Source organism: Pinus tabuliformis, chromosome 6, assembly GCF_031772625.1.
Source record: "Pinus tabuliformis cultivar Carrire ecotype Pingquan chromosome 6, CPIR1, whole genome shotgun sequence".
NCBI classification, from domain to species: Eukaryota; Viridiplantae; Streptophyta; class Pinopsida; order Pinales; family Pinaceae; genus Pinus; species Pinus tabuliformis.
Window position 1 is genome coordinate 51,948,052 of NC_142292.1, and position 72,089 is coordinate 52,020,140.

Genomic DNA, 72,089 nt, shown 5'->3' on the forward strand with positions numbered 1-72,089 from the left:
CCAGAACTCGATCCATGTGCCAACGATCTCCTGGAAAGGAATGAGCGTCAAGCTAAAGTAACAATTTTGCGAGGTGCCCAAAGGGAATGGATGTGTCCTTCTTGTGCTTCAAAGCAGAAAACTTGGCCTTTGACTTGGATAATATAGGCTTGGACAACATGCATCGATATAATGTCTCTTCGAGTCAGAGAGACTAAAATATACCCTTGATGTCGTTTGACAGTTAAATAAGTGAGCTGAGATAACTTTAACAAATATATTTGATACTTATAGAATGTCATGCACTGATGAAATAGACGTTTTAGAGAATTTCAAAGATGAAAACGCGCAATTCTTCTGAGAATCGATTGGCAATTGCATCAGAAAACTAATATGCACCATACACAATAAATTAAGAAGTGGGAACAACTTCTGGAGTATCGACATCTTTATTTATCAGTGTTTTGCGCTAGAATAAAATAATTAAATATCAGAAATCCGACCTTTGAGTGGAGGTTGTCTTTGACTTTGCCTCTGCTACCATTAGCATTCAACATATACCGATGGGACAACATTAACGGGCAGCGTAACGTACCATTCTGTGTGTTCATCAAATGGGCGTTCATCAAACGGCTCTGCTACCATTTTGGGCAGCGTAACGCACCATTCCATTCAAACACACAGGCATATGGAATGAACGCATATACAGATTTTGAATGAACTTCTTTGAATGCTTATGGTTCGAAGTTGATTTCAACGCATATACCATTCAGCGTTAATATGTTTCAATAACGCATACCAGGAGCTGGACCTTCATCGATGGTGGCATATCTCTGCAGTGGCACCGTCAGGCCTCAGCGCTAAAGTAGGAAATGACAGTATGGACAGATGTGCAGTGCTGGCAGAGGTAGGTTATTTCAGGTCTGAGGGGAATAAGGCAGAGTCAAAGGTCAGGTAATGCAGAACTGACATATATATAGAGACCACAAAGCAAGTGGCTCAAATTGGAGCAGGACCAGCAATCGTCTGCTCTGATACCATGTTAAACACACATGGACAGCAAGACAATATGAAAGATAATCAGGAGAGTACAATTTTTATTAACAAGAGATATACATTTATAGTACAACATGTGACCATTGGGTTCCACATCCCAAGGTCTCTTGGACTACTTTAGTCTATTCAGCTTCCACACTAACCCATTGAGGATTAGGTGTCCAACAGATTTATTATTATTTTAATTGGAAATCTTCAATTAAATAATAAAATTTAATTACGTCTCTCCCAATCTAAATTGCTTATTAGCATAATTCACTACCCTCATAGGTCTTGCATTTTTTAACAGTGTTGTAACATGTAGATTAATTTCCTTTTTGGTGAACAATCTCCACCTTTTAGGAAAATATGGTGCAGTGGCTCCAACCCCTACAGATCATTAGGACAAACTAAGAATAGCACAGAAGATGAAAGGTTGTACAAACCAGCTTATTTTTCAAACAACTAATCCAACATCAGTACCTAAACTTTTTCATGAAGATATCATATTGAGAATGTTTGAAAAATGGTGAGAAATATTCTGTGAGGGTGATGCGGAAAGAGTGATAAGGTTTCATTGTTTTGAATTTTTTTTTGTTAAATCAGAAAAAGTTAAAAACCAATATTAATGGAGATATTGGTATTTTTTACTAAATTTTGTGAAGTGACTAAATATAACTTTAACCATTCACCTTAAGATGTTTTTACAATATAATTTCCTAACTCTATTTAATATCTTCATTATCATAAAAACCAACCTATATCCATCTTAACTCCACATCTACCACTCTTAGGGGGATGAAATCTATTTATCCCTTTGAGCACTTGGTAGATGGATGTAAGATGATAGAATTTCCCTTTAAATAGTCATACCATGGTATTACCATGAGTCAATACCATGGGTTATCATAAAGCTGGAGCTTAAAAATTACTATTTTTAATTTATAAAAATTAATAAAATTAATAATTGATTTTTATTTTATTTTTTATTTTAACCAAGTTAAAATGTTTAACATACATTAAATTACAAAATCCATTTTTACTCTTGATCCACCAAGCCCCAAGAGAGATCAAATATTTTTTCACTCTATCCTAGTTTGCATATCACGATATTTGATCCCTCTCGGGGATTAGTAGATCCAGAGTAAAGATGGATTTTAATTCCCCCATTTAAATAGGCTACATTCCACATGAATATCATGGGTGAATACCATGTGCCATTTTTATTTTTATTAATACTAATATTAGGGTTAATAATGTTTTTTTGGCATGGTATTAATAATAATCTAGCCCGTGGTATTTGGCCCATAGTATTTTGCCCATAGGTTTCACCTAAATATAACACATTTTTTGAATGTTCTTAAATATAAGGTGACTTATGCAGTAAATATAAAAAAATGTTTTATTTGTTTACCATACCTCTCATTTATTTATATTTTTATTAATTTACCATACCTCTTTAACAAATATTGTATTTGGCTCATAAGATTCACTTAAATAAAAGCTCTTTTTTGAGCCTTCATAAATAGAAAGAGGGTTATGGACTAAATATAAAAAGAGGTTTTATTTATTTACCATAGGTCTAGTTTATTTATATTTTTATTTATTTACCATACCTTTTGACTAAGTATAGAAAGAGGTTTTATTTATTTACTATATCTCCACTTTATTTTTATTTTTATTTGTTTACACCCTTGCACATGTATATAAAGTGACTTATGGAGTAAATATAAAGAATGTTTTATTTATTTACCATACCTCTCATTTATTTATATTTTTATTAATTTACCATACCTCTTTTATAAATATGGTATTTCGCCCATACGATTCACTTAAATAAAACTTATTCTTGAAAATTAGGGCAAATGGAAGGTTGTAACTCCTAATTTCAAGGGTTAAATTTACTTTTTTTACCCTCTCCCTTAAAATAAGGTGGGCTATTTGAGGTGCTTTGTAAAAATGTACTATGATACAAAATATTTGCCCACTAAAAATTTAAAACCCCTTAATTTCGTCTAATCGCGAACATTCGCCCTAAAATTTTCCATATAAGTGACTATTGATTTTATTTCTCTTTAAGTGAATCCATGAAAATATTAATGTGAGATGACTGTGTGGTTATTTAGGTAATTTTTAATTTATATACTTGCGTTGGTCAATTAGCTCTTGAAATAGAGAACCCTTGAAATTAAGTGTACAGATTCAAGCTTCATATTAAACTCCTGAAACGTCTACAACATTACATGAAACAATGCTTCAATTTGACTGAGTACGGTATTTCTAAGTTAAATTTATCAACACATTTTTAATCAACTTTTCAGATCCAATAAAAATTTATTTACAAATCATATTTATAATAGAGTGTTCATTAAGATATCAACCTAAAATAAAACCCCAAGTTTATCAACTTTAAAGAAAAAAACAGATATAATAAATCATACAGCTAGATACAAAAATTTAAAATTCCATACACAAACAAACATAAATATGTTAAAAAATTTACTTCATGGTAAGCAGTTCTACACTCTTAAACAAATCCAAGATAACTAAAAACTGAAACCTATTAAAGCAACCGATTAAGAAATGCTAGATATACCAATGTATCACTCTGAACATGGTGGATGTGGGCTAATTTGGAAAACGCTTACAATAGTATATTGTATATTTGCGGCAAATTGGATTTGTTGGTTGTTAGAGTTTCTTGAGAGATTTGTTTAACTATAATCTTTTAATTTGGAATTTTTTTGTCTTATAAGCATTATATATGCTTATAAATACATGATATATTTTAGCTTTTAATTACAATTCTTAAATAAAAATTGTTTTGTGTAAAACTTATACACTATATCTACCCCTAAAATTTCAATTTAACTAATATTCTTACAAATCTCCTAGTCCATCCCAATCTCCTAGTCCATCCCAGTGTTTCTGTTAATATTCCTACAAAGTCCATCCCAGTGTTTCTGTTTCTCCTCTTGTTCCTGGTGCCACTATCACTATCACTTTTTTCTTCGTGCCTTCTACTCTCATGCTTCCTTGATTCCCCAATTCCTCGTATCACTCTCACTCTCACTTTTTTCTTCGTGCCTTCTACTGTCATGCTTCCTTCATTCCCCTATTCCTCGTATCTCACTCTCACTGCTGCTGTCATGTCATTTTCATACTGTCTTCTTCTCTCTTTTTGCTTCCCTGATTTTTTGCTCTTGTTCCTCATGTCACTGTCACTTTCATTTTCATACTTCGTACTCTCATGCTTCCCTGAGTTCTTCCCCCTATTCCTCATATCACTGTCACCGTTGCTTTCATCTGCATACTTCCTACCACTCTCTTCATGCTTTCCATAACTTTTCCTCCTGTTCTTCATGACATCATCATCATCGTGGTGGTCAATTTGATCTTCATGCCTCTTCCTTTTCCTTCTTTCATCGCGCTTCTCAAGCTCTTTCCTATTTTTTCTGTGCTTCTTCCATGATAACTTCTGTCTGGTTTCATGTCATTATCTCATCTCCCCTCTCTCCCATGCAATTCATCACGATGTTTTGATTTTTCGCTTACCGTTCGCCTGCTATCTTCGTGTCTCCTCATTTGAGTTGCCTTCTGTCCTTCTTCCCTCATCCTAGCAGCCTCTTCCTCACGCTCCAACCGTTCCCTTTCCTCGACCTTCCTCTTCCTGCGCTCTTCTCTTTCCCGTTCTAATCGTTCCTTCTCTTCCCGCGTTCCTCTTTCTCAGCCTTTTTGCGCTCCTTCTGCTTTTCCTTATCTCTTTGCTCCAGTAGCTTCTGATGATGCTCCCTCTCCCTTTCTTTTCTTGCTAAAATAGTTTACTGCTTACGTTGTTCCTGAAGCTCTCTGTCAAAAGTCTGTCCCTCTTTATGTCTCCGACACCAAGAGCAACCTTAAATGTCTCCAGTTGCCTTTCTTTCTTGGCTGCAATTTGATGAATTTGGGTTTCTGAAACCTTTTTGGAATCCTGTCCCACAGCATCACCTCCATCAGGGTTCTCGACAGCAGTTTCCATGATCTTTCTGGCCTCCTCAACTTTATCAAGCATTTCCTGCTCGTTTGTGCCCGACTCACGGGGTGTCTGCAGTCCGATGCTGTTATACATCTTTAAAACCCTAACTTCTATACCACTAATTTTGCAATATTCCGACTTCCTCCTGTTTCGCGTAAAGGGAAATCGTCTTCTTCAATGAAATATGGGAGAATTGGACGAATTTATAAGCCTATACCCAAGTTTACTGAAAAATAATGAGATTTGGCTCAATGAAACATGGTAAGGAAGCCCAGAACTGAAAGGTTATTAAATCTTAACCTGCATTTATGACAAAAAGTAAATGAGATAACAATATTGTTGGGAGTACTGCAAATTGATTTCAAATATCAAAATTTCACAAGTTGTATTAGAATTTTAGAAGTCAGATTTGGTGATGAGATTTGTTTTCATATTACTTGTATCTTCTTACACTGAAGGCTTGTATCTTCATATACTAATGTAGTGGCCATGCCTCCAGAAATTTAAATACAAGACCGCTAAAAAAAACCTAAAACCAGTTTCCTTTTTCTTTCTATTAATTTCTTATTGTTTTCGAACTTAACATCTACTTTCTCTTCTCATTGTTTACGAACTTAACATCTACTTTCTGACCATAAATATGACCTAAACTTCTTTAACATCTCTACTTTCTGACCATAAATGTGACCTAAACTTCTTCAAGAACTTTCTGACGCCTTTTTCCCTTTCCTTTCTTCTATTTCGAGGTTGACCTGTGATGCTATCCATTTCAGTAGAAAGGATATGGAAATCTTACCAAAAGACAATAATCCATAAAGCAGTGATTATCGAAGACCTGCCCATGTAATGTTACATTAAATTAGTTTGTTTGTCTCGGTATGCAGTGAAATGCACTGAAGAGAAATGTAATGTTACATTAAGTAATTAATTTGTTTGTCTCGGTATGCGGTGAAGAGAAACTTTACTGTTAGAGCTTTTAAAAGACAACGAAAGGCTTCAAGGGGCATTCCAATCGAACTCGGGACCTCTAGTTTCAAGGGGCATTCCGAGAATCGAACTCGGGACCTCTACTTTGTCTGTCTCGGTATGCAGTGAAGAGAAACTTTTACAGGTAGAGCTTTTAAAAACGAATAAAGACAATCTACCTCTGCGACCTCAAAGGGCATTCCGAGAAGCAATTTTTACTGTTAGAGCTTTCTCTGCGACTTCAAAGGGCATTCCGAGAAGAAACCTTTACTGTTAGAGCTTTCTCTGCGACCTCAAAGGGCATTCCGAGACAAAGAAAGGCAACTTATCTCTGCGAGCGGTTTTTAAAAGACCAAAAAGCGGAACCTCCCCTCTGTGACTTACTTCAAGGGGCATTCCGAGAATCGAATTCGGCTCTGCGAGCGGTTTTTAAAAGAGCAACCTCCCCTCTGTGAATTGTTTCAGGGGGCATTCCGAGAATCGAACTCGGGACCTCTCGCACCCGAAGCGAGAATCATACCACTAGACCAAATGCCCTTCCATAGAGGATGCGAACGTTGTAAAACTCCAGAAGATTCGAGTCTGGCTACCCGGCTATCCTCAAAGAATTGTTCAGAGTGGCATTTGAACCCAGAGGATGCCAACGTTGTAAAATTCCGGAGGATTTTAGTCTGGCTACCCGGCTATCCTCAAAATTCCACAAAGGATGTCAACGTTGTAAAATTCCGGATGAGTTTAGTCGGGCCACCCGGCTATCCTCAAAATTCCACAAAGGATGTCAACGTTGTAAAATTCCGGAGGATTTTAGTCTGATAACCGGGCTATCCTCAAAATTCCACAAAGGATGTCAACGTTGTAAAATTCCGGAGGATTTTAGTCTGGCTACCGGGCTATCCTCAAAATTCCACAAAGGATGTCAACGTCGTAAAATTCCAGAAGATTTGAATCTGGCTACCCGGTTATCCCGAGAAGAAGATTTGAGTCTGGCTACCCGGCTATCCTGAATAGAATTGTTGAGAGTGGGATTTGAACCCAGAGGATGTCAATCAACGTAAAATTCCAGAAAATTTGAGGTTGGCTACCTGGCTATCCTCAAAATGTTTGTTGAGAGTGGGATTTGAACCCACGCCCTTTCGGACCAGAACCTTAATCTGGCGCCTTAGACCAACTCGGCCATCTCAACATATATCCCGAAAAGAATGGCATAAGATAATCGTATACAAAATTGATCATCCTGTAATGATTAATCACCCCACCACGCTAAAGCAAAAATAAGTTCAAGTCGGCCATCTCAACATATAACCCAAGCGCTATGGCATAAGATACTGGTATACAAAATTGATCTTCCTGTAATTACCCCACCACGCGGAAGCAAAATGAAAGGATAGTTCTTCTACATTGATCTTCCTGTAATTACCCCACCACGCGGAAGCAAAATGAAAGGATAGTTCTTCTACAGTGAAAATATAGTGAATGTTTTCATGAATGACTTTCCCAGTGAAAATATGGGGAATGTTTTTGTTAATGATTGAAGAAAGCGGGGCATTCCGAGAATCGAACTCGGGACCTCTCGCACCCAAAGCGAGAATCATACCACTAGACCAAATGCCCAAACATATTGATACGTGATCGTCTCAATTAAGTCTGATATCTTCGCTGCTATTCATAATCGGTTCCACATTCCTCTCGCTCTCCGCATCTTCATGCACCTGAATACTGAATAAATGAGTGAATCTTATACACATGATTTTTTTTGGAAGAGATTTTACTATTCAAATTCTAACGAACATACTTCCAAAGTGTAAGGGACATATTTCCAAATTGTAAGGGTTATATAGTAGTTAGTATTTTTTACTTAGTTTAAATATATTTTAATTAAATTAAAAGATGATAAAATCAAAAATTTATTACAAAAATAAAATCAATTAATAAAATATTATAGCGTTGAATGTCATCACTAAAAAGTAAGAAATATGATTAATTAATATTGTTTATATTAACATATATACACTTCAATAAATATATATAAATACAATATGTGTGTTTATATAAGCTATCTTAAATTGAAAATGTGGAGAAAAAATTATAATTCATGAAAATGGAAATAATAGAAAAATGAAAAAAATCAAAATAGAAAAGAAATAGATCAAAAAACAAAAATTAGTAACTTATTGAAATGAAAGTTACTAAAGAATCCATAATAAAAGCTCAACCAATCACTTTACAAATAAATAAATTTAAATAATAATAATAAAATAACAAAAAATGAATTCCTAATGTTAAACTATAGATAAGTGACATAAATTTTTAGTCAAAGACAAACTAATATGCAAGTCAAAGCAAAATTGAATGCTACTACTATAGGCAAGTATAATAAGAGGTGTATATTTTTTTAGTGATGTTCTTAGAGTGATGAAACTGAGATTGGATTTGCTTTATAATATGGTAAAATTGAATTTATGAAATTTTGTAAAATTTAGTTATATTAAAAGGATGTAAGGATGTTGTATCTTGTCTCTATTATAAATATTAATTTTAATGGCAATTTCAAATTAAAAAATCACATTTTGCTAGTAGCAAATTAAAAAAAAAAACAAAATTTAAAACATTTAGTGGTATTTATTTTTATAAATTGTCTATGAATAATTAATACATGATTTCTTAGATTTATTCAATAGTGTAATGTGTTTCTCTTTCTTTTTATGTGGATAATATTCACAAAGCTAATGCTCATATAAAAGACTTTTTAGTGGGTTAATTGTAAATGAATGTATAGTGGGAGAATGGAGTTAAGGTAAATGGATGTATAATGAGAGAACGCGATGAAGAGGTGGGATATATAAATATAATTTTTTAAGCATTATTGGATTAGCAAAGAATTGATGTGATTGTGACATCTCATGGGATTTTTGAGGGTGGTTAGTGTAATTCAATAGAGTTCGAAAGCCATTGGGTTAGTATACACAAATTAAAAAAGTTGCTTACCTAAACAAGAATTGTGTTGATAGAGTTCGAAAGCCATTGGGTTAGTATACACAAATTAAAAAAGTTGCTTACCTAAACAAGAATTGTGTTGATGCTTGTTGTTATATCTCACTATTAAGGTGTTTTCATGGACTTAAAAACTAATATGAATTATATTTTGATGAAGATATTTAAAAGAATATACCAAAACAAAAACTACCACAAAAAAAATCAGAAAATCTTACCAGAAAGAATGCAATTATCAATTACCTATTAGATTTGATATGTATAAAATATAGAGAAATGTTTGTTGCAACATTTAACAAAGGATAATTGTCACCATTGGGTAGATAAGGATGCCTAGGTAAGCTTACAACTAACAATAATTGGTTGCATTGGAAAAGAACGCTAAGACCCCCCCCCCTTAAGTGAAACATAGGGAATAAAAAAAATGAAGACAATAATGGGTCCCAACAACTAGCCCTGCTAAGGTATCCAAGTACAAACTCTCATAAGCAAAGAAAAGGAGAAAAAGCCATAGGAAAAAAACTCCTTGCCAAAAGAAAGAAAACAACATAAACAAAAAATGAATATAGGAGGACTTGAGATGACCCCCCAAGGACAACTTCCTTTAACCCAAGCATCAATTGTAATTAAAGAAAACAAGGTGATTCCAAAGGTTTAGTGAAGATGCCTACAACTTGTTTTTCAATAGGCAAATACTCCAAGCTAAAACCACCATTTTATATGAGTTTCTAAATGAAGTGCACGTGAATCTCAATATGTTTTATCCTTTGATGCTTCATTAGGTTGCAAGAAATGTGTATGACACTTACATGATCACACAAAGAGTATTAGGATGATCCTATTGAATGCCAAACTCCATAATTAGTTGTTGAAGCCAAAAAAAACTTCATAACTAGCAATAATTACAACATGATACTCGACTTCTATAGAGGATAATGTAATTGTTAATTGATTCTTGCAAGACTAGGCAATAAACAAAGCCTAATGCAGACTTCTAATCATCAATTGAATCATCCTAATGAAATTCAATGAAGCCCACAAAGAAAGAAGCACCAAATATTTACTAAATGCCAAAATTAGTCATACTTTGAATGCACCTTAGAATATGCTTTGCATCCTCTGAGTGACTCTCATGAGGATCTTCAGTGAATCGAGAGACAAGCTCAACTGTAAAAGATGTTAGAACATTTATGAATCAATTATAGTAGAGTCCCAACTAGTTTTCGATATAGTGAAAGAAGTAAAGCATGTTGAAGAAAAATTGGCAAAAATGGTAACACTAGTTTTAAATGGAGTAGGTCCAGGCTTACAATTAGCCACACTATAGCGATGAAATAAATCAAGTACATATTTCTACTAAAAATTGGAGATCCCTTTTGAAGATTGAAGAACTTATAGACCAATAAAATAATGCAAAATACATATATCTGTAATATTAAAATGTCCCATCAATGTTTCATGAACACTAAATTATAGATGAAGAATTGCTTGTAAGAATTAAATTATTCACAAGAAAAACTAGAATCAAGAGATCGGTGCCCTTCCTTCGAGTGTAAACTATAGGATCAAAATGTCAACAATTGAGCCCTTAAGTAATAAAAAAACTATCCATCTTCTCACACAAATGGTGAACATAGAACCTTGCAAATATGAGAAGAGTCCTACACAAAACTAGAAGGTTGCTCCTTATATATTTCTTCATGTAAATCTCCATGCAAAAGGGAACTCTTCACATTCATTGGTTAGACTAGCCATCTTTGAGAGGCAACAATAGAAATCATGAGGTGTATAGAATTTATATTGGCAATAGAGAAAAGTTCTCAAAATAATCAATCCCTTCAGGTTGTGAAAATCGCTTGGCCACAAGATGTGCCTTATAGTTGTCAATACAACCATTTGCTACATATTTGGTTTTGTGGACCCATTTACAATGAACTAGCCTTCATCCCTTAGGAAGGGGAATTATATCCCATGTGTGATTCTTCATTAAGGAAGAATACTTCTTTATCATGGCAATATCCCATTTAGGTATCCCAACAACATTAGAATTGTTTGTCGATCATCTAAAATGACATGACTAGAAAAGGAGACACCCATTGTTTATGGTTGAGTGTGGAAACGGGTTAAAGGAATAATAAATTCAATCAATTGGCTTATAACCATACCTATAAAGCCTATTTTTCCCATGAAATATTCTCTCAAATGTTGTTCTTGATCAATTTTTATCTTGCCTAAACTGCACATGTTCTATTGGTGCAAATGGTATATTTTTTCTGTATAGTTTCCGTGCTCAAAATGTCTATCATCTTCTTATTCTACTAAAATAAATATGTCAACATGATCCACATTATCATTAACATGCTAATATATGTTTACAGAAGGAGACGATGTGAGTTTGAAGCACTCATCTAAATGAATGGCCCTTTGAAGCAACATATCTTTAGAAAAAGGAGAAAATAAACTATATGCCTTCATATCCTTCAAAAAACAATACATATTAATGGTTGGCTCTTCTTATCTTAGATTTATGTTTTTCATTTGGAATTAAGGCTTATGCTAGACTCCAAAAACTTTAAAAATAGAGACAATGAGCTTAACACGTCTCTAAGCTTCCTTTTCAGTCATATATGGCACTACCCTATGGCACATCTAAGTTTGAATGTAATTAACATAATTCATTGCTTCAACCTAAAAAGAAGGTGACATGTTCTTAGACATAATCATGCAGTTTTCCATCTCTTTTAGTGTTTTCTTCCTTCTTTCAATAATGCCATTTTGTTGAGGAGTGTAGGGAATAGAGTGTTGATGTTGAATGCCATGTTCTCTACAAAAATATTTGAGTGCCCTATTAATATACTCCCCCCCATCTATGTGTAGTTTCTTGATAGAAAGAGAGGATTGCTTCTCAACAAAACCATTGCGGGTCTTGAAAGTAGTAAATACCTCATTCTTGTACTTAAGAAAGTTCACCCAATAGTGATATGAGAAGTCATCAATAAAAGTAAGTGCTTACTTAACCTCCAAAAATGAATGAATAAAAAATGGCATGAGATCACTACATACTAACTCAAGAGGTGTGGTAGCATGCAAGGCCTTACCTTTAGGAAAAGTATCTTAATATTATTTACCAAGAACACAATCTGGACAAACTTCATTGAAGAAAGAAACTTTAGAAAGACCAAGCATCAAATTTGTGTGCTCAACTACTAGAAATATATGTATTTTAGATGGGCAAATATTTCATACCAAACTCTACTAAGAGAATAAGCATGTGCAATGAGAGAGTGTTGGTTTAAGGGGGCTTGACCCAGGTTCAACGTTAATTAGCCAAACAAATCCCTACACTACTGGCCCTTTTGGTATTATCCTGCGGAACGCGGACCGAAGTCTCACTCGAAGCAGTATGGGGGGATGTTGGAACCAAGTTTCCGCACCCTGAAATGGTTGCGATGTCGTTTGATTTCTTGTATCCTTGCCTTCGTGCAGGTGATCTTGCTCTAGGGCTTGTAAGACAAGCCCTCTATTCCTGCATTCAATACCTTCGTGAAAGTATATGATCGGTCTTTGCGCAGCCCTAACCTGGGACTCAGGTACTTTCGCGCTGTTATGGCAGCACGCCGTGTAGATTTCTTAATTAACCTAAGTGATTTTCTTATCTTGCTGAATACTTAAAGTTATCACTGCGTAATCAGATATTCGTAATTGCGTTTAATTATTCAATGTAACTGCATTCATTCACGCATCATAGAAGCATAATAAAGGAAGTTCATACACAAAATATCCAAACCCATCAACAGAACGAATACACAGAATTTGCAGAATAACTCCTTTTATTAATATCTTCCAAGTGTTACAGTCTATGTTCACCCCGCGCACACAACTGCAGGGGTCCACGTACTCAGCTGCAGACTTCTACCCTAGGCCTTAGTGCACTTAGCTACAGAGCCTCTACCTACGCTACAACCCAAGACTTAGACTTCTTGCTCTAAAGCTATGACTCTCTTACATGTTCGATGCCTCTAACTACTTAGAGCTTGGTTCTTTTTATACAATCCCATGGTCAGCGGACCATGGGTAGGTCTCTTACAATTGACTTTACTTTACAAAACTAAGGGCGGACTACCCTTTATGACACATAACACCTTTGCACTCCGCGACCTCAAAATACGGAGTCTTTACAATAATATTACAAAAATTTACTTAAACATGGGCCTTTAGCCCCAAAACCTCCCTTAGGGGATCTCGCTCCAAACAGGATCCCAACACAAACATCGTGACTCGTCCTCGAGTCACTCGGTAGGCGCAAATATCTTTGCACAAAGCCTATCCAACTTGACCTTGATGATCGCAACTTTGGTTGTGCACTGAGCTGCTGCCTGCTTCGCATCTTCGACTGTCTTCTCGGTTATTGCCCCTGCGCTGTCAACCTGAAGCTGTTGTTGTGTCGCTTGCAGAGCCACAAGCTTTCCTTCAACGTTTTCTGTGACTGCATAAGCTTCCTCCAGCCAAGGCTTTAGTCGTGCCTTTAGCACTGCTTACTTGTGCAGTGTTGCGTCCACCTGTTCCTTCTGCTGCTTGGCTTCCTGCAGCTTGGCTAACCTCTGTGTCAGCACAACGGTTCATGTTGTGCCCTTAACTTCATCATAGTGCTATTGGATTTCACGTGCTTCCATTTCTAGCCTCTAGATGTTTGGGTCCTCTTGCAAGCTGGTCAGGACTTCAAACGATTCTTCGAACAACTGTGTGCAGTCTGCTACTATAGTCTCCACTGTCGCGACTGCTTCTGTGACAGCAACCACCTGTTGTTCCTTTACTTTTTGTGGTGTTGAAGGCTGAGCCCTTAACTGGATCTCTATAATCTGCAGGTTCATCTCCAACTGAACCCGCGCCATCTCTGTCCAAGTGTTGCACACCCATGTAGCCAATTTGCGGATGCGTACCTCGACTGGCTCCTCCTCCAGAATGGCCAATTCTGGGACCATTCTGCAGGCCTCCTCCACGACCTGTATGATATTCTTGCTCTTGTTGGTCGCCTCAACCTTGGCGACGATGGAAACATTCCTCTGTAAGGCCATCTGCTCATTGTTTATTTTCTGTTCACTGATCACTTAGAGGGCACGGTGCTCATGGGCCCTCAGCTCTGTAATTATTCCATCCTACAAGAGGTGGAGTGCTTCGCGTGGGAGCACTGCCAGGTTCAATCCCACTCCCTTGAAGGCACTGATAGTGGGCTTGTCAACCTCATTTTATGTTGTTAGTTCTCCATCCGGCAGCACTAGCGCATTGGAAGCCTTCGTGCATAGCATATCGGTAGCCTCTGATGTGCCAATAGGCAAGCTAGTAGACATCGTACCAACTTGTGACACGCAGGTCTGCAACTCTTGCAGTATTATCTGGATGGCCCCTAGGATGATCTGCTGCTGCTTTTCAAATTGTTGTAGGGCCTCCGAGGTGACATCTCGCACTGTATCACCGATGTCATATAAGTCACCCTCCGTTATTGTGATAGGGTTTAGTGAGGTCTTGGTCGCCTTGGATTTCTTTCTCGACCCTTCCTTCTCCAACTCTCTCGGGCGCTTAATGCGGGCAGACGTCTCCTCAGGGTCCACGCCGTGCTGCTATGTGTCCTCCTCTTCAGTTTTAGGTGAAAGCGACCGTGCGCCTTTGTCAGAGCCCCGATCTGCGCCACCTATCTGTTTTCCTGCCTATTCTGCGTGGGCCTTCTCAGCGGTTTCCTTTTTCCTCTTTTCGATGAGCTGTGCTATCTTCAGCTTGGCCTCTTCCTTCTTCCTTTGTGGAACGAACTTTCTTCCACCCACCGCCAAGTCCGTGGAGGTGCGCCACTCCGCAAGCCATTTATCCAACACCGCATTGATGGTATCATATGTGGCTAGGCACAAAAAATCGTACCACTTCTGCGTAGGGTCCTTCCGCGCCTTGATTGATATTCGATGGAAATCAGCTTTGAATTCGGCATAGCTTTGCAGGTTAGCATATACAGTGGTTGACAATCACGGCTTGCGATTAATGGCCATCCTGATATTCATTTCCATCAAGATCCAAAAGTTCTTGCTGTCTCTAGTCACCCACAACAAAGCATACTTCGCTACTTTAGGTAGGTCTGGCGCAACTGAGGGGAATTGGCTCTCCTCTGGTAGCTCCCACGCTATGATCATAATTGACAGAAAGAGCCACACGTAGTGGAACGTCTTGCTTTTCTCTTGCGCTTCGCGATAGTTCGTCAGGAACTCTCCGCAAAGCTAGTTTGACCAGTTAAACTGTATTCCTTCCACGCACTGTTGTGTGAGCGCAACGATAGGCGTCGGTACCTCGTCAGCCCGACACTTTTGCATCACCTTCCATGCAAGGATATGTGTTGCCACCTTCACAGTGGGGTCGCAGATGCTGGAGATAGCGTACCCACACAGCTTCTTCACCAGTTTGAACTTTTCTTTCATTAATTCTGTGAGCGCCAGCTCACCACCCTTGCCGCCAAAGATCATAGCTGGATTTTCGCCTGTATACGATAGGCACGTTATGCGGTGAATCAACATATCGGTGATGGGTATCGGCTCCTCTAGCCATAGAAACCCATCATGCACCAAGCACAACAATTGCTTAACGACTAAAACTATCATGGGGGTGCGGTTATAGTGCGACACTTAGAGTAGGTTGAGTAATCCTGCCTTCTCTACTCCTCTGAGCCACTTTCGTGGCTCCAGTGTAGTCATCCCCGTATTGGTGTCTATGATGCAGCACATCAATTGTTCAGTCGCCAAGTGCAGGAACTTCTCATGGTCCGCCAAGTCCCAGTCTTCGAGCTTCAAAATCGACACCCATGCCAAATGCGGATCGTTAAAAGTGATTTCATCTGGTAGTAGAGGGGTTTACAGGGGATTCTTACTTTCATCAATGTCCTTTGGTGATCCAAGATGTTTTCACTTATAGATGTATAGAAAAGAATCACATGCAAAATTGCAGCGTAACACAAAAATGTGCACATAAGGAAAGAAGAAGTAAACACATAAAAAGGCACAAAAGAAGACACCAAGGCTTGATAACAAAGTTCGTCAAATTTGGACTACGTCTCCGGTCCGCCAATCCAATTTGATTGGAAATCGGTGATTGGGGGTTCCACTGCACCCCTCTTAAGTCTGTCTCTATGCAACCTCCGATTGCGATTTCGCCTTAAAGGCTTAAGATCCATTTTCAAAGGAAAATCCTCATTTTAGGGATCAAAGAATCCTTCTTTTAGCAATAAATTCACCATCCGAACTTGGATTGAAGTGCCATTTGTGTCGTTGGAATTAGGATGACAAGACCTACACTCTGATTCTGGTTGACTTCATTCCAATCACTTTGATTTTCTGATTTTTTCCATGCCATTGTACCTGAAGATCCACCTAGATCAATCCTCGCCATTGAGGAGCTTTTGGACCGCCAAAAGCTTTTCCTTAGTCAATTGGTAAGTGAGGGAACTATGCCCTCACTTTCTCTTTCTCCAGCCATCTGGCCTTGTTGGGGTGCATTCCCTTGAATCCAACTCAAAGGTATTCTACATCTCCTCGCCGTGAAGTCCTGGTTCTTTTGTCGAGGATGATGTCTTCGGGAACTCATCGAGATATTCTGGTGCAAAATCATCAACGGTAGGAACTATGCCCACCTCATCAATGTCCATGATCAAAGGTGGTTCATACAGCTTTAGGTTCTCCACATTCACTACTGAGTACATCTACATATATACCGACAAGTCAAGATGAAAGGCATTGTTCCCAATCTTCTCCAATATGGTGAATGGTCCATACCGGATTGGCCGCAACTTCTTTCCTTCTCCCTTCATCCTGTCTTTACTGATGTGGAACCACACCTTGTCACCCACTTGGAATTGATGGTCGACTCGGTGTTTATCATGTCGAGCCTTGTAACAGGCTTGACTTTTCTCCAACTGCTCTTGCACTACTTGGTGAATCAATTGGATTCGCTGAATGAACTGTTGAGATTTGTCCCTATCATTACGTCCACTAGAGCCATCTTCCATTCCAAAGACCAAGTCAAAAGGGTTGTTTGGTAGGTAACCAAAGAATGTCTCGAATGGTGAACGCTGCGTAGATGAATGCACTTCTTGGTTGTAGGAATGTTGTATATAGGGGAGATTTTCATCCCACAACTTGTGATGTTTCCCACAATAGCCTCGTAATAAGTGTACCATGGTACAGTTAACAACCTCTGTCTATCCATCGATCTGCAGGTGAAATTTCGTGCTTCTTTTCAATTTGGTGTCCATCATCCTCCACAAGCTGGTCCAAAACTCTCCAAGGAAGTGAGAGTCCTGATCTGACACAATTGATGTGGGTAATCCAAAGTGGACACAAACATGCTAAAAGAAAAGAGAAGCAGTCTGATTTACAGTAATATGCTTTTTACAAGGCATAAGAATACACATCTTGTTGAAATGGTCAACGATGACATACAAATAGTCGTGACTCTTCCTAGACAAAGGTAAACATCCTACAAATTCCATTGACACACTTTCCCATGGATGACTCGGAATAGGGAGTGGTGTGTAGAGCCCAAGTTTTCTATTAGAGGGCTTTGAAACATAACACATCACACAACCCTTTACATAGTGAGTCACAATCATGTTTTTCATATGAGGCCAAAAACAAAACCTTTGTACATGACATAAAGTCTTTTCGACACCAAAGTGTCCAGACATAAGAGAGGTGTGGGCCTCTCGAACTACATGTACTCTTTCTCCTGTGGGAATACACAATTTACCAAGGTGATACAATAATTTCCCCTGCAAGTGGTGGTTGTCAACTTACGAACCATGGGTTAGTTTTGCATAAACCTCCTTAAAGTCATCATCGTTAGCATACTGTTTAGCATAACTTTCAAAAGATAACGAAGCATTATCCAAAATAACAAAAGCAGAAATAGGAGGGCGAGATAGCATATCAGCCACTTTATTGCTAGTGCCCTTCTTATACTTTATTACCATATGAAACTGTTGAAGAAAGCCCATCCACCTGAAATGATGATATTGCTGCAACTTGGTTTGTGATTGAAGGTACTGCTAGGGCTAATGATTTGTATGGATGATGGTCTCCTTGCCGATTAGGTAGTGTTTCCACTCTTTCACACTCTGCACCAAGGCATAAAGCTCTTTGTCATAGGTGGGATAGTTATCACAGCTTGAGAAAACTTCTCGGAATGGTAACAAATTGGCTTCTTTTGCTGCAGCAGTACAAGTCCCATGGCATAACCGTTGGCATCAGTTTCGATCTTAAAGGGGTGTTGGAGATCGGGTAAAGCTAAGACTGGCGCGGTGCTAATTTTTCCTTCAAGGCCTTGATCTTCTTCCCTGACTCTTTCTCGACCAAAGCTTTGAACTCACAAAACTTTGTGAAAATTTGGTCCTTCTTCTGCATGAAATAAATCCAACATTTACGAGAATAGTCATCAATGAAAATCACATAATACCTTTGCTTTGTCGTGGATGCCGTCGAGAATGGTCCACACAAATTAGTATGAACTCGATCTAAGATAGCCTCTGCTCGACTGTCTCGATCATGAAAGGAATACTTGGTGTAATTTCCTAAGGTAAAACCTTTGCATGTGTGAACTTGCTCAAGTTTACCTTTGGGAAGTCCTGTAGATCTCTGTTGCATTATCTTCAAATCCCCATGATGCAAATGGCCCAACCACCTGTGCCACAACTCGCCAATGTCTTGGATTTGCACCAATTCTGCTTTCATACTCAATGTTGCACAATCATCTACCTCTATTTTATAAAGATTCTTCACCCGAATCCCTATATTTTTGGTCTGACCCATGGCTATGTGTCTTAGGAACACATTTCCTTTACTAAAGACAACGTCGTAGCCTTTTTCCTCCAACATCGTGACCGATACCAAGTTCTTATTCAGTCTAGGCACATACATCACATTTGTCAAGGTGAGAGGAGATCCATGCTCCCTCTGAAAAGCAACCATGCCCACTCCTGAAACACTATACCTTCCTTCGTCACCCATCTCTATGCGCATCTTGAGGTCTTTCTCCTCCAAGGCATTGAATAAATTTTTATCATCGGTCATGTGGAATGAGGCTCCACTGTCAAGATACCCATCATCGATGACACCATGCATGCGATGAGGGTAAAGTCCATTTCGAACTGAGAGGCTAATGCCTCACCTTCTGATCTTTCCGAGGATCCCTTATTGGACTTCTTCTATGGGCAATTAGTTGCATAATGTCCCATCTTGTGACAATTAAAGCATCTTACTTTAGGCATGTCACCCTTCTTCCTTCCATGAGAAGAATTCGATTTGAAATGGGAAGCCTTCCCCTTCCCTTTCCTTGCCTTACTTGCTAAGGCCAGATTTTCTTCATCATCATTCTTAGATGAAGAACCATCTCGTGTGCTCCTCCTAATCTACTCCTGCATAAGATCCGACCACAGTCTTTCCCAATCTGGTAGTTTCTCCCTCCCATTCATAGAGTCCTGGTAGCTATTCCAACTCTTTGGAAGGCCAAGGAGAGTGAGGCTCACCATATCATCATCGGCAGTAGTTATTACCACACTACCAAGCTCATCCCTGCAAGTGGTGACCTTGTTCAGATATGTGGAAATAGTATCGCCCTTCTCCATCTTGATTCTTCGAAGCTTATCCTTGAGCATCAATTTCCTTTGGTCGCTATTGTTCTGGTAGAGGTCCTTCAATGTCTTCCACATTAAAAGTGGAGTATCCTTCCCATGGAGACTCAAGACAATATGGTCTCGAACTCCCTCAAGGGTGATCCGTCTCGCCATCGCCACACACTTCTTCCACTCAGCCAACTCTTGCGCATTAGTTGAAGTTGGCTTTGGGATTTCTTGATCAATGAATTCCTTCAAGACATTGTCTTCTAATACAACCTCCATTCTATCTTTCCATGCTATGTAATTTAAGCTACCTTCCAAGGCATACTCAAGTCTCAAGCCTTAGAACACCATTGGCCAACCTTGAAGTATGATATAATTCGATTTGCACATACAACCCCAAACTTCAAACTTCGAATTCTCTTCTCAGTATATTGTTCACAACTCCGATACCATGTAGAAAATATGTGATAGGTTAACCCAATAATGCAATATAAGTCAACACAGAATACTATAACCTACTTATACTATCAATTTGCGGAAGCTTAAAGATCGAGTTGAACAATATAACCAAAAGAATAAGAATCAATGGCACAATACACATGAAAATGCATTGGGGAAAGTCTCAAATAAAAAACCCCACACTATTGTATTATCATACATGGTGGAAATACATAGGATTATACAAAGGCTTAGCTCTCACAGCTAGCCAGCTCTCAGTACAATCCTCATAGATGCTCACAGGCAATCTTGGCTTCTCTCCAACGTTCCTCTCTGCCCTCCAAGCTCCTATTTCCTTGCATTGTTCCTTGTGGATGATTAGCCTATTACCAAGTGGAAAAACAAGCCTTCAAAACTGCGCAATCCTCAAGGATGAATCCTTGACTGCATGCATGAGTTTTCTCCATGAGAAAACACATGCAACTGATAATACATTTTCCTTCAATACACACTTCTTCCACTCAGCCAACTCTTGTGCATTAGTTGAAGTTGGCTTTGGGATTTCTTGATCAATGAATTCCTTCAAGCCATTGTCAACTAATGCACAAGAGTTGGTTGTGTGGAAGAAGTGTGTGTTGATGGATAGTGTACTATCAGTTGCATGTGTTTTCTCATGGAGAAAACTCATGCATGTAGTCAAGGATTAATCTTTGAGGATTGTGCAACATTAATCTCAACTGGGTCTTTCTCAAAATAGACATGCATGAGTTTTTGATGAGGGGATCTTTAGTTAACTAGAGTAGCACTAGTGTTAGGTCCCTATAATACTACTGTAACCCCTTATTGTTATTAGTACAACCCCCTTATTATATTTTTGTACCCATGTAGTCCCCATATTGTTACTATTGTGCCCCATAAAAGCCCACTACAGCTATTATTGTGCCCTTACATTATTATTGTTATTTTGGCTCTGATTATTTTATGACCCCTTAGACTCCTATATATAGAAAGGAGGTCTTTTCGTTTGTATCATCTAAGAATTGTTCATTTGTGTAATGTAAAGGAGGTTGCCCCCTCTAAGAGGCTTATTTCGAAGGTGTTGGTCTATCTTTTCTATCTTTTTGTGAGCTGGTTTCATAACATTTGGTATTACAGCTTTGGATTCTAGGGTTTTCGTTGCTCCAAACAGGTCATTGTGGCATGTTCGCTATATCTTTTATTCTGCAATGTTTCAAAAGCTAAAAAAAAACCCATTTGAGCCAAAATCGCACTGAATCTCACATCCGAATTTCAAAGCTTGTCTTGCTATATTTTCGGAGATATGATCTGAGGAATTTAGGGTTTTTTCAAACTCCCAAATTACATTCCAAACAGGTGACCTGGGGAAAATCGTCATATATTTGGTTCTGAGCATCAGATTTAAATTTTGTAAGAAGTTTCAGAAAGAGGACAGCCTGTAGTTTTCTGTATATCAGTTTTAGGTACTAAGGTCAAAACAGTGACACGTGGCACTTCGTACAAGTTTGTTCTACTGAACTATTCTATAATCAGGTCACCGAGGGAGATTTGACATAACTCTTTCTTGGAGAATATAATTGTGATCAGACTTGCGGAGTTAGAAAGAGGACTCAGAGGGATATTACAAGCTGAAATTACATAACCTAAAGATCCAAACTTGCAGAGTTACGGTTGTTTCAAGATTGAGCTCCTAAAATCAAGAAAAAGCAAGATAAGGAAGTTTGATGGCAAGGATTTGGTAAATTGGATACTACAGATGGAGAAATATTTTGATCTACATGGTGTACCATTGTTACAAAAGGTAGGTATTGCATCTTCATATTTAGAACTAGATCATGGTATAAAGGGCTTTGTTCTCACAAACCACTTGTTACGTGGTCAATTTTCACGCAGGAAATGATAGCACATTATGAGGATACAAAGAGAAACACCTTCTTTAGCCAGTTGATAAATCTCAAACGAAAGTGTTTAATGGCAGAGCACATTGAGGACTTTCAAAAATTGAATATAAGGGAAAATGATATTCCAGAGGAGTAGAGGATTGATGTCTCCATAGGGACTTTAAAGGATAACATTCAACATGAGGTTTGTCTTTGGGAACCTGATTCATTGGAGAAGGCATTCAGGTTGGAAAGAAAAGTGGAAAGAAAAATTATGGCAACAAGGAATTCTACCCCTCACAACTATAAAGATGGAATTGTTGTTTCTCCTAGCCTTCCACAACCTACAAGGGTGACACCACAACAATTGGAAGAAAAAAGAGAAAAAATGACTTTGTTACAATTGTGATAACAAATACATTAAAGGTCATAAGTGTGCTAAGAAGAAATTATTTTACATTGATTGTGAAAAGGAGGAAGAAAAGAATCAAGAAACATCAAAAGAAAAGGATATAAAAGAGGAACCAACCCCAGAGAAAGAAGAAATGAATCCGACCAGATCTTGTAAAGCATTGGCAAGAATTACCACTCCTCAAACTCTCAAGATAGAATGACATATCAAGAAGAAAAAGGTTCAGGAAGTGAAAGATCACATCGAGAAAGAAGAAATGAATCCAACCATATCTTGTAATGCATTATCCAGAATTACTACTCCTCAAACTATCAAGATAGAAGGACATATCAAGAAGATAAATGTTCAAGAAGTGAAAGATCACATCGAGCATCAAGAAATGAATCTGTCCATATCTTGTAATGCATTGGAAGAAATTACCACTCCTCAAACTCTCAAGATAAAAGGGCATATCAAGAAGAAACAGATTCAAGTAGTGAAAGATCACATCGAGCATCAACAACAAGTTCTCCAACTTTTAAAGGATAACGCCACTTTGGTGCAGAATCAAATGAAACAACAGGCATATCAATATCGCAGTGAAAGAAGTTTTGATGTAAGCAATTGGGTATTTTTACGGCTACATCTCAAGCAAGCTATTTATGAGAAGGAAATGTTGGCAATACTATACGCAGTTAAGAAATGGTGACCTTACTTAATGGGAAGACACTTCAAGATAAAAATGGATCATGATAGTCTTAAATACTTTTTAGAACAAAGATTATCGTTAGAAGAACAGAAAAAATGGGTCACAAATATGTTGGGTTATGACTTTGAAATCATCTACAAAAAAGAGAAGCAAAATGTTGTTGTAGATGCAATTTCAAGAAAGGATGAGGATGCCGAAGCATTGTTTTGTGTTATTTCTATTATCCAACTAGATTGGATAAACGAAGCAAACGATGAATGGAAGAAGGATGAAGAAGTATGGCCACTCATTCAAAAGTCGCAGAAAGTCTCAGTTCAAACAATATTGCCAGAACTTGACGAGGAAGGAAAAATCATATTGGAGCCTAGAGCAGTCACAGAAACAAGAACCTGACAACTACGAAATCGATCAATTTCAGAGTATCTCATCAAGTGGAAGAACTTACCCGCTGAAGATTCCACATGGGAGGACAAGAATTTTATATAGAAGCATCAAGAACTACTCAACCGTTGAAGACAACACTTTTTGAAGGAGAGGGGCATGCTAGGTCCATATACTACTAGCGTAACCCCTTATTGTTATTAATACAACCCCCTTATTATATTGTTATACCCATGTAGTCCCCATATTGTTATTATTGTGCCCTTACATTATTATTGTTATGTCGGCTCTAATTATATTATGACCCCTTAGAATCCTATATATATAAAGGAGGTCTTGTCATTTGTATCATCCAAGAATTGTTCATTTGTGTAATGTAAAGGAGGTTGCCCCCTCAATGAGGCTTATTTCTAAGGTGTTGGTCTATCTTTTCTATCTTTTTGTGAGTTGGTTTCATAACAACTAGTTGAGCGCATTAATGCATCAACTGACTATTAACTCACTATTAGTTCCTCAAACAGTTTGGAACTAATTTAACTGGACTTAACTCAGTAAACTGAGTTAACTAATTAAAACTCAAATATAACTCAATCCTATCTCCTTAATTTAAGGGATAACTCCTGCATGACTTCAGAAAGACTTCTAACTTGAATTTCTCCAACTAATTAATTTAAAATAAATTAATTAATTATTTCCAAGTAGTTGTTAAGACTAAATTCGATTTTAATTCACAATTTAATTCAAGGACAAATAAAATTGGAATATTCTTGTTGCCATATTTCAACAATAATTGTATTGGGCTTGGGCCAATTCAGAATGACCTCAGCTTTAGAGGGCTATATCTTCAACTCACCTCCTCCAACAATGTGTCCCAAATACACTAAAGAAGCCTTGAAAAATTCACACTTCGACATCTTTAAAAACAACTTTTCTTTTCTCAAGACATCAAGTACTTTGTTTACATGCATGACATGTTCATCTCTGGATTTGATGAATATGAGTGTATAATCTAAGTACACAATGACAAAGTCATCTAGAAATGGTATCAATACATCATTCATTACTCTCATGAAGGTAGCTAGAGCATTTGTAAGATCGAAAGACATAACAAGCCACTCAAACAATCCTTGTTTAGTTTTAAATGTGGTTTTCCAAATGTCCTCTTCAACTATTCTAACTTGATGATAACCACTTCGTAAGTCTAACTTAGTGAAATACTTTGCATACCTCAACTGATCAATTAAATCATTAATTCTTGGGAGTGAATAACGATTCTTTACTGTGATTTTGTTCAGTGCATGGAAATCCACACACATGCACCAAGTCCCATCCTTATTTGGTACCAAAACAATGGGCGAACCACATGGCGAAGTAGATGGTATGATACCTTTGTTCAACAATTCTTGAATTTGTTTCTTGATTTCCATGCTCTCCATAATCAACATGTGATACATGCCAATGTTTGGAAGTGGAACACCCTGTTGCAGTTGTATCTCATGCTAACTTCCCCTCTTGGGAGGTAACCCCTTTGGTTCCTGAAACATCTCGCCATTCTTGCTTACCACATCAAAAAAATTAGATTTCAATTTTTCATTAGAACCTTCAAAAGGTTCATAATCAATATCATTATTTTTCTTGATCATGAGAAGCACAAAATTTTTACTTGCATTTACTAGTCTCTTCATCTACCCTTCATTAACCAAAAAAATGTTCATCTTTTTGCGATGGGCTCTCACAATGTACTCCACCCCATTCTTGAGCAAAAAGTGTTTGTTTTCATGGCGATAAAATACTGCTTTCCTATCATACAAATATGGACTACCCAAAATGATTCCTAAGATGTCAAGTGGAACTACATCTAACTCTACTTCATCAATGAACTTTTCAGTAATGGGGAACTTGAACAAACACTTCCTACCTAAAATTAAGTTTGATTGTGACTTACTACTAAATAATGCATCAATCTTTGTATGATTTGAAATTACCCTTACATGAAACAACTCTATTCTTGATTCTTCATTTGGAGTGTTGGTTTGACTATTTGAGGAACTAGTGCTTGCAACAACTTCTTTCCCTGTTGTAACCATGGATGAAATCTTGGTCTCATCAACAGAATCTTTACCAAGGTCATGTTGTGTGGTAGCAGTCGTTTTTTGTTTTCCCTTATTGTTTTGTTTCTTAGGCCTTAGTCGGGATGTAATTTCCAACAATGGGCTTCATCATGCCCAGCTTTGGAACAATGTTGGCATATGGTTTTCTCCCCTTCTTTCTTCACACTTGAATTCTTCTTCCCTTCCATTTTCCACCCTTCTCTTTCTCCTTACCCTTGAATGGATTTTTCTTACTACCCTCTCCCTAAATGTTCTTTCCTCTAGATTCAAGGTGCATGGATTTCACACATACCTCATCTAAGTTGTTTGGATTGAACATAAGAATGGTATGTTTCAAATAATAATGTAAACCCCCAATATATTTTAATAGTGTATCTTGGGAATTCAAATTTACTCCTAACAACAAAGCCCTCTTTCTAAACTCCCAGGTATTGTCTTGCACTTTTGGCCTTTAAGCTGCCTAAAATTATGCCAACTCATAATGAATTTTTGAATATAGTCTAAACGGTAAAATTGTCTTTTAATTGCATAAACAAATTCAACCTAAGAAATGGATATCTTACCATGAATTCACATTTCCTCTTGAGTCTTTGCTTCCCACCAGACTAATGTTGCTCCTTCTAGCCTCAATGAAGCCAACTGGATCTTTATGTCATCTTCTTGAAGGTTCTGAATTCTGCATTATACCTCCAATTGTCGAATCCAATTATCTAATTTTTCTGCATTCACTTCACCATTGTACATGGGAAGTTAAAACTTAATGTCCAATTTGAGTAAGGGAGTTTTTCCTTTTGGGTTTTTTGAATGAGTATGGGAAGTTTCAGTGGTGGTAGTGGTAGATGATGTTGTATGTGATGATGAAGATGATGAGGAAGATGATGAAGATGGTGGAGATGGAGGTGGCTTTCCTCCACTACCCTTTGAATCCTTCTTCTCATATTTTTTATCCTCTGAGCTTCCTTCTCCATGTGGAGGTTTAGAACTCTCTCCAACCATTCTAGTGTTCCTCTCTTCATAGAGGACTTTAACCATCTCAGTTAAAGTATAGAAAGCTTTCTTGAATTCTTCCTCTTCTAAAGAAGGACCTTCAAGCTCTCTTTCTCCAAACATAATGGTTGTGGATTCAGGCTCAGAAACTGGTACTACTTGTACCTCTTCAATCTTAGTTGAAGGCAAAACTTGAGGTGTTTCAAGTGTAGCTAGAATTGGAACTTTGGGTGGTGGATATTGTGGCCTTGTGGCTCTCCTTCTTCTGGGCATTACCTCAAGAGTTGCAACCAACATTTTCCCTTCTCCTCTCTGCAACTTTAACCTTGTAAGCATCACAATTTTGCAACCATTAAAACCCTACTTGCACAAAACTCGATCAAGAAAATAAACCTTTTCCTCTGATACCAACTTGATATGTTATTAAAGTTAGTTTTGTTGTGCTAATTTGAATTACAGATTTCTAAACACATGCTTGTTCATTGCTTCCTATGCATAGGTTTCCTTAGGCTGTTTGGTGATTGTAAACAGATAAATTTCATCAAGTTTAATGTGACATTTGTGAGAAAAATAGCTTAAAATAACAATGTTGAACAACAACAATAAAAAGTACAACAAACCATCAATTGAACACTTTAACACAATGTTTTGATGAAGGAGTTCACCCCTCCTAGGCTACATCTCCTTGGTCCAACTTCCATGGCTTGGGCCTCTATATTAGCTCAATATGGAAAAAAATGTTGTTTACAAAGCTCTACTACTCCTAATACCTGCACCAATGTGTTCAGAATGTTGAAATTAGCTAGGAACACCTTTTCCTAAGCTCAATTTGGTCGAAAAATGCTCCAGTTATGGCTCAAACAATTTTTCCCTACAAATCCTCCTCCAAATCTGGAAGAACTCTAGTTAGGGCTACTAAATCTGGAGGCAGGCCTGAAAATAGTGGAATTTGCCAAAATGCCACAATTTTTAACTGCGAGTTTAATTAAATGTTAAACGGGTTTAATTATCCACTAATCCGTGATTAGCGCTATAACTGTGCAATTAGGGCTAACCATAACCGTTGGAGGTTTATGCGGAGGTCACATGTGGTGTTAACCATCATGGTTTCGTTGTGTTGTCTGTCGGTTGACATAACCATTTGGTGTTAACTGTGGCGCGTTCACATGGGAGGGTTGGCTTGCCGACTGGCCCTCCCCCAATCGCAACCCTCAATGTAACACAATTCAAATACATATGGAATGTGATATGGTTAAGAACCATGTGGTAGCGTAGACGGTTAAGAGTTGTGGATTGTGTAGCGGAGGTCGTGGGGTCGAACCCTGACGCCTCCACAAAATTTTGTTCCTTTGCGCCCAAGTCTGCCTAGGCCGTTGGGAGGTGCCACGTGGTGGCCTCTGGACTTGCCACGTGGCATTCTCTCATTGGCCCAGAATTAACCAATGAAACTGCGCAACAAACTGCCACATCACCAAGCTGCAACCAATCACATTGTGACACTTGGCAAGCTTTGATTGATCTATTGACCAAAGTTGACCCTGCCTAGTCACTTTTCATGTTAGCAGTATGGACTGCTGCCTGTGCAATGACAGGGGCTTCTTTTTGTAGAAATTTTGAATAATATGACACATATTCAACAGAGATTATCCTGATCATACAATTTAAGCGGAACATGTATAATACATAATCTCCTCTACGTTGATCATCAATTTACAGAAGCAGAAACATCCACAGGCACACATAGAAGCATCAATCAAACTCATAAACACAGTATGTATCCCGGGGAAAGCATCTCGCTAAAAACCCCACACTATCTGTATATTATATTGATTGAATCATGTAACAATACAAAGCATAATACTTCTCACAAGTATCTCCACCTGTTACACACAATATAGCTCAGATTTGATCTCCAAATCTCTCCCGCTGCTTGCCTGCCTCCACTGCTCAAACCTGCTCGAGAACTGATGAGAATTGCTTCCCAAACTCGATTTTACACTGCAAAATAGTCACCCACACTATGTTGGACGTGAGCAACAGCTATAATATCATGAAGATACGTGAGCAAACTCATTGGCATACTCAATCCTTTGATTGTGCAAATCATCATGCACAGCTATAGTCACAACTGATAGCAATCTGATCCTCTAACACCTGTCCCTGCTGAACTGAACATGCACTGACATGCAACTGAGTTAACTGATGTATTCTATAGTTGCATTATGAGTTAATAACTTGTGAATTAATTAATAACTAATTCACCCAACTCATCTTTAGTCTATTGATCAGTTAGACTAAATACAACCAGTTTAACAAAGCTAAACTGAACACAACTCCATCAACTGTACCTCCAGTCCACTAAACTCAACTCACTTGAGTTCTAACTGAAGTCATGCATGCAACAACTCAACTGACTCATAAGAAAAACGAATTTCCTTCTGACAGCTGCATGTGCCACTTCCGTAGCTCAAACTGAAGTGCTCCAAGAGAATAAGATTAAGTTTATAGTCCAAATATTATTGTGAGATAATAATATTTGACTTTTCTATTTTTGACTTTGATCACTCACACTGTGATCACTCACACTGTAATCACTCACACTGTGATCACTCACACTTTCATCAAAAATAGAAGTCCATCTATTTTTCCCAACTTGATCAATCATCCATAGACATGATCCATATGTCTAAAAATAGACATAGTCTAAAAATAGACTTGCGCCAAAAATAGCCTGCGGGCCCACTTAGTGAAGGCGACTCTTTTCACTAAGCTCCATCATCTTGTTGCAATCTCAACAAGCATTTCTTGTTGCACACTTTTCAACATTTTTTGCAAAATTTCGCCTATTTAGCAAAGCGAACAAAACTCAATAAATTCCTCATACGAACTCAGTTTTCAGTGAAACAAGTTGCATTAGGATCATTTTTCCGATACAAACATGGTCATTCAAGTTTCAAGCCATTCTGAGAACTTTGATTTTTGAGCTAAATATGGAGCACCTGATCATGTTGTTCTAGAATAGATTGATCGATGTCAACAATGTAATAGACTTGGACATGTGAAAGATCAATGTTTTGATCTTTACCCGTGTGAGCATTGTAGAAAACAAAATCACCACTAAAACAAATGTTTCATAAAGAAGACTACTGCAAAAGAGGAATTAAGTTTTGGATGGATTGCTTCTTGGGATTGGTGAAAAACAGGCAAGAAGATTTGCAGGTCATACCACAGGAAATGTTTGAGAGTATTGAACAACCTTGCAGTGATGAAGAATACTTCATCTTCTCAACCTGTATCCAACAAGGGGAGAATTGTCGATGGTTTGCTATAGGTTTGAAGATTTGTCAAGTGAGCCTAAGTCAAAGATCTACATCAAGCTTGAGCCACAACCTGTACCTGTTAGAGCAAAATTTGTAGCCATAGAGACTTCATTTTTTTGGTGATTGAGTTGTTTGTGAACAAGCACTTCCAGATTCTGAATTGTTCGAGGAATTACATTGATTGTTCCAAAGTTTGTGGTCACCTTAAAACCACATTTTTGGTTGTTCTAAGAACCTATATGAAGGTTCTAGAGTTGGTGTTGGTTGACACCTTGAGTTCTTCCATATTAGTATGTGGTCATCCTCAAAAACCATTTCTTTAGAGACATTCAACTCTTCGCTGAGATGCATTTTTTTTCATTTTGAGCTCTCATTCTTGGACTATGACACATCCCTTTAGATTAAGGGTGGAATGTTAGATAGTAAATCCTCAGGATTAGGTTTGTGTTAGGGTGAGTGGTTATTTGAGGCCAAGAAGACCCAGAAACTGATTCAACGATTTCTTGTCTGTATTTATATGTACACATTGTACATCATTCTTTGATATCAATTAATATACGTTTGAGATTGGTTTCCAGTTTCTGTGTCTTACACAAGGATCACAAATTGATGTCCTCCAAGTTTGATTCCTTGTCATCGTCATGCTCATATGTCGATGACACTGCCTTCATGGCCTCCACACACCCCTTGATGGTGACAGTGCGAGAAATACCTTTGATCATCTCCATAAGAACGTGTCAGTCAAAATGCAGCAAAATTGAGAGAACGAAATGGCGAGCTGAGAAAGAGCATTTGATGAATGCCGAGGGTAGGGCATGGCTTGGAGGCCAACTATTCTCCACCATGGTGGTGAGGATTCTTACACATCTCCTCCTAGACGATATCACTATCCCCTATGATGAAGTGAAGGAATATGGGGTCATCGAGCATGTGGCAATGTTCATCTCGACCATCATGAGCCAAATGTTGGTCAGGCCCAACATGTGGCCACAATGAATCTCATCATAAAGGAGGGGCGAGTGTCCAGAGATGTGACCAACTTGGATCTGGTTTCCATGAACTGTGATATGCATTCATGCATAGACCCTAATGTTATTGATTCCAAGGTCGTGGTCACCTCTTGCAACCATGATGGACCCTACGGATCCACCGGTGTTAAGAGGTTCAAGAGCATCAGGATGACCGACAAGGTACCCAACATGAAGGCCCTCATTGTTCAACTCACTAGGGAGATTGTGCCCAAAATAATCATGATTGACATGGAGGTCATCAAGATTGATGGCTCCCCTACAATGGGGCCAACCTTTGGAGCAATGGAGGAGTTCAAGGCCAATGCCATTGCTAATCCGAATGAGGGACGCATTGTTGGGCATTATTGTCTCACTGATTGAAAGTGTATGCCAAATCCTTTTCTAAAACAACAAATTGATAATCCACTCGACGCCATCTGCAAATTTGTGGAGAATATTATCAGTGGAATGATCAAGCCACCATCCTCCCCACTAGGTCGCATTACTCTAGTGCTATTAGTTGGAATTGAAAGGTCTCCTCTAAAGATACAATATATTGATAACAAAGATCTTGTAGATAGTGATCACCAATTTACCCAGCTTGGACCAAAACTTGCTTCAAGCTTGGTGATTGTTACCTCAAAGAGTGGAGTAACTCCAACAACAAGAAGAGGATTGTTGGAGGTGTAGAAAGCCTCCATTAAAGTAAGCCTCAATTTTTTCAAGCAAGGTGTGGTCATTACTCAGGAGAATTCATTATTAGACAACACTACTTGGATAGAAGGATGGGTGGAAAATTTTACAATGTTTGATTGGGTTGGAGGCCGAAGATCGAAAATGTCAACTATCGGATTGCTTCCAGCAACGCTTTACGTATTGATACCATGTAAATACTTATTGGTGAAATTTGCTGGTGTTGGGCCTCTAATGGTCAAGGGCCAAGGATAGGTTTGTTCTTCCTTATAAATATATCTTGCCTTTGTTTAGCCGCTATCTACAACAACATGTCATCAAATCTCTTATAAAATAGTTTGATTTAGATAAGGAACCATATCAACCAAGGCCTAACTTTATATGGGAACAAAGGAAGCACATATCAACATGCCTATATTTAATAAATGAGAGGAGTTCACAACTTCTTTGTAATCTTTATTGAGATGCTCTGCGGCGGACCACCAAGATGTGACTGGGAACTTGAACCTGGTGTTACTTATGGGAACTACCTTTCTGGTATGTTGCAGGGGACAATATTTGTGCTTTATGCAAACAATTGGGAGTCTTTGACAATGACATTGCAAGAAATAACTCCTCGATCAGTGGGGACCATGATTACTCTGTATGACCATGTTGTATGGATCTATGCTAGCTCAGTCAATGTCGATGCTTATCATCCACTTGGTGTGGAAGCGAGAATGAAGGAAGTTGAAGAAGTATTGGCACTTCAAAAGAAGGCCCTTTTTGTTTTGAATGAGGTCGGTTGCAAAGAATCCATTAAGCCTTTGACATCAGTCTCGATAGTGGAATGATTCCATTATGTAGAACCAATTGAGATCATATTTCCACAAAATACCCCTCCCAATGCCACAGTAATGTCATGGTGGGACTATCAACTCACAATAATGGGAGTCAAAATTGTCGAACTTTAGTACTTGGAGGAAGCTTTTACAACATCTCATTGATAAGCCACCTATCTCAAGGTCCATTACATGGTAAATCTATCCTTGGAACCTCATTCATCATGGTTATGGGTCAACCACACAAAACCTTTGCCAACGAAGTCCATTTGTTAGGCCACACACTGCCATCATCACAGTTGGCCCACAAGCATTACAGGGTATCTTTATCCTCGGATCCCCATTCATCATGGTTGTGGGTCAACCACAGAAAACCATTATCATCAAATTCTATATGCTTGTATGCACAATGTCAGAATCACAGTTGGCTCACAGACATTACAGGGTATCTCTATCCTCTAATCTTCGTGTATCATGGTTATGGGTCATCCACAAACCCTCGGTTAGGGGTCAACCACAAAAATCCCTTGCCTTCAACAACATTTGGTTTTGGGTCATCCACTAACCCACAAATCATCTTCAACAAAAGCTTCTCCATATGGAACTTCACGCAATGAGGATTATTGCTTCTTAAGGTGGGAGAAATGATTCGAACGGAAAGTCACATCCACCCATGGTATTTGCACATGGTATTGTAATTCATCCACCCATGGTAATTACCCATGGCATTGTAACTCATAAGATTATAAATTTGGGCCTCACTTTGTAAAAAAGGACAGATTGGTCTAGCATAATGTAGTTGTAATTATCTCATCATTTTAATAAATAGTTCTTTATATGTTTCTTCTCTATCAATGTTTCAATGTCTCAAATATTGTGCATCCCAAGATCTGGATCACTCAATGACCATGTGGGAAATAATGAAATTGTAGCTTGAGCAAGGAAATCAAGGATTTTATTATGTATGTTTCAATGGTGCTCCTATTTATGATATCGATTGTGAGGATGCGACATACGATTGTCAAATTGTTGGCCATGAACATAAGGAAATGGCAATAGAGTATCTAGTGCACCAAATTGTGGAAGATGTGGTGATGATGGCCCTTCCTTCCTTGTCCATATACAATGAAAGTAGGTTATGATCTTTTTGGTTGTCTTGTCTTTGGGAATCGTTATACTATTATGGGTACAAAGGATGGTGCATTGGAAACCATTTTTCAATAGAGTTGGAAATTAATAATTATTGAAATACATTAAAGCGGATGCATAGTGATTAGTGTGGGAGCATGACTGGGCAAGCCACATGTTGTCCTTGATAACTTTTGACGTAAATGGCTTGATATGTTGAGAATCCCCCCCCAAAGGCATACACTCTAACTAGTAATAAGAATGGTTTCAATGAACCAGTCGCATGCAAAGAGTGCTAGATAGGAAAAATCAATACATGTGGTATCAAATGCCATGTTTATATTTAGTTGTTGAAGGTAATATATCACTCCCACCATATTTTTGTCAGTGGCTACAAATTCTTGGCAGCATGCTGTAGCTAGGAATGCAAGGATAATGCTTCGACATTGAAACATTGGATGTGGTTTTCTCATTAACTGAAGTACTACATCGTGATTTATTCTTGTTGTTAATCATGTGTTGTACGGTTTCTCTTGTTATTTATGAAAAAAAAACATACATGAAGCAGCTACTGCAAGTATTAATTCTTTTATTTGATGTCTTAACAAAGGTAGGATGGTGATCATGTTGAATTGCATGTCCATCAAGGTGGCATAGATTATGTTGGCGGATGAATGACACGAGGAGTTGAGAAAGGCAAAGCCAACAATATGGCATATGGACAATGAGCTTACAGAGGCCAACTAGGAGCATGAGGGCAAAATGTAAGAATAGATCTTATCATTTTTATTATACAATGCACTGAGGACAATGCATAAAATAAGGGGGAGGGGAATTTAACACGCCTGACCTAGACCCCGAATTGTAATGTGAAGACTTGGATCCTGAATTATAATGTACATGTACATGTGACACTCATGCTAGTGTGTGACCTTCAAGCTGGTGTGAATGTGTAATTGGGTTAGAGAACTTGCAGTATTAGGTTGTTGAGATGAGTTCCATTAAGGCCTATGCACCTAGATATGTATGATGTATTAGGCCAATGAGCCAACATAGATATGAATTTGAGGACAGACGGTCCAATGAAAATCAGGCCAGTGAAGCTGACTAACATGGCTTTTAACTAACTTGTCATTATGTTGTGGACCGATGGACAAAAAGAGTCTGGGCGCCGAGACTCCACAACAAAAGGCATCATGATATGGAAATATATTAATATTATAATAAATATTAAAATATAAAGTAAAGGGGACACCAAGTCTATAAAAAGGTATTTCCCTTATTCAATTAAATAATCAAAATAGAGGGACATGGGTCCCTGGATGAGACCCTAGAAGAGTACCTGGAAGGCCTATGAGGGAAGTGGAACTCTTGGAAGCCACATGATTTTTGGTTGGAGGTTGTCAAGCTTGGTACCTAGGTTGTGCGAAGCCTAGAAGGGTACCTAGAAGGCCTCTGAGGGCAATGGAACTACCAGAAGCCACGATACTATTGTTTGGAGGTTGTCAGGCTTGGTACCTTGGTTGTGTGAGGGTTTAGAAGGGTATCTAGAAGACCCGTGAGGGAAACAAAACTTTTGGAGCCACAAGACTCTAGAACATCCATGACTAGCCAAGATAGAGGTTGATGGGGGATGTGAGTCTGCATATCAGAGGTTGTTGGGTGTGGTACTTTAGCCTTGTTACGTTTGGTAGGAAGCTCGTACCTAGCTTAAGAAGTTAATGCCAAGTGGAGTCATGGCCCCAACTTGAGGATGACTAGTGGCTAAGAAAACTAAAGTAGCATGGTTTAAAGTTGGGAGGAACATCCAAGTCCATAGCCAGTTGGTAAATATAATAGATAAGTGCCCAAAACTTGATATGCGCATGTTTATGAGTTATCATGGCATGTTTTGGTTGTGTATTTATACAAATTTTCGCTAGTATGGTTTTACAATGCACAATGGTTGTGTTCTGGTTAAATTTTATATGTGTTATTGGTTGTTTCAATAATTGTTTGAGTGGTGTTGGAGTAGACAATCAAGAGTGGGCTTCAGTGCAAGAGCTCAATAATTCCAGTGATTCACAAAGAAGAATGGAACTTGCATTTGCCTTCTCTTAAAAGAGAGGTATAGTAATTAACATAGATGAAATTGATAGTATTGTGTGGATAAAAAATAAGCAAGTGGGGTGCTCTCACAAGTGAGGCTGGGATATGAAGCACTAATTCATGAAGATTCTCTTTGTGTAAATAAGTGGTGGTATAATTTGGTTGCTTCTTGAATGAAAAGTTCCTACTTGGAATGTGTTAGCAAAAAAAGGATGGTAGGGACCAGGTAGATGTATCTTGTGTTGTGTCAAAGAGGAATCTATTGAACATATCTTGTGTTGTATCAAAGGGGAATCTATTGAACATATCTTGTGTTGTATCAAAGGAGAATCTATTGAACATCTTTTTGTGTTTTGCTCCTTTGAGATTTTTTTATGGAAATATGTAATGTATTTTTTTAACTTAAAAGGAGGATGGATAGGTCAAACTATGGAAGAATGCTTGTGGGTTTGGACTCATAGATATAGGAATTCCTCATTCAAGTTCCTTTCGATCTTTGTGTTATGGGGACTTTGGCTAGGAATGAATAAAACTCTTTTTCAAATTACTGCAATATTTTCTAGTTTAATTGCCTATAACATGAGGGCTTCTTTTATTGAATACGTGAAGCCATTGAAAGTCAAAAAGAAAAAGGATGCAAACACTTTGGAGATATCTGATGGTGAGGTATGGGGATCCTTTGTGGTGCCCATCAAAGGCACATATATGGAGTAGGAGTTGTATTTTTCTTCCCGGAAAATGTGATGTTTACATGCAAAATGGGGATTGGTAAAGGCATAAATTTTGTTGCTTAAGTGGTGGCTATGTAGGCTGCCTTTTGCATCACTTGGTGAAAACAGGTGAAAGCTTTCAAGTTGTTAGGGGACTCTAAGTTTTAGTGGATTGGTTTAATGGGAAGGTTGATCTGAGAATTCTTCATTTGGAGGCATAACAAAGGAAGATTCGCCAACTGCAAGGGCAGTTGGCTAACATTCAGGTGTTGCATGTCTTCAAGGAGAATAATTTCATAGCAGACATGATGTCAAAGCAAGCATTACTTTTAGATAATGGAGTAATTTCTATCTTAGAATTTTGTAACGATGTTGTAGTAGGTGAATTTTCTTTTAATTCTTTTTTTACTCTCCCTAGGTTGAGATAAAAGTTACTAACTAAATATATATTATTCATAGTTAAACTAAATATATATGCTATTCATGCTTCTAAGCCAGCAGCTGGGTAGCCAAGCAATTGTACTTTTTAATTTATAGTGAAATAGCAAAAACAAGTATTTTATATGAAAAATAAAAGAAAATGGTGAGTGGTGTCACCAGCGGAAGGGCTGTGGACGTTACACTAAAATTCAGTTTTAAGGAGTGTCAATTATGTGAAAAGAATGCACTGTAAGGCTATGATCATCAGATTTCATAAATTATGTCGTGCAATGCATTAAAGAAACCATCCATGCATTCTCCAGCTATATTTTAACCTTTGTGTTAGGAGTTACTTCTCAAAAAAAAATACAGGTAGAGTGCTGTTACTTTCCTAGGGATCAATCAGAATTTTAAAGCAATTAAAAATTTGGTAAATATTCTTATTCTGATGCAGCATTGAGCATGAAACCATCCAATATATATATTGTGCGATGCGAATCTCAGACTTGGGTACTCAGAGAATTAGTGTATCTCAAATGGTTCCAAGAAAAAAAATGTTCATCTAATCCCTGAAATCTGTTTAGAAAATTGTCTTCAGGCTAATGAGAATTATTACTATTCATCATAAGAAGTCCAGCAAGTCGTGAAGGATGTGAACTTAATTTAGCTAAAGTATGTCATTAGATTTTGAAAGAAGGCAAAACAATTTGATATGAAAGTGCTTGACATCCAAGTAAAACATTAAGTGCCTATTGATTTTATTGTCCTTTAAGTGCAATCCATGGTTATTCGAGTAATTTTTAGATTAACTGCTTGTCTTAGTCAATTAGATTTTGAAATAGGGAATCGTTGAAAAGGAGTTTCCAGATTCAAGCTGCAGATTAAACCCCTGAAACGTCTACATCACTGTGTGAAACAATGCTTCGATTTGAAGGAGTGCGTATTATTAAGTTTGATCTATCAGCAAATTTGAAATGAACCTTTCAGATTCAACAAAATTTTATTTACAAGTCAAATTTACATTAGATTGATCGTAGTTATCAACCTACAATAAACCCAACTTTACTGAAAAGTAATGAGGCTTGGCTCGATTAAACTAGGTAGGGCAGCCATAATCTGAAGGCTTGGCTCGATTAAACTAGGTAAGGCAGCCATAATCTGAAAATTGGCGTTATTAAACCTAAACCCAGTTGCTTCTTTATTATTTTCCTCCCATTTTCAAACATAACATCTACCTTCTCACGACAGAACTAAACTTGCCGAACAAAACTTAAAAGCCAGTTGCATCTTTATTATATACCTCCCTAAAATTAAGGGGCATTCCGAGAATCGAACTCGGGACCTCTCGCACCCGAAGCGAGAATCATACCACTAGACCAAATGCCCTCTCACAGGTGTGTTAATGTGCTTCTGGTAACTTTGTTAAAAAGCTGGCTACTTCATTATCACCAAAAAAATTATCATATAATAATGAGGCAATAAGATTTCTGGTTATTACCAACAAATGAGAGACAGCGGGGCATTCCGAGAATCGAACTCGGGACCTCTCGCACCCAAAGCGAGAATCATACCACTAGACCAAATGCCCTCTCACAAACAGTTAAACCCTAATTTCCTGTGAGCAGGAAGCTACATTCTCAGCTTGTCTCAGATGAACTCTATCTTCACTGGTATTCATAATCTGCTTCAATAAGTAAATCCTATTCATTGAATTTTATTGGGAAGACACTTCAATATTTAAGCCCAAACGAACAAAGTGGGAAAAGGACGCCAAGTGGGTGCATCGTTTAAAAAAAAAGGTGTATATTTTTTCAGTGGTCTACTTGATGCAAGTAATAATTGAATTTAAAGAATAATATTTTACAATTTATTTGTATTAAAGGTATGTGAGGATGTTGAATCTATTTTTTTAGAATTTAACATTAATTTTATTGATAAAAAAATTGTAATTTTAAGATTTATTATTTAACAAATTTTGGTGATTATAAAATTGAAAAAGTCAAAATATTGATTTTTGTTTATCCGCGCATTAAATGGATGATTAGTAAAAGATATATTGGATCTATTTAATTGTATCATTTGTTGTTTATTTATTTTTATGGGAAAAATAATCACAAAGTTAGTGCTAATAAAGAAACTTTTCAAGGGGTTAAATTATAAATGAATATAGAATGGAGAAGTAGGCATATATAAATAAAATCTTTGGAGAACTATTGGATCAAGAAAGAATTAAAAAAAAATCAATGGATTAAATTATAAATGAATATAGAATGAGCAAATATGACGGACAAGTGGCATATATAAATAAAATCCTTTCAAAATTATTGGATTATGAAAGAATTGACATGAATAAAATCCTTAGAGAACTATTGGATTAAGAAGGAATTTACATGATTGTTATATGTCATGAAATTTTATGGAGGTCAAAAACCATTGGGTTGGATGAGATCAACAAACCAAATATACACATTAAAAAAAATGTTGCTCAATTACAAACATTATGATTGGTGATTATTATTAAATCTAGCCATTAAAGTGTCCTCGTAGAATTAAAAACTAACATGAATTATACCTTAATGAAGATATTTAAAAAAATATCCCAAAAACAAAAAATATTGTAAAAAAACAAATAACATTTACAAGAAAGAATGCAAATGATCTATTAGATTTGTTGTGTATAAAATACAAAAGAACATCTCTCATATATAACAATGCAAGAAGTCCAACATTTAGCAAATGATAGTTGTCACCACTGGGCACATAACGACTCCTACGTAAACTTACAACTAACAATAGTTGGTTGCATAAAAAACACTAACATCCCTTTTAGGCAAAACATAGAGAGAAAAAAACACAAAAATGGGTTTCTCAAAATAGCCCTACCAAGGTTAACACAAGCTCTCATGAGAAGAGAAAAGCATAAAAACCCATAGGAAAAAATGGTCCTCCTTAAAAGAGAGAAAACAACATAAACAAAAATAAAAGGACTCAAGATTACCCCTCAAGAACAATTTCCTTTGCCCCAAACATTAGTTGTAACTAAAAAAAAGAAGTGATGCTAAAGGTTTATTGAAGATTTCTACAACTTGTTCTTCTGTAAGCAAGTACTCCAACCTAAAAACATCGTTTTATATGAATTGCTAAATGAAGTGCTTGTGAATCTCAATATGTTTTCCTTAAATTCTATGGAGTAATTTTCCTTAGATTCTAAAGAAATATAAGTCTTAAAAGTAGTTAATACTTGTACCTAAGTGATCTTTAAATTGTCATATTACACTAAGGAATTTGTCACAATAGATCTATTAAAATGTACTAAAATATATACTACGAAGGGTTAGTTCCCTTAGATTCCAGATGTGTTATTATTAATTTTGTTGTTTATGCATGCAAGAGATAAAATGTGGAAAATAGAGAACATTGAAATACAAACACACGTCAATCACAATGAACATCAAGATATGCTAAGGGAAACCCTTTTGGGAGAAAACCCAAATGTGAGGTTGCTCTACTATTTTTTGTCTAGAATGGAAATAATGCAATACAAAGGAGAAGGCACTCTCTATGAAGTAACTTTTCCTTGATTCTAAGATTCTTTAATTCGATGGTTTTCTAGCTTAACTAATTAAATTAGCTAAAAAACAAGAAATGGAAAATAGAAAGAAATACACACATAATCCACAATATACACAAAGATTTTCTTTGGGAAACCCTTACAAGAGAAAACACAGATAAGTGAGGAAACTCTGCCCACTTTTATCTAATATGGAAAATGTAAGTGCAAAAAAGTGGTACTCTCTATGGAGTTACCTGATACCTATGGCTTGTATGTCTACTACAAAATCCTAATACCCTCTATTTTTCTCTTTTACTTCCCACTCCCAATTGTGCTACTCTACTATGGAACAAAATACAATAGAAAATATGGTACCCCTACTTCTAGACGCTCAGTTTATAACATAGCTCAATAGCCAACTAGGGGTAAGGTTAACTCTTTCAACCCTCAACTAGAGTTACGAGTTTGAACCTTCTAGAGTCTTCTTTGTAGTCCATATATTGCTAGCCCCATATGCATGAATAATAGGGGTTGACATGACATCCACTTTTACGGTCAACTTGCAAGAGGCATAACTTTTGCATGCAAACTTTTATTGATGTGATTCTTGCACCTTTGGAAAGGTCTTTGAGTGTAGAAGAACGTCCTTGGATGACATGCTAAAGCCGGAAAGTTTGATGCCAGAAAACAATCATTTAATGCTTCAAAATGGCCCCAACATGTTTCAAGCCCTAATTCTCCAAATTAAGATTTGTAGGTAAAAAATGACCCTGTAAAATAATCCAATTTTTCCACTCTAAAAACATTAAAGTAAATAACAAATAATATAATGATCCAATATGGATCATCCTTAGACACTTAAACACTTAGAGTAAAATCCATTTAAGTTTGTAAGAAGTAAAGTAGGATTGCTTGAGTAAATTATTATGTTCCATTATTACCGCAGGGAAAATGTGCTCAATTATTATGTTCCATTATTACCGTGGGGAAAATGTGAAGTTCCACTCTTGGCCATAAAAATTGACATTTTGTTCAGTAGGCTCCAAATAGAACAAGGCTTTACTCCACTAAATTTGATGGCTCATAAATGAGGTGAAAGCTCTTAATTTTACATACCCTACAAAGGGGTTAGAGTTCCATCTCTTTTGACCACTATGAAACAAGTCATGTTTATACAATTCACATAACAAATTATAATCGTCCTCATTGCAATTAGGGTATAATGTACAAAAGTGATCATATTTCTAAGACATATGTCAGGACATTGTAGGGTTTATCTATAGCAAACAATCACAATTCGTATGATAATGATTGCTCTACTTACAGGTGACGAGGACATACGAGTGAGGGCTTCATGAGCTAGATGACACATCTGTTATTTATCCAACCTCAATTGTTATGCCTCAGCTATCAACTCCTTAGCAACCTATAGGCTTCCTGAATGCTCTGCCTGTCCATCCATAAAAATTATAATTTCTCAAGGCATAAAATTCAGCCCATTGTATCGTAGATTGTGAATTAGTGGTATTCCTGCAATGAAATCATGGATTGGCCAAATGACTTAGAAACCATCCTCCCTTTCATTACTTCTTTCTTCAATCAAAGGACTTCAAAAAAGTTTGATGCATAACTTTCTACTAGAGGTATTCTGTTTGCTCTCCGTTTGCTCTTCTCTACCTTTCTCTACCTTTGGGTACCTCCTCACAGGGTTATTGGCTTAACCTTGAAGAACCTTTACAGGTTTTTCTTGTAAGACCCCATTTGTATTTCATAGTGTTTTATTTTGAGTCTCTATCACAAATTCCACTATATTTACCAAATTTTTAGAGATATTCTCTAGCAACCTCAGTCATGGTTTCCTTTACAACTTTGCCTTCAGGATTTATGCAAAACCATTTCTGGCTTCTTTGGTTTTGTAGCAGTAGGAATCCAAAAGAGCTTGTACCAACACAATCAACAGTAGGTTCTGTGACAAAATTAACTTCAACAACAGGTTCTGTAACATCTTTGAAATCATAATTTCAACAACATTATTTGCAATATCCTTGAATTCAACATTTTCGTCATCTACACCACCTTCATGTGAAGCAAAAGGTGGAGGTTCCACCTTACATATTCCTCCATTCCACTTCAAGTTGCTCTTCCATAGCCCGAATCAAGGTGTCTAAGTTCACTTTGGGCGTAAGGTGTTCTTTCCTTTCCTAAGCGGCAGCTAATTTTTGGTGCAATCCCTTTGGTCACTTTGTCACAGCTCAAACTCTTGTTAGATGAAGAAAGTATTAATCACAAATCACGAGAGCCTAGATGCACAATAGGCAAGCTACCCACTGCCACTTCTAAATAAGGGAGGGAACTACTCTGGAATTCAGTGTTAAAGAGTGCCAATCATCTGAAAAGAATTCACAGTAACCCTATGATTATCAGATTTCATAAACTGTGTCCCGTGATACATTAAACAAACCATCTATGCATTCTCCATCTATTTTAACCTTTGTATTAGGAGTTACTTCTCAGAAAAACACCAAGTGGAGTGTTGTTACCTTCCCAGGCATCAATGAGAATTTTAAAACAATTAAAAAACTGGTAAATATTATGCTGAGGCAGTATTGAGCACGAAAACTATCAAATATATAGTGTGTGCAATGTGAATCTCAACTTGGGTGCTCAAAGAATTAATGTATCTCAAATGCTTCCAAGAAAACAAATGTTCATCTAATCACTGAAACCTGTTTACAAAATTGTCTTCAGGCTAATGAAATTTTTATACCTTGAACTGCAAATTAACTAGAGAATTATTACACTTCATCACAAGAAAGTCCAGCAAGTCGTTAAGGATGTGAACTTACCAATTTGGCATACATATGTCAATAGATTTTGAAACTAGCCCAAACAATTTGATATGAAAGTGCAACAGTACTGAGTAAGTGTACTTGAGATCCAAGTGAATCCTTAAGTGACTATTGATTTTATTTTCTTTAAAGTGCAATCCATGAAAATATTAATGCGAGATGACTGCATGGTTATTCAGGGAATTTTTAGTTTATCTACTTGCCTTCGTCAATTAGTTCTTAAATAAGGAACCGTTGAAATTGAGTTTCCAGATTCAAGCTTCAAATTAAACCCCTGAAACGTCTACGGCATTATGTGAAACAACGCTTCGATTTGACTGAGTGCAGTATTATTGAGTCAGATCTATGGACAAATTTGAAATGAACCTTAAAATCCAACAAATTTTTATTGCAAGTCAAATATATATTCGAGGTATCATTGAGATATCAAACTACAATAAAACCCGAGTTTACTGAAAATAATGAGACTTGGCTCAATGAAACTTGGTAAGGCAGCGTAGATCTGAAAATAGAGGCTTATAAACCTTAGGCCGCATGTAAGACAAAAGTTTAACGACATAGCTAGTAAAGAAAGGGAAACCTAAAACCAGTTCCTTTTTAACTTAACATCTATTTCTCACACTAAAGCCAAACTTGCTAAACTTTCAGGCGGTTTTTATATTCTTTTCGAGGTTGACCTGTGATACTATCCAATATAAGTCGAAGAAAGGCTAAAATTGCTAAACTTCTTCAAAAACTTTCAGGCGGTTTCTTAACATCTACCTTCGAGCTTCAATTGCTAAACTTCTTCAAAAACTTTCAGGCGGTTTCTTAACATCTACCTTCGAGCTAAAATTGCTAAACTTCTGCAAGAACTTTAAGGCGGTTTTTATTTTCTTTTCTTCCTTCATTTCGAAGTTGACCTGTGATACTATCCAATTTAAGTTCGAAGAAAGGCTAAAATTGCTAAACTTCTTCAAAAACTTTCCAGCGGCCTGTTTTTTTCTTTTCTTCCTTCTATTTCGAGGTTGACGCGGGCCCTCTCGCCTATGCCCCGATGTAAAATTGCAGAAGTGGAGTCTGGCTCCGCAGCCATTTTCGAAAGGAAATATTGTTGAGAGTGGGATTTGAACCCACGCCCTTTCGGACCAGAACCTTAATCTGGCGCCTTAGACCAACTCGGCCATCTCAACATATGAATAAGTCGCACTGGCATAAGATACAGGTCTACAAATTGATTACCCTGTAATGTTTTACACCAAGCTTCATTCCCTATAAAATGCGCAACGGCATGAATTCGAGTCATTCCGATAATTCTTACCATTGCTCTCGGCGACAATGAACGACAATGTTACCGTGAGAAGGGAAGAACGGGGCATTCCGAGAATCGAACTCGGGACCTCTCGCACCCAAAGCGAGAATCATACCACTAGACCAAATGCCCTTATTTGATCGTTTAAAAGCTACTTGTTATATATTCGGAAAAGCTATATGTACCGTCCAGATTAACTCTGCAACTCTGCCATTTCCACCGCTCTTCATAATCTGCTCTCACAGTCCACTCGCCCTCCACATTTTCCTGCACCTGAATGCTAAATAAAGAAGTAAATACTGTACATTGAATTTTATTTGGGAAGAAACTTCGGACAATTTAAACCCTAACGAATATACTTCCAAAGTGGGGAAAGGGACGCCAAGTCGTTGCGTCGTTTTAAAATAAGAGGGATATATTTTTTCAGTGGTGTACTTGCAGTGATGCAATGGGAAATTGTATAATTTAGTTGTATGAAAGGCAAGTGAGGATGGAGGATTTATTTTTTATTATAAATGTTAATATCATTTATTAAAAATTGCAGTTTCAACGAAAAAATTGTTGAAACTTTGGTAAAATAAGGAAAAGTCAAAATCATAAAACATTTAGTGTTATTTTTTTAGATGGTTTTTACATAATTAATTATTTATTGGATTTATTTAATAGTTTCGTGTTTCTATTCATTTTTATGTGAACAATATTACAAAAAGCAAGTGATAATAAAAAGATTAAGATTTTTTAAATGGATGTATAGTGGGAGAATAGGATGGGGAAATTTATAATTTTTGGAAGACTATTAGATTATGAAGGAATTAACATGATTGTTATATTATTTAATTAAGGTTTTTGTGATCTATATCAAGTTTTTAACACATGTTTTTTGCGATAATCACATTAAAATTTATTTGTCAACGCGTTTCGAATGAGCAAGCGTGGTTAGTGCAATTTAATGAAAATTGAAAACCATTAGGCTCCATGAGATCAATAAACCATAATATACACAATTTAGAAAAAATGTTACTCAACTACACAGACATTGTGATTGGTGCTTGTTGTTATATCCCACCATTAAAGTCATATTGGACTTGAAAAAAAATATGAATTACACTTTAATGAAGACATTTAAAAGAATATCCTAACAACAAAAACTACCACAAATAAATTAAAAAACCTTTTACAAGAAAGGATGCAAATGATCTATTAGATTTATTGTGTAGAAAATATAAAAGAACATCTACGATATATAATAATGCAAGAAGCCCAACATTTAGTGAAGGATAGTTGCCACTATTGGACATCTTACGTAAGCTTACAACTAACAATAATTGGTTGCATTGGAAAATAATACTAACAACCCCCTTAAGCAAAACATAGAGAGTAAAAAAATAAGACATGAATGGGTCCTGGTAACTAGCCCTACTAAGGTACTCAAATACAAACTCTCATAAGTAGAGAAAAGGAGAAAAACCCCATAGGAAAAGTGGTATGTAAATTTTCATGGATATTCCATTGGACAGTTTACAACAACTTATCTATTAAAATATATTAGAAAATCTAAAATATACATTATTAGGGTTAATTTCTACTAAGATTTTTGGATTTGTTATTTATTTTTTACTGCGTATGCATGCAAATTATAACTATGCAGAAAGCAGGGAAAAATTTAGGGGCTACTATTCATAAGAGGGCTAATTTTTCATGCTTTTTCCAAAAAAAAGATTCGCCAATTTCCTTTTTTTCTAAAAGTTATTCACCCAAATTTTATAGTATAATATTATTTTACCTAAAAATTGCCAAAATTAAATATAGAATACTACAAAATTATTATAGATCTAAGTATTTTTACAAAAAAATATCCCCAAACATTTTGCAATTTGCATATTAGGGACTAGTAAGATTTGCCAATGCTTCTAAACTTTGAGATAAATTTCCATCCTTAAAATTTTCTCTGGAAAAAAGTAGAGAACAAATAGAACATCCACTCACAAGCCACAATAACACAAGATATGACCTAGGAAACCCTTTCGGAAGAAAACCCAACTAGTAGGTGAGGTTGCTCCACTCTCTTTCTTTGAATGGAAATGGATGCAAGTATAAAAGAGTGAGACCTATAACCCGTGAGCTACTACAATATAGAACCTTTGTGTTCTCTCTCTATATCCACTTTCAACTAGTCTGTTCATTTACGGAACAAAATGCACTTGAATAGAATGGAATCCCTTTTCCTCCCAGTGGCCCAATTATAACACAACTTGATAGCCTATTAGTGGTTAAGTTTAACTCCTTCAATTCTTAACTAAAGTTACAATATTGAATTTTCTAGAGTCTTCTTCATCATTATCAAGTGGATAGCCCATTTTCCATGAATAATAGAGGTTGATGTGGCATCTTGTCAATTCATGGTGGTCAAAACAAGAAGGTCAACTTTTGGATGGCATAACTTTTGCATACAAACTCTGATTGAGGCAATTCTTATGCCATTGGAAAGGTAATTTTGTGTAGAATAGTGCTAAGGGGTGTATGCTTAGGTGGAAAATTTGTATTCCAAAAAAACATCATTTGATGCTTCAAACTGCTTCTGGAAGTTTCAAACCCCAATCTACCAAATTGAGACTCGTCGATAAAAATGGCCTTATGAGTTAATTCCTCCAATTTTCCCACTCTGAAAGTATCAAGATGGATGACAAATAATGTAATGATCAAATCCAGATAAAAAAAATCTTCCCCAAAAGAGAGAAAACAACATAAATAAAAAATTAAGATAGAAGGACTCAAACTTACCCCCCAAGAACAACTTCCTTTGCCCCAAACATAAATTGCAACTAAAGAAAACAAGGTGATGCCAAAGATTTAATGAATATGTATACAAATTTTTCTTCTATAGGTAAACACTCCAAGCTAAAAACACCTTGTTAGATGAGCTTTTAACTAATTCCATGTGGATCTCAATATGTTTTACCCTTTGATTCTCCATTGAGTCGTGATAAATGTGTATGATGTAACATTCTCTACCATTCCCTTGCAATAATATGGGTTGTGGAAGGTGTCACTGGTTTTTTAATTTTAAATTATCAATGATCATAATATACCGGGTTAAAAAAATGTCATTTATCTAAAACTTGCAAAAATAGATGTTATGGTAACTATAAAGTCCATCTCTGTGAGAGCTTTTTGATAAGACAAATATTTTAACAAATTGAAATCTAGATTAAAAGTGTTGCTCACATACAAATATTATTTTACATGGGTCTTAAGTGGTTTTCTCTTTTTAACTTGGGTCATCTTGTGGATCAATGATTCTACTACACTATTTCAAGATCTATTGAACACACACACACAAAACACTGAAATAAAATCAACGTCATGTATTAATGCATATACAATCGATCCATACCATGTTTCAATGTGTATATTCAAACATGTAGTGGAAATTAAAACCCCATGACATCTATCTATAACCAAGGGTTTATATAATAACAAATGTGTGCATATATAAACAATTGTTTGAACATAAATATTTTTTTTTTGTATCCCAAATGAACCCAGGAGCTCGCTTGACATGTAACTACTAGTAAACATCTGAGGTCTACGACATGTCCTCCTCTCTGTAAATCGGGTCACAACTGGGGGATTTGAACCTTGGATCTCTCAGTTTTCATAGATTTCACATTAATTCAATCACCAATTGAGCTCCCCCCACTCGGGGGGACATTATTGAACAATTATTTAAATGAATACACATTACTATATATATTTGCAGTCCATTTTACTTCAATTGAAGACAAGAAGACAAGGACTTCACGTCTAGGAAATGTGGGATGTCTTCAAGTGGATCTTAAGGGAATGAATCCAAACAAGGCACGATGGATTGAGATAGGGAAAGTGAGGGAGAAGTACCCTCACCTATTTGTTGTGTAATTTATCTTTTGTGGTCCAAAAGTTTCCTAGTGAGGAGGATTGATCCAAGATGACGTAAAATTCAAAGTTCCTAAAATTATATGTAAATAACACCAAGTCAAAGAGCTCGAAGAAACAATTCCAAATCAATTTGAATCACGCTGAATGAAGTCTGTATGTGAAACTTATCATGTTCCAAAGTTTTGCGACAATACAACAAAAGGAGGACAAAGTGACGTGTGGCAACCTCTCAAGATGACATGTGATAGGTCATATGGATGACACTTGGAAGATGATGTGGCAGTTTTTGAAGTGCGACACATAGCATGATGTGGTTGCACCTAGTCTCCACACATGGCGAGCTCAAGGTGAGTTGGTAGACTAAATGGACCAATCTGATGATGACACATGACCCAATCAAAGGGCACCACATGGCACTCCAAAATAAACCAACATCAACGAGATTCAAACATGTAACCTCTAGAGCAAGAGGCAAGCACCCAACCAATGGGTTGTGGGAAAATGTTTGTAACTATAGCCGAAAAAGAGGGGGGAAGGCCACACGCTTGACCCCATGACCTCTCTGTGAGGGCACCTCCGCATAATACAACGTGGCATATATCATTGGTGGTTATATTTAAATGCGCCCAAGTTCTAATGTACCCTATGGTTAATGCGTTGGATAACGAAGTAAGCACATGACCGAAATATATATTATATTGTTAAATGGTTGTGGGACAACATATCATTCAGCCGCACATCAGGTTATGGATTAGAGTGGTATATTATGGATACATTGTCGAATTTATGATATGGTTGCACAGTTATAACATATACCATATATATCATATGGCTGTTACAACAGAAATTCCTGCAGGTTCGACCTCGGGTCAATGAATCGTCAAGATTATATATATGAAATGTTTTTCCACTGCACCATACAAGTGCGGTTGTGTTATTTCGACCAAGATCCTTTGATGTTATAGCGTGATCATCATTGTTTGTTTTGTTGTTGTTGTTGTTTTTTTTTTGTGATAAATCATAGAATTTATGTCATTTTGGGGACTTTTGAAAACACACTTGTGAGGGGTTCTTAGAGGCTTTTTGTAAAGTTGCAGAGTAAAGAATCTACTTTAAAGATTGGGGATTTAATGTAATTTGAGTCATTTTTTATCATAATTGAATAGGCCATTCCATTGGAAGCGAACTCAGAGACTATCCCACATTGGGTGAACTTTGTTATTAATCGTGTTTGTGTTCTTTTATGTTATCTATAGTTATTTATTTCTATTAACATATTTTTAATAGCTTTTTGTCAAGCTTGGTATTTCACATTTTGTTTAATCTCGATAAATCATAAGCTCACAATAAAATATCCTTATCAAGAATGTGTTCATTTGAATTCACCTTTGGCATGAGTAGTGAATTTTTCCCCTTTTCCCATTTGCTTATGCCCAAAGGGTTTTGATCCTTTAGCTTTGAAGTTTCCCCAATTTTTTTTCTTCCAACTGATCTAGTTCTTAGTCTTTTGTTTAGAATGTTCATAGCAATAACTGCTTTTCCAAATAGTATCTTCCAATGTTTTGGGTTGATCGAACTCGATCTAGTCCTTGAATCACTGAGGCAACCCACTGAGGTATCTTTGAATTTTTACTTTTTCATCCTTGATATAAGGTACATAACTTAGTAGTTCCAAAAAATTATTTCTATACTCATTTGCAGTAAATTGACCCAACTTAAGTTCATTAAACTCTTTGACCTTGGCGTCATAAGACCTCACAAAAATATACTTCTCTTAGAAATGTTTTTCAAATTCACTCCCTGATAGCTCCCTTTCTCAAATGGTTTTAATGTTTCTTAATTCCTCCACCATATGTCCACCTTTCCTTTTAATTTGAAGATTGCTACTCTATTCTTCATGTTTTAAGAGTAGTTGTGTACTCTAAAATACTTCTTCATCCCTAGTAACTCGGTTTCTACCTCTGCAACTTTCTTATTCTCTCCATCGAATGTGGTGATATGTTATTTCTTAAATCCCTCTGGTATTTGACTTTTTTCATTCCTTCCATGTAGATATGTCTTCCATCTATCATTCTTGAGGATTGATCAAGGTTGTATGCTCTTCTCTCTAGGGTGTTCCATGGGGTTTCTCCTCTCATAGTATCTTCACTAGCTTGCTTGTGCACTTTTTATTTACTGTCTTCCGCTTTATCAACTCCAAATCCATGCCTCTCTATTTCAGCGGGGATTTGCCTGGATTTGCATTTATCTAGGTTGCTAGCACTAGGATCATATTGTTTTTGTCTTTGTAAGTCTAATAGGATTTGTAAGATCATTATGTTTACTTCTACTTAATTCTCTTAAGCCCTGACATTTTTTTCGTTATCTACCTTGCAACTTCTTAATTTTTCCTTTAGACTTATGAGGCTGTCCATCCATTCATGAGAATATTCCTCCATGCTCTTCCCAATGAATTCTTCCTCTTAATCATACGAGGCTCTGTTCGTACCGTATTTGCCATCTTGCTACTCATATTTTACTTCATGGCTAGATCGTGTGTTGTTTGCTCTATGTTGTTACACATAAGTAATTGTCTATCAAATTTGACATAACATGTCAACATGATAACAACGTATTGATTCATCATAATCATGAGTGCATTTGCTATGATATATTTAATTTGTATCCATGAATATTTATTTTCCAAGGCCCATTCAGTCCAAGTGTTGAACCTGGGCTTTGATACCACTTTGTAACACCACCTACCACTCCCTTGCAATAATATGGGTTATGGAAGGTGTTACTAACATTTTAATTTTAAATTCTCGATGATCAAAAACATACTAGGTTAAAAAAATGCCATTTATCTAAAGGTTATGGGAATAAATGTTAATTTAACTATCAATCCAGCTCGGTGTGATCTTTCTAATGAGACAAATATTTTGACGAACTGAAATCTAGATTAAAAGTGTTGCTCAAAGACAAATCTTATTTTATGAATGTCAGCCCCACTAACATTCATACTCCACACGGCTCTTAGGTGGTTTTCTCTTTTTAATTTGGATCATCTTGTGGATTAATGGTTCTCCTACACGATTTTGAGATCTATTGAACATATATATAATTACAAAACATTGGAATCAAATTAATGCCATGTAGTAATGCTTATATAATCAATCCATACCATGTTTCATTGTGTATATTCAAACATGTTGTGGAAATTAAAACCAGGTGACATATATCTATAACCAAGGGTTTATATAATAACGGATGTGCACATATATAAACAATTGTTTGAAGAAATATATTATTGAGCAATTATTTAAACAAATACACATTATTATATATTTGTTATAATGTGACGATGGGACCCACTCCTTCACCCCATTGAGCATCAAGGCCCCAAAGGTCATGCATACATATCCTATTACTGCTCTCCCTTCATAATCATATGCACATCACTATATATATGGTTTATATTATACCAACAGGACCTACCCTTCTGCCCATTGGTGGTGGGGGTCCCAAAGGCTTATATACAATTCATATTACTATTCCTTCTAGTGACAGGATGCACATCATTGTGTATATGTTTTATATTGTACCAACGAAACTCACCCCTTCACCTATCAGGGGTCAGAGATACCTAGACTCCACAAGATCTCATGGTGGCTCACTACAATCCATACCAACAACGAATACTAGGGGTGAACGAAAACGGGTGGGGCCTACCTCCACCCCATCTGGGGTCCGGGGGTGGAAGCCCTCAGGTACAACAAATTAAATGCAATGATGTAGCATAGGAGGGGCCCACCCCAACGCCCATCAGGGGTTCGAAGGTGGAAGCTTTGAGGTATAACAAATTAAACATAAACCCAATCTGCCAGATGGGAATACAATGAAATTTCCATTTTTTAAATGAATGGTCCAAGATTATATGTGTGTGTGTGTGTGTGTGTGTATGTGTACTTATCACAAAGTCATATACCGATTATAACTATATCACAAAAATTGAAATAAATTTAGCTAATGTATGTTCGATGGCGGATATGTAATACACAATTTCTTCTATATGAATAAATACAGTTGCACAATACATATATTGTCACAGTCCCTTTAATAAATATTAACACAATGTTGGCATATATATTGACACAATTTTGGCCTATATCTTAACTTGACATACGTATTAACATGGTTTTAACACTACGTATTAACACATTTTGGGTCAGGTAGTTGTGTTGAAGTAACACTAGCAGTATACCATTCACAAAAAATTCAATTACATGAAACGTGGTTTATATAACATGCAACTGCATTGGCAATGTCAAACTTATGTATCATTGTATTATATCAAAAGCCTGTGTCAGTTTATTTATGTCAAGTCTCTTGCAATCTTCACATATGCTCACTCAATTTTTTGTTTAAAACTTGGGTGGGAAATATTGACAACCTAACAATAGCAATAAGACAAAGTATGAACATGCTTCAAGCCGATATCCTTCGTTTCCAACCTTTGGTGCATATTTATCCCTATATATATTCTCATCAATTATCAGAGTATGGTAATATGTGGTGGTATGTGCTGTAACATCTACCAGACTTTTGTAGGTTTTAACCCTCTACAGAAATTACTTGCAAGCTAATTCTTAAAAACATAAAATATACAATGGCGAGAAACACAAAACAAATACACAAAGATTTTCCCCTAGATCCCAAAACTGGGACTACCAGATTGATTTTTCATTATATTCCTTTCAATGTTACAATACACACACACACACACACACACACACACACACACACACACACACATATATATATGTTGAAGCATCCATAAACCCTGAATAAGAACATAACCATAGTTCCCTTGACCGGATCTACAAGATACCATGGGTAGAAAACCATCATGCCCAAAACCATATATATATATATATATATATATATATATATATATATATATATATATATATATATATATATATATATATATATATATATATATATATATATATATATATATATGCATCCATAAGCCCTGAATTAGAACATAACCATAGTTCCCTTGACCGGATCTACAAGATACCATGGGTAGAAAACCATCATGCCCAAAACCATGTGCAAAACCCATGCACAAAACCATAGGTAGGTCCACCCACCTAATATAGGGTCTAAAAAAACAATTCTCGGGGCACTACCCTAGACCCCGTAGAGAGGGTCTACCACTCTGCTCAAACCCCTTGATAGGGGAGGTTGCCTCCCCCCCCCTCTGACCCCTTGGCTTTGCGTGTGGGGATAGTCGTGGACAGAATATAACACACACCCAACATTCTCCCACTTGTTGTTTTCTTTCCACATAGGGGGTCACAAAAGAGCTTAGTCATTGGTCCGACTCTGCAACGCCCATTGTTTTTCTACACCAAGAAAGCTCACAAACTTTGTCAATGCATCTACAATATTCTTCAAAGTGTCCACCTTTACCAACAACACCTTTTTGTTCTCAACCATATCCTTCACAAAGTGATATTGAACATCAATGTGCTTTATATTTGAATGATAAGAAGGGTTCTTTGCCAAGAAAATTGCACTTTGGCTGTCACTGTTTATCCTTATAGCTCCCTGTACTAACCCCATAATTGAAAATAATATCTGCAACCAAACTGCTTCCTTGCTTGCATGAGTGGCTACCATGTATTCTTCCTCTATAGTTGAAAGTGCCACTGCAAATTGTTTCTTACTCATCCAATTGACTGCACCTCCAAATAGGTTAAACACATACCCACTTGTAGATATTCTCTGATCGAGATCTGCAACCTAGTCTGCATCAACAAATCCACAGATGTCAAAGCCTGTCCAATCTTGGTCTTCCTTGGTAGCACAGACCATAATCACTAGTGCCATGCAAATACCTAAAAATATGCTTCACTATTGACCAATTCTCTTCCCTGGTTTTAACATAAACTTGCCCAATACTCCCACTAAATGTGCAATGTACGGTCTAGTATAGACCATTGCATACATCAAGCCGCCGACTGCACTTGCGTATGGAACACGGGACATGTCCTCTTCCTCTTCTTGTGCCTTGGGACACTATTCAATAAATAAATTTACACCTACAAGAATATGAACCTTCACCGATTTACTATCCTGCAGATTAAACCTCTACAATATTGTCTCGACATACTTCCTCTGGTTTAACTAGAGCTTCCTCTTTGCTTGATCTCATTTAATTTCCATGCCCAAAATATAGTTTGTATCACCGAGATCCTTCATGTCAAATTTGGAGGACAATTGGGTCTTCAAATCCTGGATAATTTCTTTTGTCATTTCCAATCAGCAACATATCATCCACATACAAGACCAGATAAATAACACAATCACCAATTAATTTAAAATACAAAGAGTGATCCGATTTGATTTTGGTGAAGCCAAGTCCCCGTATAAATGTATCTAATTTATAATACCACATCCTTGGTGACTGTTTTAACCCATACAAAGAATTTTTTAACCTGCATACTAGTTCTTTCTTACCCTTCACTACAAAGCCTTTAGGTTTCTTCATGTAGATGTATTCTTCCAGATCCCCATGAAAAATGTTGTCATCACATCCATCTGTTCTACCCCAAAATCAAAAGCAGCAGTAACATATAAAATTAATCTAATAAAAGCTACCTTGGCAATAGGAGAAAAAATAACACCAAAATCGATTCCCGACACCTGGGAATAACCTTTTTCTACCGACCGAGCTTTTTATTTCTCCATATTACCTTATGCATTCATTTTCTTCTTAAACACCCATTTTTTGTCAATGGGTTTCCTTCCAGTCGACAACTCCACGGATCCCAAGCCTTATTTTTGCACAAAGATGCCATTTCACCAACCATGGCCTCTTTCTAGAGTTTTCCATCACAGCTAGAGTTTGTGGCTCTTCATCTTCTGATTCCTCTTCTGCTGTAGAGTTTGATTCTTCTTCCTTTAGCTCAAACTCTATTTTCTCAGGTTCCCTTGGTAGGACTTCATGTTTAATAACATATTTCACCTCTCTAAACACCACATCTTTATTGTACACAATCTTCTTTGTTTTTGGGTTCCAAAGCTTATAACCTTTTAAACCATCCTTATACCCAATAAAGATGCACCTTTCATATTTACTATCCAACTTGGTTCTTTTCTCGTTTGGAACATGTACATATGCATCACAACTAAATAGCCTTAGATGTGAAAGAGAGGGTTTCTTACCAGTCCATACCTCTTGTGGAGACTTATCCTCCAACATTGATGAAGGTGATCTATTCACTGGGTAACATGCAGTCTCCACCGCCTTTGCCCAGAATTCTTATCCTAACCCGACACCACTGAGAATGCCTCTTGCCTTTTCCATCAACATCATATTCATTATTTATGCAACTCCTTTTTGTTGGGGTGTGTATGGAGTAGTCTTCTGTCATGCTATACCACACTTCTTACAAAACTCTTCAAATTCCTTCTTGCAGAATTCTCCACCATTATCTGTCCTCAACACCTTTATCTTCTTCTTTGTCTAGTTTTCCACCATAGCCTTAAATTCTTTAAACCAATCAAAGACTTCATATTTCTTCCGAGGAAATATATCCATGTATTCTTTGAGAAGTAATATATAAATGATACATAATACACAGACTTACCTAGTGATAGAATTGTTAGCTCTGCTACATTCTTCAACATTTGAAGGTCATAAGCAAGCCTGGTCGCCTTGCTACTGTTCTAAGAGGACTCGCATTTCATTCTTCTCCTACTCCTTCACTCCGTTCACACTCCCATAACCCCCCTTGCTATCCATTTTTTCCTCCAAAAATCAGCATGAACCTATATTTCACCATAAACCTGTATTTCCTTAGCCCCCGAGTGCCGAGTTTAAACGTCACATAACCATGATAACGTGACCGCGCACCTTCTCCAACGGTTTCTCACCGAATAACCCGCTCGCTTGTTCCCGCCATTCGATCATCTGCCACACGATCCAACGACATCCGCTTCCCCCGCTGCCATAACTTAACCATGCATTAACCCGCGGGGAAAGCGGTTTTGGCCCCGTCACATCCGCCACGTGTCGCGCGATGATTGTGATCGCGCGCCCGTTGTACGTTTACCGCTCACCTCCGAAAGAGGTGCGATATATACCGCTTACCGCCCATCGTACCGTCCCCGCCCGTTATCGCTCGTGCTACTCTTCCACCCGATAGCCGTCGGATCTGTTCGCCCATGATCCGACAGTTCACGGTTGTCCATTCCCATTTCCACCTCATACCCTCTGTAAAACAATCTCCGCCATCCATCTGCGTGATCCAATGACTGTTGTTTATTCCCCATCCTGCTCATTCGTTCGCCATGCAATCTTCGCGTTCGCGACCTGTACCATTCTTCCAAAGTGTTATCACTCAGGTTGTTCCCTAAGCTCCTCAAAGGGAATACGACCGAGGTAACCACTAACCAATCTTTTAGCTGCAGGTCCTAGCCTACCTGCAACCAGAGAGGGCTCTCTCTTTATGATTTAACTTTGTTTTTTGTTATGTTAGGCTAGATATGAAGTGTAGGGTTTTGTTCTAAATTTGGTTGGATGATGATTTCAGGCAGATCTGGGATGCAGTCTCAGAACGGTCTAAACTATTGGGCAATGGAGTCAATGGTGGTGTACTGCTGAAAGTGTTTCATGGAAAAATGTAATGCTACAGAGCCAGGCAGGCATCTATGGAACAATCCTTGAAATCTGAGCTATGATGGCATGAAATCAGGGAATGAAAGGCAGTCAAGGATCTTTCACTATGCTGATAGAGGGAAAGTGTGAGAATATTATCTAGGAGCAATTAAGAATTCCTAAACAGCATTCATAATGAGATAATTAGTGCAAACATGAGCAATTAAGAATTCATATTTATGACCAATTCTGAGGAAAACATAGTTAGAAACAAAGATTGAGCAGAGGGTGCATTCAAGCAAGTCCTGAGCTATTCTTTCTTTTCTGTTACTAAGATCATGAAACATATGTGAATTTTGTAAACAAAGTAAAGACAAAACATGGTTTAGGAAAACTTATTGTTCCGTTAAACGACACATGAATTCTGTAGCATAACACAGTTGATTACTTCCACATCCAGACAGTGCAGAGACCATGAACTTCACCGGCCATTTTATTATAAAGTCTGAGAATTTACAGTGCAGTGTCTTATAGAGAAAATCACCAACGACCAACCCCAAAAATGTTTTGTGGGGCGGTATATATACAAAAATGAATTACAAAATATCTAGTTGATGAGTTAAGAACTCATAACTTCTTTACCAACTCTTGAGGAATAGTAGATGAAAGAGTAAATGATGCAGTAGATATTTAGGGTATTAGCTATCCGTTCTGTCAGAGAATTTAGACTTTTGGGATCAACTGAGTCGGCTGAGGCTGTGCTTTTAATTTGCGTTTTTTGGGCCTGCTGCCCTGGTGCTTTGCTGAGTCACGGCTTTGTTATCCTACTTTCGGTATGCATACTTGACCTTCTTATAAAATTGCCGTAGTCATATCTTGACTCCCCCTGCCTACTGCCCTTTTTTTAGTTCTCTGTTTCCAGCGTTGCCTCTTGCAAATTTTTTGGTTTTGCAGGTAGCCGAGCAAATAGGAAGCTCTCCTTTTTGAGTAATTTTTCTTAGCGATGCGCGATTAGCGCTAAGCGCTAAGCGCTAATCGCGCATCGAAAACTGCCTCTGTTTCTTGATTCACGAATTCTTTGACGCGATTCTCACCCTTTGCACCTTTTCTGTGATGACGGCAGCATGACGTCATCAACGGGTCCCGGGTACGACAGGGTGACGTGGCAGTGACGTCAGTGGAGGACAGGTGGCGGATGACATGGCAGTACGGTAGGGTGACATGGAGGTGACGTGAGCGGCGATGTGGCGCTAACGTCAGGGGTGGAGAGATAGAAGGCAGTTTGTGGTTTTATCGGACCGCCTTCTGTACGGGGGCAGTATTTGTCAGAGCCCACCCGATGCAATAAAAGGCGGACACGCGCCCTTTGTATTACGGCAAAACCGCCATGTTATCGGACGCTAACTGTCGAACGTCGGGGTGGCTCCGAAATCGCCAAGGGTCGTCGGATGGGGAGGGCCCGATCCGATGGTGGATGGAACTGTGAGCTGGTGGGCTGTTATCATATGGAACCCGCCCGAATATTCGAATATTTATACAATGTTGTGGGGTTTAGACTTTGGGTAATATGGGTTTTATGGGTTTGTAAGTGGGCGCCGGTGGTTATTAATTTAACCAAATGCTAAATCAATCCCAGGTTTGAATGCGGAAAGGCTAATGCCAAGCCCCAAATGAACTTAGCATTTCCCCAAACTGATGTTATAGGGCTATAGTGCCAGGGGATGGGAATATGTATTATTTTTGGGTTTTTATATAATTTTTTGTATAATAGGGGATAAGGAAATGATCTAGGCAGCTAGATAATAGAGTTAGGAGTTAATATGACCTTGTGAAGTGAAACTGTAGGGGCATGAAGCTAAGTTTATGAACTAAAACTTAGACATAAGAAGTGAATGGAATGTGGAGAAAGGATTTTTACACAAGAAATGTGGCTTTGTTTCATTGAAGAAAGTAAAAGCTTGACTTAGTATTTTACAAAAAAGAAGTGATAACAGGACTGGTTGGGCAGATCCCAAGGTCCTCAAGGGGATGTTAGTGAGTAATTTATGGGGGAATAGAAGGGGAATTAGACATTCTTCCAAAGTTCTGCCATCAAAATAAATGCTTTGACACTTCTGTCATTGATGAGAGGAGCTCTGATTGACAATACATGAGGTGATCAAAGCCTTGCTTCTGCAACCTTAACTACCTACCCAGCCTAATACACCTGACATTTTTTCCTCCTTCTGAATGGGTGCACTTATACTTGCAGACCCTGATTATCTTCTTTTCTTTTGACTGCCCTCCTATCTAAATGTACCCTTATCTCTTCCAAGGGCCCATATTAAGCAGTTGGGCTCCTTCATTTCTCTACCTAGCTACTCATCTGCCAAGCTTAAGATGTTTGGACAAGCACTTTTTCTCTATTCTACAACAACAATTTAAACATGGCATGGTCCAGATTGCACTGTTGGGCCATCCATCAAACTAGCAGTGGCATTTGGACTAGCCACTTTCCTGGTCTTTCTTTGGGGTTCATTTTTATCATTTTTTTTTTTTTATTTTTACTTTTTTTTTTTTTGACCAATTTACTCTTTTTTCCCTTTGATAATTCTTTTAGGGCATACCCTCTTCACATTTTTTAACTTTCCACTAATGCCTTTTTACAAAATATGGAACCTTTACAGCATGAAAAGATGAACATATCTAGCACTTCCCAGTCAATCATGAAAAATGACACCTATTGGTATAGGAACCTAACAGTGGCTCCTCTTGGGGATGGCTTTCCCTTGTGGAAAGTCAAGAATAGCAGGTCAGATGGCCTTCTGCATAACTTTCGCTCTTCTCTAAAACTTTCCTGTTGCGGGTTGCTTTATTTGCATATATGACAACACACTTGTGTAGCTTAGGGCCTTCTCTTCGGGCTTCAACTGCAGCAAGTTACTATCCAAACTAAACTGAAATCCTACCTACTTATCCTAATCAGCTTTCTGACTGCTGGTTAGGTAAAATGAAAGAGCTAGTGCAACCACTTAAGCATTATATACATCAGTGACCTTTGCTGCCTGTATTTGATGGTGTTTAAAACTGAGATCTTATAATGAAATCTGGCTTTGTTAAAATTTGAGAAGATAAGGAAACTCCTGATCTCCTTTGCTGAATCTAGAAACTGTACATAAGGATCTTGCAAAATATATACACTACCCTTGAGCTGAATCAAACAACTGTGCAAATGCTCTGGATAGCTTTCATGCCATGAAACTGAAATATCATCCTTGTCTTCACCATCCTTCATGCTTTCAACTACTGTTTGCGATGATATTTTAACTGACTGTAGGGCTTGTCTACTGCAACCATTATCATCTTGATTTGGACCTTCATGGTCTGTTAATGGAGAATAATTCTGATTTCTTTCCTCGTTCAACCTGTCAGCTGTTGGATCATAGGGAGTTTGGAAGGACTGCTATAATTTATTACATACAGGTTCAAATGGAACTTGACAAATTCCTACGAGCTGTTCTTCTTTTTCTTTGAATAATTCAGATGATTCAAAACAAAAGGGCAAGGAACCAACTTGGATTTTTTGCTTCCAAGCCTTTTTCTGCAATCTGATGTTCAATGGGATTTTGGGACTATAAATTTAGATATAACACATTTTGAACAAAGATTTGATTGCTTTCCAGATGGTCAATACCAAGGCTTGTTGATATTTGATTTTTAGTAGCATGATAGTTATCTCTGATAAACTGAAAAGACTCAAAACAAAATGGTAAAGTTCCTTCACTTATTTCAAAATTTTCTGCACTTTCCTCCTCATTCTTATTGCTGAAGTGAACAAGCTGATTAGTACTTTGAAGCTGTTGAACCTGAATCTCTTTGTTTTTGCCCAAATTATCTTCTGATTCGTCTGCAAGGTTAATTTGGATCTGAAAAACATAATCATCATCATATTGATCATATTTGGGCACATTATTAAAAGAAGCCATATTATCGAATGCCCATAGTAAATTAGGGGATTGCTCCTCCACAGATTGTTCTGTGAATCTGTTTTCTGATCTATGGTTGGTTGAATTGGTAAAAATCTGTTCAGACATGTCAACCCCTTCTTCTTGTGGAGCAAGAGTGTCATGGTGATCTAAACATTCAACTTTCATTGTGACCTTCTACTTTCTTTATCAAGATATCAAGTTCTTCCTCTTTTTCTGCTTTCATCTTCCTCTCCCTAACTTTCAGATTAACCTCTACATCTACTGCCATGTTCTGCATCTGTTGCATAGTGGAGGGGTTTCTCTCTCTCAGATGAAATTCTATCTCTTAATCAAATGCTCTTGGATAATGCATTAGAGCCAAATCAGGGGGAGGTTTTATATTCAATGGTATTGAATGGTAGATTTGATTGAATCTGTTTGAAAATTGTTGTACTGTCTCATCTGGATGTCTTTTTAACTGATTATATTCTTGTATGATCATGAGGATATTGACTTTGATTATCCATCTATCAAGGAAGAGTTTGAGAAATTGCTCAAGATTTGAGATGCTCGCGTGAGGCAGAGTTTTGAACCAATTCCTGACCTTGCCTTGCAAAGAAAGAGCGAAAAGCCTAATACTAACATCCTCAACATCCACTTAAAATAAGTTAAGATAATCTTCAAAAACTTGGACATGCTTTTGGGCAGTGACAGCACTCTCTCCATCAAATATAGGGAGATACTTGGGATGATTGCTAGGTAGATTATTGAGTGCAGGAGGCAAAATGAGGGGTTTGTATCTATCAGGAACTTTATGAGGCAGTGGAATATGTTCAGGGATTGGATGATTTATCTGAATTTTTGGGTTCTCCTTATTTGAAAAATGATCTTAATGATTAGAAGACTGTTGTTTGAATGTATAAGGAGAGATTTTGTCTACATTTTTGGAAAGAAGATAATAAAAATTTAATCTAAAATCATTTTTATAATACAATATACATTGAAAAATTTTGTCAATGAGAAAGAACACAATGTCTTGGATAACAATCCAAACCAAAAGACTGATCTTTCTATAGAGTTCTTTCAGGTCCATTTCTCCAGTGGAGTCTTGATTGTGAAAATGATGTGGAGTCGCCAGGTGGATGATTTTAACCTTGGTATGTCTGATCCCTGGCCACCATCAGAGATCAGATCTAAACTTGTAGAACAATTTGAAGAAAGAGGAAGTTAATAAAAAATAGGAGCTTGAATTTCCTTCAGATGAGTTTGAAATGGGGAAACTGATTAAGCCTTTGGGACGACTGTTTAAAGACTAAAACTAGGCTGGAGATTGACTGAAGCAGCTTTTATTTACTCCTGTAAATGCAAAGCAAAAACAGTTTCAAAGGCTATCTGGCTAACTTCAGGCTCCATCTGTAGTTTTAGAAAATAGACAATAGTAACAAACATTTATTCAGATTCCCAGCGGAGTCGTCAATGATGTTATCACTCAGGTTGTTCCCTAAGCTCCTCAAAGGGAATACGGCCGAGGTAACCACTAACCAATCTTTTAGCTGCAGGTCCTAGCCTACCTGCAACCAGAGAGGGCTCTCTCTTTATGATTTAACTTTGTTTTTTGTTATGTTAGGCTAGATATGAAGTGCAGGGTTTTGTTCTAAATTTGGTTGGATGATGATTTCAGGCAGATCTGGGATGCAGTCTCAGAACAGTCTAAACTATTGGGCAATGGAGTCAATGGTGGTGTACTGCTGAAAGTGTTTCATGGAAAAATGTAATGCTACAGAGCCAGACAGGCATCTATGGAACAATCCTTGAAATCTGAGATATGATGGCATGAAATCAGGGAATGAAAGGCAGTCAAGGATCTTTCACTATGCTGATAGAGGGAAAGTGTGAGAATATTATCTAGGAGCAATTAAGAATTCCTAAACAGCATTCATAATGAGAGAATTAGTGCAAACATGAGCAATTAAGAATTCATATTTATGACCAATTATGAGGAAAACATAGTTAGAAATAGAGATTAAGCAGAGGGTGCATTCAAGCAAGTCCTGAACTATTCTTTCTTTTCTGTTACTAAGATCATGAAACATATGTGAATTTTGTAAACAAAGAAAAGACAAAACATGGTTTAGGAAAACTCATTGTTCCGTTAAACGACATAGGAATTCTGTAGCATAACACAGTTGATTACTTCCACATCCAGACAGTGCAGAGACCATGAACTTCATCGACCATTTTATTATAAAGTCTGAGAATTTACAGTGTAGTGTCTTATAGAGAAAATCACCAATGACCAACCCCAAAAATGTTCTGTGGGGCGGTATATATACAAAAATGAATTACAAAATATCTAGTTGATGAGTTAATAACTCATAACTTCTTTACCAACTCTTGAGGAATAGTAGATGAAAGAGTAAATGATGCAGTAGATATTTAGGGTATTAGCTATCCGTTCTGTCAGAGAATTTAGACTTTTGGGATCAATTGAGTCGGCTGAGGCTGTGCTTTTAATTTGCGTTTTCTGGGCCTGCTGCCCTGGTGCTTTGCTGAGTCACGACTTTGTTATCCTACTTTCGGTATGCATACTTGACCTTCTTATATAATTGCCGTAGTCATATCTTGACTCCCCCTGCCTACTGCCCTTTTTTTAGTTCTCTGTTTCCAGCGTTGCCTCTTGCAAATTTTTGGGTTTTGCAGGTAGCCGAGCAAATAGGAAGCTCTCCTTTTTGAGTAATTTTTCTTAGCGATGCGCGATTAGCGCTAAGTGCTAAGCGCTAATCGCGCATCGAAAACTGCCTCTGTTTCTTGATTCAGGCATTCTTTGACGCGATTCTCGCCCTTTGCGCCTTTTCTATGATGACGTCATCCGCGAGTCTCGGGTACGGCAGGGTGACGTGGCAGTGACGTCAGCGGAGGATAGGTGGCAGATGACATGGCAGTACGACAGGGTGACGTGGAGGTGACGTGAGTGGCGACGTGGCGTTGACGTCAGGGGTGGAGAGACAGAAGGCGGTTTGTGGTTTTATCGGATCGCCTTCTGTACGGGGGCGGTATTTGTCAGAGCCCGCCTGATGCAATAAAAGGCGGACACGCGTCCTTTGTACGACGACAAAACCGCCGTGTTATTGGACGCTAATTGTCGAACGTCGGGGTGGCTCCGAAATCGCTGAGGGCCGTCGGATGGGGAGGGCCCGATTCGACGGTGGATGGAACTGCGAGTTGGTGGGCTGTTATCATACGGAACCCGCCCGAATATTCGAATATTTATACAATGCTGCGGGGGTTTAGACTTTGGGTAATATGGGTTTTATGGGTTTGTAAGTGGGCGCTGGTGGTTATTAATTTAACCAAATGCTAAATTAATCCCAGGTTTGAACGCAGAAAGGCTAATGCCAAGCCCCAAATGAACTTAGCATTTCCCCAAACTGATGTTATAGGGCTATAGTGCCAGGGGATGGGAATATGTATTATTTTTCGGTTTTTATATAATTTTTTGTATAATATGGGATAAGGAAATGATCTAGGGAGCTAGATAATAGAGTTAGGAGTTAATATGACCTTGTGAAGTGAAACTGTAGGGGCATGAAGCTAAGTTTATGAACTGAAACTTAGACATAAGAAGTGAATGGAATGTGGAGAAATGATTTTTACACAAGAAATGTGGCTTCGTTTCATTGAAGAAAGTCAAATCTTGACTTAGTATTTTACAAAAAAGAAGTGATAACAGGACTGGTTGGGCAGATCCCAAGGTCCTCAAGGGGATGTTAGTGAGTAATTTATGGGGGAATAGAAGGGGAATTAGACATTCTTCCAAAGTTCTGCCATCAAAATATCTGCTTTGACACTTCTGACATTGATGAGAGGAGCTTTGATTGACAATACATGAGGTGATAAAAACCTTGCTTCTGCAACCTTAACTACCTACCCAGCCTAATACACCTAACATTTTTTCATCCTTCTGAATGGGTGCACTTATACTTGCAGACCCTGATTATCTTCTTTTCTTTTGACTGCCCTCCTATCTAAATGTACCCTTATCTCTTCCAAGGGCCCATATTAAGCAGTTGGGCTCTTTCATTTCTCTACCTAGCTACTCATCTGCCAAGCTTAAGTTGTTTGGACATGCACTTTTTCTCTATTTTACAACAACAATTTAAACATGGCATGGTCCAGATTGCACTGTTGGGCCATCCATCAAACTAGCAGTGGCATTTGGACTAGCCCCTTTCCTGGTCTTTCTTTGGGGTTCATTTTTATCATTTTTTATTTTTATTTTTATTTTTATTTATTTATTTATTTTTTATTTTTATTTTTATTTTTATTATTTTTATTATTTTTTATTTTATTTTATTTATTTATTTATTTTTATTTTTATTTATTTATTTATTTTTTTTCTGACCAATTTACTCTTTTTGCCCTTTGATAATTCTTTTAGGGCATACCCTCTTCACATTTTTTAACTTTCTACTAATGCCTTTTTACAAAATATGGAACCTTTGCAGCTTGAAAATATGAACATATTTGGCACTTCCCAGTCAATCATGAAAAATGACACCTATTGGTATAGGAACCTAACACAAAGGACGAGCATAACCAGTATCTACTACCCGAGCAGTTACTCCTCAACAACTGCATTTAACATGAAGGACGACCAAGAAGGGAAAGGACATACCTCGAGCAGTTGAATTCATTCAGCAGTTATGGAGCATTCTTTCATACAACATTCCACCTGCTCAAGAAGGACAACAGAATATTAGAGGAGATCAAGTCCATTCACCAAAGCAAGCAGATTGTAGCAGAGACCCATATTAGATAGTTAAAGCGGTTGGTGGTTTATTATGACCCCTCCATGCATAGAACAACAACATTTTTGTAATCAAACTCCATATACCTAGAACACAGATGTAATCAGGGTTGATGGTTGTAGTTTTGATGTAAGGTTCAACTTCTAGAGACTGTGATTACTTTGATACTTGCAACGTCTGGTCTTCATTTTCAGCTAATACAAGCTTCTTTTGCTGTTAATTGCTCACTTTCCATTTCTACTCTGTTCTAGGCTATGCCTGTTATGCATTTTTCATGTGCTCTTGATGTTTAGCATTAGAGGGGCTGTCATCCCACCTCTGTGTTAGAATCTAGTATGTATCATTGAATGTGTTACGCAGGTTTCTGTTTACTTAGTGCTAGATAGCTGTCATCTTGTCTGTGCATCAGGAAATAGATTTGAAGACCTCTTTACTGGTTGTAGCCGACCATCACATGGTCTTGTGCATCTGTTGGTGTGGTCAGTATTCTCCATGTTCACCTAATTCTCAAACTGTGAGTAATTGGTGGTCTAAAGCCTTGTAGTCTGGGGGTGTTCACCCATGTCTGGAGTTAAGCATAGTAGAAGTGGTTATCTGGCTTAAATATGCATCATTCCTTCCATTCATCCATTTCAAACAATTTGTTGAGTTTGTAATGTTCTTGAGCATCTCCGAGATACAACCTAGGAGAGTTTCTTGGGGTGATAACATTAATTGGCGCCGTTGCCGGGGAGAGGAGATTGAAGCTCAGCTTCCCTGGGAGAACGACACAGTTCCAGATTTTGATGATAGACAAAGTCTGGGCACATTTCTGGTTGTAATCATCTATCTGGCGACTCCACTGGAGGAAGACCAACCTTTGGTGACTCCACATTGCAGTTTTGGCTCAGTTTGTGAGGCATACTCGAAGAAATCCTCAGAAATCACCAGCTGAACCAGTGCCTGACCTTGAGAAGATTTTCAAATTGAAGAAAACATCACAGAAAGGAGCATCAGTATTAGGTAAGCCTAAGAAACCTTATGTATCTCTACATGAGAAGGTTATAACTGAAAATATACAGTTTGAAGATCTAGATCCTAACATTGCTAGTGAAGAGTCACCTTCCCGAGCATCTCCGAGATACAACCTAGGAGAGTTTCTTGGGGTGATAACAGGAATCAACATAGGTCCAAACACATCATGTGCACAAGATCTGATATCCCTTTCGTCCTCTTGGCACCAGAGGGTAAACTCACCCGATTTTGCTTCCCATATACACAATGTTCACAGAAATCGAAATAGATAGAGAAATTAGACATACCTTCTATCATACCATTAGCATGAAGTATTCAAAGGCCCTTCTCTCCAATATGTCTAAGCCTTTGATGCCATAGCATGGTCTTTTCTCCAGAGACCACAAGGTTTTCTACTCCACTTTCAGGAACCACATAACTGTTGCACCCATGAATAACAGTGCTACCCAGAATCTTGTTTATAGTTCCAATCCAAACTCCCCGCATCAATACCAGTGCTCCCTGAACCATCTTGCAGGTATCTTTCTCGAACACTGTTTTTACACCTGCATCATCCATCTTGGTTACATAAATCATATTTCTGGCCAATGCATGAATATGCAGAACACCCGAAGTGTTCTAATCCTTTAACCTTGCAACTTCAACATGACTTTTCCACAACCGATGATCCTAGCCTTCCTGTCATCCCCTAAGAAGACATCACACCCATCATATTTCTCATATTCTCAGAACCACTCCCTATGGGGAGTGAAGTGAAAGGATGCATCTGAGTCAATCAACCATGCCTCATGGTCTACATGTGTACTTGAAGAAGAAGCCAAGTACATATCCCCAACTTCATCTAAAGTTGTTTTTGCCTCTACAGAAGGAGCATCATCAGATCCCTTTCCTTTTCAAGATCTTTATAGCTACAATCCTTTTTGAAGTGCCCTTCCTTTTCGCATTTCAAGCACACCTTTGCAAGTTTTCTTGGAGATTTAGATCTCCCTCTAGATTTATATCTCCCACTCGAGGACTTATTTATATTTCTTTTCTGGGACCGTCCTCATATAGGCAAGGCATCTCCATTCTATCCCTCCATATTTTTTCATCTCATCTCCTCTGACAGCAAGGATGAGACTATTTCATCAAACTTCAAGGTAGTTGTATTGCTACCTATTGCAACAACTAGACTATCCCACGAATCTGGTAGAGAACACAACAAACTGATGCACTTATCTTCATATGAAATTTTAATATCAACAGATAACAACTGACTTACCACAATATTAAAGGTGTTCAGATACTCTGTCACCGAGTCTCCATCCTTCATCCTCAGGTTATACAACTTTTTCCGTAGGAAAAATTTGTTCACTAGAGACTTAGATTGGTACAAAGTCCCTAACTTGTCCAAAAAATCCTTCGTCGTAGCTTCCCCTGTGTAGGTTTTAACCCCGTATAGAAATTAATTGCATACGAATTCGAAAACACAGAAAATAAACAATGCGAGAGCATAACACATAAAACACATATACACATAGATTTTCCCCTGGATCCCAAAACCGGGATTACTAGCTTGATTTTTCATTATGTTCCTTTCAATGTTACAATACATATTTATACATGCCGAAGCATCAAATACCATGGACCAAAAACCATCGCGTCGAAAACCATGTGCGAAAATCATGCACAAAACCATAGGTGGGTCCGCCCAACCTAACATAGGGTCCAAAACTAGTGGGTTACCTACACCCCTAAAACCCCCTAGACTGCCCCCGCTACGTAATCAGCGCAATGAAGGGTGGGCTCTGCCCCCCTTCTAACCCCCCGGTTAACTACATGGGGTAGTCGTGGAAAGAATAGAACACAACCCAACATTCTCCCACTTGTTGTTTTCTTTCCACAAGGTGCCACAAGAGAGCTTAGTCATTTATCCAGCCCTACAATGCCCATTGTTTCTCTACACCAAGAGAACTTCTCATAGCTCACAGATTTTGTCAATGCATTTGCAGTATTCTTCAAAGTGTCCACCTTTACTAGCAACGCCCTTTTTTCTTCTATCACATCCCTCACAAAGTGATACTGAACATCAATGTGCTCTGTATTTGAATGATATGCAGGGTTCTTTGCCAAGAAAATTGCACTTTGGCTGTCACAGTCTATCCTTATAGCTCTATGTACTAACCCATACTTGAACACAATCTCTGCAACCAAACTGCTTCCTTGCTTGCATGAGTGGCTACCATGTATTTTGCCTCTGTAGTTGATAGTTCCACTACAGATTGTTTCTTACTCATCAAACTGACTGCACCTCCAAATAGGTTAAACACATACCCACTTGTAGATCTTCTCTGATCTAGATCTCCAGCCCAGTCTGCATTAACAAAGCCACGAATATCCAACACTCTGTCCAATCCTAGTCTTCCTTGGTAGCACAAACCATAATCACTAGTGCCATGAAAATACCTGAAAACCCGCTTCATTGCTGTCCAATGCTCCTTCCCTGGTTTTGACATAAACCTGCTCAATACTCCCACTGCATGTGTAATGTCTGGTCTAGTACAGACCATTGCATACATCAGGCTACCGACTGCACTTGCATATGGAACACGGGACATGTCCTCTTCCTCTTCTTGTGTCTTAGGACACTGTTCAATAGATAACCTCACACCTACAGGAATAGGAACCTTCACTGGTTTACTATCCTGCATATTAAACCTCTGTAGTATTGTCTCAACATGTTTCCTCTGGTTTAACTAGAGCTTCCTCTTTTCCCGGTCTCTTTTAATTTCCGTGCCCAACATATAGTTAGCAGCACCAAGATCTTTCATGTCAAATTTGGAGGACAATTGGGTCTTCAAATCCTGGATAATTTCTTTGTCATTTCCAACCAACAACATATCATCTACATACAAGACCAAATGAATAACATGGTCACCAATTAATTTAAAATGCACACAATGATCTGCTTTGCTTCTGGTGAAGCCATGTCCCCCTATAAATGTATCAAATTTATGATACGACATCCTTGGTGACTGTTTTAACCCATACAAAGACTTCTTTAACTTGCATACCAGTTATTTCTTACCCTTCACCGCAAAGCATTCAGGTTGCTTCATGTAGATTTCCTCTTCCAGATCCCCATGAAGAAATGTTGTCTTCACATCCATCTGTTCTACCTCAAAATCAAAAGCAGCAACAACAAATAAAAGTAATCTAATAGAAGTTACCTTGGCAACAGGAGAAAAAAATATCACCAAAATCAATTCCCGACACCTGGGAATAACCTTTTGCTACCAACCAAGCTTTGTATTTCTCCACCTTTCCTTCTGCATTTGTCTTCTTCTTGAACACCCATTTGCCGCTAGTGGGTTTCCTTCCAGCTAGCAACTCCACTAGATCCCAAGGCTCATTTTTGTGCAAAGATGCCATTTCATCAACCATAGCCTCTTTCCATAGTTTTCCATCCTCTGAATCTACTGCTTCCTTCACAGTGCTAGGATCATCATCAGTAATAGATAAAGAAAAATTTGAACAGAAAGTAGATGGACTATACCTTTCTAGCTGCCTTCTTTCTCGAACTGATCTTCTCACACTCAGAGTTTGTGGCTCTTCATCTTCTGATTCCTCCTCTGCTGTAGAGTCTGATTATTCCTCCTTTAGCTCAAACTCTATCTTCTCAGGTTCATTTGGTTGGATTTCATGTTTAATAACATCTTTAACCTCTCTGAACACCACATCTCAGCTGTACACAACCTTCCTTGTTACTAGGTTCCAAAGCTTATAACCCTTCAAACCATCCTTATACCCAATAAAGATGCACTTTTCAGATTTACTATCCAACTTGGTTCATTTCTCCTTTGGAACATGTACATATGCATCACATCCAAATACCCTCAGATGTGAAAGAGAGGGTTTCTTACTAGTCCATACCTCTTGTGGAGTTTTATCCTCCAATGCTAATGAAGGTGATCTATTGACTAGGTAACATGCTATCTCCACTGCCTTTGCCCATAATTCATGTCCTAACCCGGCACCACTGAGCATGCTTCTTGCCCTTTCCATCAATGTCTTGTTCATTCTTTCTGCAACTCCATTTTGCCGAGGTTTATATGGAGTAGTATTCTGCCGTGCTATACCATACTTCTTATAGAATTCTTCAAATTCTTTACTGCAAAACTCTCCACCGTTATCTGTCCTCAGCACCTTTATCTTCTTCTCTATCTGGTTTTCCACCAGAGCCTTGAATTCTTTAACCCTGTCAAAGACTTCAGATTTCTTCTTAAGGAAATATATCCATGTATTCCTTGAGAATTCATTTATAAATGATACATAGTACAAATGCTTACCCAGTGATGGAACCTTCACAGGTCCAAACACATCACTATGCACAAGCTCTAATATATGTTTCGCCCTCTTACCACTAGAGGGGAAACTCACCCAATTCTGCTTCCCATATACACAATTTTCACAGAAATCAAAATCCAGAGAGCTATTACTCATACCTTCTACCATACCTTTACCATGAAGTATTCGAAGACCCTTCTCTCCAATATGTCTAAGCTTTTGATGCCACAGCATGGTCTTCTCTCTAGAGACCACTAGATTTTCTGCTCCACTTTCAGGAACCACATAACTGTTGCACCCATCAACAACCGTGCTACCTTTCAGCTTGTACATAGTTCCAATCCAAACTCCTCGCTTCAATACCAGTGCTCCCCGAACCATCTTGTAGGTATCCTTCTCAAACAATGTTTTTACACTTGCATCATCCAACTTGCTTACAAAAATCATATTTCTGGCCAATGCAGGAATATGCAGAACACCCAGAAGTGTTCTAACCCTTCCACCTTGCAACTTCAACTTTAATTTTCCACGACCAATGATTCTAGCCTCCTATCATCCACTAAGAATACATCACCACCATCATATTTCTCATACTCGCAGAACCACTCTCTATGGGGAGTGAAGTGAAAGGATGCACTTGAGTCAATCAACCATGCCTCATGATCTACATGTGTACTTGAAGAAGCCAAGTACACATCCCCACCTTCATCTAAGGTGGTTTTCACCTCTGCAGAAGGAGCATCATCAGATCCCTTTCCTTTATCAGGAGCTTTAGATTTACAGTCCCTTTTGTAGTGCCCTTCCCTTCCGCATTTCCAGCACACCACCTTTATAGGTTTTCCTAGAGATTTAGATCTCCCACTCAATGACTTATTTTTGTTTCTGTTCTGGGACCGTCCTCGTACAGACAAGGCATAACCATTCTGGCTCTCCATATTTTTCTGTCTCATCTCCTCCGTCGGCAAGGATGAGACTATTTCATCAAACTGCAATG

General features: G+C 37.7%; 7 non-coding genes and 1 pseudogene across 7 annotated transcripts; 1 reads left to right on the forward strand and 7 right to left on the reverse strand.

The window, feature by feature from the left end:
* Positions 1–6,460: 6,460 nt before the first annotated feature.
* On the reverse strand, positions 6,461–6,532 carry TRNAP-CGG (transfer RNA proline (anticodon CGG)). Its single transcript has one exon. It is a non-coding gene; the product is annotated as a tRNA-Pro (tRNA).
* A 565-nt stretch (positions 6,533–7,097) lies between these two features.
* On the reverse strand, positions 7,098–7,178 carry TRNAL-AAG (transfer RNA leucine (anticodon AAG)). Its single transcript has one exon. It is a non-coding gene; the product is annotated as a tRNA-Leu (tRNA).
* Positions 7,179–7,534: 356 nt separating this feature from the next.
* On the reverse strand, positions 7,535–7,606 carry TRNAP-UGG (transfer RNA proline (anticodon UGG)). Its single transcript has one exon. It is a non-coding gene; the product is annotated as a tRNA-Pro (tRNA).
* A 23,252-nt stretch (positions 7,607–30,858) lies between these two features.
* Positions 30,859–32,402, forward strand: LOC149257166 (glucose-6-phosphate isomerase 1, chloroplastic pseudogene; annotated as a pseudogene).
* Positions 32,403–38,050: 5,648 nt separating this feature from the next.
* Positions 38,051–38,122, reverse strand: TRNAP-CGG (transfer RNA proline (anticodon CGG)). Its single transcript has one exon. It is a non-coding gene; the product is annotated as a tRNA-Pro (tRNA).
* A 130-nt stretch (positions 38,123–38,252) lies between these two features.
* TRNAP-UGG (transfer RNA proline (anticodon UGG)) lies at positions 38,253–38,324 on the reverse strand. Its single transcript has one exon. It is a non-coding gene; the product is annotated as a tRNA-Pro (tRNA).
* A 5,905-nt stretch (positions 38,325–44,229) lies between these two features.
* On the reverse strand, positions 44,230–44,310 carry TRNAL-AAG (transfer RNA leucine (anticodon AAG)). Its single transcript has one exon. It is a non-coding gene; the product is annotated as a tRNA-Leu (tRNA).
* Positions 44,311–44,489: 179 nt separating this feature from the next.
* TRNAP-UGG (transfer RNA proline (anticodon UGG)) lies at positions 44,490–44,561 on the reverse strand. The gene has a single exon. It is a non-coding gene; the product is annotated as a tRNA-Pro (tRNA).
* Positions 44,562–72,089: the final 27,528 nt, after the last annotated feature.